The 72,089-nt window shown below is 44.0% G+C and overlaps 1 protein-coding gene across 1 annotated transcript; it reads right to left on the bottom strand.

The window, feature by feature from the left end:
* Positions 1-38,859: 38,859 nt before the first annotated feature.
* Positions 38,860-52,825, bottom strand: LOC138491486 (C-C motif chemokine 20-like). Its single transcript, XM_069618003.1, has 4 exons — positions 52,624-52,825; positions 48,943-49,051; positions 46,306-46,383; positions 38,860-42,936 (listed from the first exon to the last, which is right to left on the bottom strand). Exons 1-4 carry the CDS (start codon positions 52,706-52,708, stop codon positions 42,912-42,914), a joined length of 297 nt encoding a protein of 98 aa, XP_069474104.1. The 5' UTR covers positions 52,709-52,825; the 3' UTR covers positions 38,860-42,911.
* Between the last annotated feature and the right edge of the window lie 19,264 nt (positions 52,826-72,089).

The raw sequence follows: 72,089 nt of genomic DNA, 5'->3' as shown, positions 1-72,089 counted from the left end.
TGAAGCACCTTCAAGCCTTCCACGACATCGTTAAGCCTACTTAAATGACTAAGATAGTGATTTATCGGATGTGGTTCTCCTTTCTAGGCACCCTAGGTGCAATGACTCCCTGGCCTTACTTTGGCCCCTAAAGACTGGTTAGGTCCATGTTCCATACCTTACCCAAACACATTTTAAGGCAACAGTTCAAGGATTATTTTTGGTTAAAGCAACTATGGGCTTTTTTCTTTGAACTGATTTGCTCGGCGACTCCTCCAATGATAATTCCTTAGTTTTGTTTTTGTCGCGTCTCAAAAGAGTATAACGGCAAAAAGCCAAATAAGGATTCTTTTTGTCTTGTGTTTCCCTTTTTCGTTCATCTATTTGCCTATTTTTGGTGTCCCTCTTGCATTACATTTCCCTGTTTGCATGTCTGCCTATATTATTTATTACTTTGGGCTTTTCTTTTTCCTTGCGGGGTGTGGGAGGGGGTGGGAGGTGGTTATTAATGAGATTTTGTGTTTTTCTGTGGACTTATTTTAACCTAGCCCTACATCAGTAGTCATTTTATTTTGGCACGTACCACACAGTTTTTCGGAAGCTTCTGATGCCGACCCACATCTCTGAAGAGTACACCCAGCCCTCAGGCCATTCCACCAAAATAGACGAAAAGATGTTATGCTTTTCACTTTCGAAATGTTTAACTTTCAGGATAGAAACACCATTGGGCCAAGTTGTGCTGCAAGGTTGGGCATATTGCATCGATACCCTTTCTCTGCCTATGGATTCTATGCAAATGGCGGTTAGCCGTTGACCAGTCAGAATGCTGGGATCACGGGCATATCGAACTGGTACATGCTTGCTTTATGAGCAGCCTTTTTGGATCCTTTGGGTCTCCCCTCTCAGACTCCCTCTTCCTCACCTCACCTTCTGCCTTCTGCCACCCTTCTATCCTACCTGCCTACCCAAGGCTAAGTGTCTCTCTTTCTTGCCTCCGATGCCAGCTTTGATCCAGCTGTCTTCTCTCTTGCCGACTTCCTAGATGCTATAAAATAGATACAGGCTCCCTCAAGCGCCAGTCTGCTATTTGTATGGCGACCACGTGGTTTCTCCAGATACAAAAAAAAGGCATTTGGCATCACAGACTTCAGGCCAGGATGCTAATAGCCATAATGGCGTGTTTGGTGGGCTAAAACAGGGGATTAAATCTTGATGCACTAGTTAACAGCCCTTAATTCGCTTGCAGCTATTAACTTGGGCAGGCTCCCTTGCCACCGGTACAGTCCATGAAACCTGTCATCATGGCTTAATAAGAATATCGAAATGCTGATAGCTCCATTGAAGACAATGTCTGAAGGCTATATTGGCCTGACACCTCGGTTAATATCACCTTTAGCACCTGAGTTGCTGTCTACAGGGTTGATAATGGTGTTTTTTACTTAAAAAAAAAAAATGAACCTACCTTTTGGCGCAGTCCGGTGCCGCGCAGTGCTGCTCTCAGAAAAGTCAGTTTTCCATGTTGATGACTGTGACGTTATCAACATGAAAACGGACTTGGCTGACAGCAGGTTCTTTTTACAACATTAGCACCCGTGTAGGAAATACATGGGGGTGTTGAAGGGGGAGCGGGGAAGGGAAGCACCCTAAACCAATGAAAAAGCTCAAAGAACGAGCTTACATTGGTTAATACAGCCCTCGTTCAAAGCATTTTGATTGGTTTATGGTGCTGTCCAGGGTGCTAATGGCTAATTGATCTTTCTACTCTAACATTCCATGATTTCTCAACTGTCAAAAGAATTTTCTCTATCCTAAGTGGGTGAAAAAGCACAATAGCATTTGCTCTCAAGCTACAGCAGCTGGTATTATGCCTGTTTCTTTATGGTGTCCTGAGGCTGCGGCCTGTAACTTGGGGGATGGCATAGAACAGCAGTTATAGCCGACATCAATGAACATTGGGTAAAGTGCAGGAGGCAACTGGAGTTTAATCTGTATCCTTCACCTAGAGCGTTACACAAATGGAATATCAGTGATAGTAGAATTACTTTGTAGACAGAACATCATTCCCAATAAGATATCAATAAGCAAACCAGACAGCAATGTTAGCGAGAAATGGGATGGAAGGACATATCAGCCAACTGAGAACAATTAAAGAAACAATAGCATTGGTGAGTGAACTAATGTATATTTCTGACAGACCTGTAGGGGTGGCCAGTGCCAGCCAACTGCCAGGAAGGAGAGGTGGTGCGGTTTTGTAATGTGTGGTGTGATACCCACACCTCTATGCCTCATATCAAAGATGCGAGGAATAAATGCAGCCAAGCTGAAATATTCTGGTATTGCCCCATTGATAGTATAGCGTCTCTGCTAAGAAGTGCCATTACTGTACAGTGGACAACTAAAGCAACCCTGCTGCAAATCCCAATAAATATTGTCCCAATAAGATTATCACTCATCCCATTGAGAAAACCTTATCTGCATACAAAGAAATATGATGGCCATCTGAATGAAATCCCTGAAGAAGCAGATCCAATAAACGGCAAGGATGAATGGTAATGTCACTAGCCATTGCCGAGTATATGTTACATGGAACTGAAGATGAGGCACATAAAAAGATGCATTGACCAGAGAAGGCAGATATTCAATAAGGCATCAAGAAAGCAATAAGAATAAGTGACATCTTGGGCTCAAGGTGAAGAAACTTATGCCACAGAAACAGATGAAGATATCAAATCATTTTACACGTGTACAGATGCAGAAGAAACACAAGCAGCAAAGTAATCGTGAAGCTAGGTCTAAGCTTATAGTAAATAGATTGCGGCAAGCGGCAACATATACATACTTAGGAATGAGAGAATTATGGATGTTTCCACTAAACGTATTAAAGCAAGTTGGACATTAGTAAAAAGGCCTCAGTTAAGTATGTCGCAGTTAAAATAGCAGACATTGAATTACAGAAGCAGAGCTCAGAAAGGCGAGGTTGGATGGGTCCCAAGAAGCCATGGTCTTATCAAAAGTGGAGTAAACTGACTTTGGATACAAAATCGTGTGAAAGAACAAACCTCCTGTTCAAAAGGAAAGAACATAACAAGGAAGACGTCAGAGGTCTGGTAGAATAGAATATTAAATAGCCGAAAAGGCTCGATTTTATGGCCTCTAGTCACATGGAAGCATGAAGTTGGATGAACAAGATGGTCACACCTACGTATGAAGGCAGACTGTGCTTCTCACTCTCTAATTTACACACAGCTAAGAACACTCTCAAGTTCAAAGGCCTAATTCACAGTAGACCACTGAGGTGATGATGGATTGACATGCTAATTGGTTCAAAGCTAAAGTTAAGGCAACCTCACCAGCATCTGGACGGCCAGTCTGCAGGCTGCTAACGTAGGTGGAAAAGTACTGAAGATGGATAGAGTGCCAACCAATTGTAGAGCACCTGTGTATTCAGGGGTCCTATAGTGTGTGAACCAATGGGAAGTCGTGTATTTAGTGACATTCATTGTGGTCATTTTTAGAGGAGGGCTTGGTTGCCCACCTGATGTTAAGTAAACAATCACATAGTTGCACTTTTTTAGACTAGTATGGATCATATACTTAGATGTTCACTCAGAACCAATAGCCCATGCACATACGTTTTGTAGTTTGCCACGTAGGATGACATTGGTAGTGATGCAGGTCAATGTCATTGATGACACATTTTGTTTATAAAAGTAAAACATTTTCTTAAAGTACTTTGGGTTTGAAGACCTAGCATTTGCGTTGATGTTCGTTATTCTCCCTTTTTTTGATAACTGATATTAAAACAGTCTTCCTTTTGTTAACTTCCTGAGTCGGCTCCATTATTTGATGTATGAATAAGATCTGCATCCCCATCCATCTCGAGGGTAATTGCTGCTCATTAAAGGAGCTGGACTATCCAGTTCAGTGGTTTCGCACCTGGTCCAAATCCATTCAGCGGCTTGGCTGTGCGGTGGAGCAAAAATTGACATTTTTTGTCTATGGGAAAATGAATGGGGACTAGGCAGCAACTTTTCTTTTCTTATTTTGGTAGCAGAGAGAGGATGGTTTAAGAGTCATCGATCTGAGTAAACTTTAGAGTTTCGGTAATATCGAACAACCTTTTCCTTTCGACTGAAATGACGTGAAGCTCCCCGTAGATAGTGGTAAGTGTAAAATGTTAAAAGTGTCTTGCAGGACTGGGTGTGACGGGTCCCCTAGTTTCCATAGAAACCCCTCCCACGTCTATGTGAAGCGGATCGATCGGAAGGTTGAAGAGGCGATAAAAAAGGCGGACGATCTTGAGAGTCAGAAGAGGAAAAGATGATATTGTTGAGTAAAAAATTGAGTGAGTTGACAAAAGCATGGGTGATGAGTGAAGAAAAAAGAGAGTAATGGAGGGAAGTGGCATAAAATATAACGTGAGAGTAAGTGTATAATATATGTGGGGAATGAGATATTGACTCGAGTGTGGCCAAGCAATAATATAAATTGTGACAGAGGCCAGGATAAGAGAACATGCCCTGGCCTGCGTGTTTTATGATGTAACAGAAGAAGTTTGAACCCATAGTTCCATAGCGGAATACTAGGAGACGGTTTTGATTAAAGGCAGTTCCAAAGGGGTAACTTACACTCCAGTCAGAGAATTTTTAGTGGGCAAAATGAGTATTAAGAAGAAGATTATAGGAGATGTATGTAACCGGTTGAGTTTGTCTGTTTGTTTTATGTGGTTTTGTGAATAATGACGTCATAAGTGGAAAATATTATTTGATTGATTAGAACTGAACCTGATGGTTATTTTTAGTAAGATTAAAGTAAAAAATTGTGGTTAGCAGGATTGGAACTTGCGACGATTGGCGCTTGCTCATAATATATTATTTTTATGAAACGTACCTTTTTCTGTGATAAAAAATAAGCAAGTGTTATACTAAGTTAAGAATAGAGGAGTCAAGAATGGAGGATAATACTCCACTTGTGCATCTCTGTAAGCCGTTACCGAAGCATGCACCTAAGCTTAAACAGTACAGTGTGGAATGGGTTAAAGGAACTGCGGATAAAATGTTTTTGCCGTGGCCACAAGGAGGTTCGCTATCGAAGGCAGTTCTGCAGTATATGCGACATATCTGCATGCAGCATACACAGGAAAGAAGCTAGAGAAGCGATTAGCTAGTTTTGGAAGATGTATCAACAAGAGAAGAACGAAGAGCCTCCTATAGATTGGATACTTAATATATGCAGAGAGGGGGTGAGGGGCCTTCTGCTCACCCCGTCCCAGCTGAAATAGGAGACAGGAGCAAGAAAGACGATGGGTTATACCCATTGAGGGAGCTTAAAGCAGCAACAGGATATAGGAATCCCGCATATGAGTCACCGGTGCAAAGCAGTGACGAAAGCACAGAGAAAGATGCTGAGAAAGATGTAATCTCTAAGGTCCTAAGGGACAAAGAGAGACACAATAAGGAAAGGAGTGATCGAGCAAGTACATCACTAGATATAGGAAGAGAGATAAAATGATGGAAAGGAGAAAGAGACAAGGCTGATGAGACAGCGCTTTTACAGAACGAATGGATGGGTGGTCAGATTTTATTAAAGCGCGATGGTAAGAGCATTGAGGATGTAAGACAACGGGAAGATCAAGATAAACAAAACAGAAAAGATAAGGAAAGAGAGGAACAATTGAAAGATGAAGGAGCAAAAAGAAAGGACAGGCAGGGACGAGAGCAGTTGTACTAAGAAGAGCAGTCAAGAGCAAAGAAAACACGATAATAGACAAAGAGCGATCAATGAGCAGGAAAGGTTAGAACAAAAAAGAATAGAAGCAGAGGAACAGAAAATAAGGGATAAAAGAATGCAGAGGCGAAAGGATGAGGAGATACGCAGGGTAAATGAGAGAAGGGATATGAAGAAAAAAGAAGAAGACAGAGTAAGAGAGGAAGTAAGAAAACAAAGAGAATTTGATGATGATATAGAACGTAAAAGAAGGCAGAGAGCATGCAATCTCGATCGCCTGGAGAAGGAGATAAGAGATCCTGAGTCAGAAGTAGCAATTGATGTCATAGAGGAATTTTTTCCAGAGTATGAGTCATTACCAGACCCGTCTAGAGTAAATCTAGAGGGCGAGTTTGACTCTAGGAAAATTGGGGAAGTGATTGTTAAGGTATATCATGAAATGAAAGCCCAGAAAGTGTTAAAGGGGAAGGGAACAAAAACTATCGACTCGAGAGTACTCAGCTGTATGACACAGAGGGAGCCTCATGTAGTACGAGGCCAAAGGAGCTGTCTCCAGATCGACTGACTCTGAGCAGAGATGATGATGAGAGAAGTTGCAGAAGTTGGGCACAGGAAATGTCGGACAAAGACAGAGATACCTTCCATGGGGAAGGAAGAAGGGACGTATGTGGCCCTGAGGGATGTTTTTCAATAAAAAAAGAAGTCAGATGGTCAGATTTAAACGCACCTGTAACCAGGGCACCAGAGCCACTGACACAGTCAGATCGACCCAAGGGGCAACTCCACAGTGAAAGGGGAGAATCACCACCTTATGTGAGCAGATTAAGATCACAAGCTGGTAGAAGGCGATGTGGTAATATTGTCCCTGCGGTGGACAGACAAATGATGAGAGATGAGAATAAGTTTGAGAGAATAACCTTGTTAGAGAAAGGACGGGTTAGACCGCAGTATATACTGTGGCTCCAAATGGACAAGGATAATTTAAGATGTAAACTCCCGAGTTTAACTTCGGGTGCTGGGAAATGGCTACATTGATTAGAGAAAATGACGAAAGGAAACTCGTTAGCCATAGGGGACATTAAGGATCTCCTCATCGCCAAAATTGGTGAGAGAGCTGAAGTGTGGACAAGGGCAGGGTACCCTGGTGTAACTATAGTTAACACTGCTCATGATGGAGTACCATTCAATAACTGTAGGCCTGCAGTCTGGAAGGTATTTAGAGCACTGTATCCAGACACGTCTGATTTGGGAGCTATAATGACTAAAAAGATGAAGGACGGAGATGATCCGTTGATTTATATTCAACATTTTCAGGAATCTTGGGCTTTGGAAACACGCAAGTCTTGGCCAAAATCTATACAATTATTCTATCATATATTATGCCTGGGGCTCCCAGAACCTGTACAGAAGCAGCTCAAGAAATTAGTGGGTATTGAAGCCAAACCATGGTCGGAGATTCAGCTGACCATTGCGCACTATTTCGGGCTCTTGCAGGAAAAGAATCGCGAAAAAGATGATGCCGGAAGGGATAAGAGGCAAAATGAGTGCAGAAAAAGCTGTCTAAATATGCCATTGAAGGGGCGATGTTGATGAGTGTAGATGGACTGAATCCACAGCAGAATGCAAGTATGCCACAGGTGAACAATGAAAGGCAGTTTAACCAAAGTAATAATGGATTTTTTCCGCATGGAAGGGGTGGATTTAGAGGAAGATGTTTTCAGAACAATCAAGGAAATTGGCAGAATAATCAGGGAGGTTTTCAGAACAACCAAGGTTGGTTTCAAAATATGCAGAATGATGGTCAGAACATACATGATGGGCAGATTAGGAGGCCACCTCTTTGTTGGACATGCGGGATGACAGGGCATTTTGATTGCATGCATAGAAGTCAAGGGTGTGTGCAAAACGAGCAATTTTCTAGAGTCGCGATTTCAAACCTGCATGGATATTCAGAGCAGTATAATGATGGGTTTGCTCAGAATCAAACGATGCAACAGCATCAAGCGCTGAGAGAGCTGCAAGGCTTGCAGACACAGCAGGTAGCAGTGGCTCAGTCACAAGGGCAGTCACAACACACGCCAATGCAGATTCAGCAGAGTACAAGTACAGGGCAGTTAACGAGACCTAGGATAGGGAGTGTCAATGTTAGTGGAGGGAATCTGTTTTCAGGTAACGGAATGAGTTTAAACCCGCAATAGGACAGCTCACTGGGAGATTTGATTTGTTCAGCCCTATCTGTGACGCCGAATCCTCATGAGGAACCAAGGGTAGACGACGCTGTAGGGGGGCAAGAGTTTTTCATTTTTAGTAGACACAGGTACAACTCGCTCATGTATACGAGAGGGAACATTTTTAATGTCTGGTACAGCCATGAATACTCAAGGCTTTTCAGGAGCTATAAGTCGAGTTCCTTTCACTGACAAGTTACCAGTCCCTATAGGAGAATGCGATATGAAGGTGCCTTTGCTATACTCTAGGCAGACACCTGTCAATATATTGGGTCGAGATTTGATGACGAAGCTCAATAAGATGATCTCATTTACCGATGAAGGCATAGTGTGTTCAACTGCAGGAATGCATTATTTAAACGTGTGTGAAATCATTAGAGCATTTGCAGGACAGATAGCCATAAGAGCAATACCTTTAGAGCCAGAAGTTTTCTATTATGGAGTATGTGTACTATTGATATATCTGCCAGGCCTAGCAGGCAGAGCAATGAGAATACCTGATGAATTTCTGTTTAGACCAAAGATACCTATGCGCGAAGAAGAAGGGAAAGTGTTTCCCTTAGAATTACAAGCAGTCATAGTGCGAGGTGAAATGGCTTTGCTTGATGGGAACGATGATAAAGGCAGACAATGGTGTGCAGTGATTGCCATCGGAGAAGGTTACAGATTAACTGACGTCACCGATGAGGACATGTTTGACAATCATCCATCTGATGACAAAGTGATATTTGAGATGAGTATTACTTATTGGGTAAAAGCAATCAAACAAGATGTACCTCATAAAATGATGATCGCACAGCAACGCCCTGAATATTTTGAGGTCGACATGGCGAAAGTGCCCGCTTCATTATGGACCACATGCCCCTATGACGTTGGCCTATTGAAGGGGGTTGGAGAAGTGAAGATTAAACTGAAACCAGGAGCAATATTACCTCGAGCACAACAGTATCCTATGTCTCGAGAGGCAGATGAAGGTATTTTCACAACAATTTCCACCATGATGGAGCAGGGCATCTTATTGACGTCAGAGTCACTGTGTAATACCGCAATTTATCCTGTGAAAAAAGGGAAGGGGGGCTCTTGGAGACTAATTCAAGATTTGAGGCAGATAAACCAAATTGTAGAAGCCGAGTTCCCTCTAGTCCCTAACCCGTCCACAATTCTATGTAATATACCTGTTGGAGTACGATATTTCACTGTGAATGATTTGAAACATGTGTTTTTCTCAATCTCATTGCACAAAGACTCACAGGATCTGACGTAATTTACATTCAGACAAACGCGACTGAAAAGCACTCGGCTGCCCCATGGGTATTGCGAGTCTCCATCGATTATCAATAGAGTCTTGCAGATGGATTTAAGAAATATTGATTTGGAAAGTGTTGTTCTGCAATATGTGTATGACATTCTAGTTTGCAGTACTACAGAGGAAGACTGCAGACGTGGTTCTGTCCAGCTGATGATAATACTTGCTGACAAAGGATATAAGGTTGACAAAGAGAAGTTACAGTATTGTCAACAAGAAGTGTTTTATATTGGCCAATTGATTTCACATGAGGGAAAGAAGGTTACTCCTGAGAGAGCTGAGGCTATTTTGAAAACCGCAACACCACACATGAAAAAACAAATGCAGAGGTTTTTGGGATTATGTAATTACATCAGAGCATGGGTCTTTGATCACAGTTCATACATAAGGCCTTTACTACAGGCTTTAAAGAAAGCACAGGTAACACAGGAAAACATTGTGTGGACTGAGAAAATGGAGGATGGCTTGAAGAGCTGAAAAAAGTAATTTGCACAGCTCCGATTTTAGGGATTCCTAATTATGCAGAGAAATTCTTTTTATTCTCACACACAGATGGTACTGTTATGACAGCAGTACTTACACAGAGAACCACATTGGGGTACAAGCCCCTTGCATATTATAGTGGGATTTTAGACCCAGTAATGAGAGGTCACTTTCAGTGCGAACAGTCTCTGACTGCCGCCTCGTTCGCCATAGAGAAAGCTGCAAGCATAGTGATGGGATGCTCCATGACATTATTTGTAGTACATGCACTATTTTCTATTCTAGAGAAACCTAAGGGCACATTGACTTCTCAAGGGGCTTCTGCCAACAAGGTAGTTATATTGAATCCAGCGATCAAAATAGTTTGATGCAGAGTAGTGAATCCTGCCATGTTTGTAAACGAACAACTGGTAGAGGATGAGCATGCGCATGATTGTTCGAATTATGAAGAGTTCTGTGATCAAATTCCAAGAGAAAAACAAAATGTCTTGCCAGGTGGAGAATTTGTTTTTATTGACGGTTCTTCAAGAATCAATCAAAATGATAGACAGAGATATATGGGTGCCGCTGTGGTAAAAAAAATACAGCCAGTGGGGAGTTTCAGACATTGGTAAGTGCACGACTCCCGTCTCACTATTCAGCACAAGCTGCAGAATTAGTGGCGCTGATTGTTGCGCTCGAGAATCATGCAGACCAGGAAGTAACAGTGTACAGCGACTCCGCCTACGTGACGTTAACAGTATATGCAGGGGTAGCACGTTGGAAAGGAGGGGGTACCTCCAAGCAGTTGGCAAGCCAGTGCAGCATGCCGCCTTATTGGATATGCTTATTAAGGCACTACAACTCCCAGTGACCATCGCGGTCATTAAATGCGCAGCTCATACTAAAAGGACAGACTTTATTTCACTCGGAAACCAAGCAGCAGACGATGAAGTGAAAATCGGTGCATGTCCAGAGAATATAATGACCTTTGGAACACTTGATGTGAAAGAGAAAATGGTTGTGTTGATGAATGTGGTTGGAAAATATAGTGATTTGCCAAAAACGCAGCTTACGGAGGTTCAGGGGGAAGCACCTCAAGATGAGAAAGATTTGTGGACATGAAGAGGGTGTTCTTTAAACCCCTCTGAAGCATTGTGGCGACAGGACAGCACTGGTAAACCGGTCATGCCTGTAGCCTTACTGAGAGTGGCGCTGGCACAGCTACACTAACCTGCGCACACAACTAGGGAGAACCTTGCTGCAATGATTGCTGAAGATTGGTTTGTACCAAATCTGTTAGAGCACATTGCTTTTTTATGACAAATTGAATAGTTTGTAAAAAATTGGTGGCTGGGCATACACTGCGCACAGTTAGGGGGGTTATTCCGAGACCCATTGGCCCCTTTCAGCATTTGCATATCGACTATGTCAATATGATTCAAGTATGTAATGGATATAGATATATGATTGTTGTGGTATGTCCCTTCTCAAGGTGGATTGAGGCAGGTCCCTGTACACATCCAGATTCCACCTGTGCAGATACATTTTTGGTGGGGGAAGTGTTTCCTAGATGGGGAGTATGTGAGGTAATAAGGTCAGACAACGGCCCGCATATTGTGAACCAGACATTCGAGCAGATCAGCTTGTTGCTTGGTTTAAAGCACAAGTTTTTCTCGGTTTATCAAGGAAATGAGATCTGTGAGAGGCTCAACGGCTTGCTTAAGGAACGGATAGCCAAGTTGAAGCTTACTCTGAGGAAAGTGTGGTTGCATTGCCTACCACTGGCATTATATGCTTTGAGGAACCAACTGGGTTCTGACCACCATCTCACGCCTCATGAAATTGTTACTAGGAGGCGGATGAGATCACCCCTAATGCCTCCATCCAGAGTTAGAAGTGAGGCTCAGTCAACTTCAGATTTGTTTGGAATCGAAATGCATGATTATTTTAACCGTATGACTTCCAGTATTTCTGTCAGGACAGCTGCAGCGACAAGGGTTCAGGGCAGTACAGAACACAAAAGTAGATGCTTCAACAAATAAACCTCAAGAATTTTGTCTTCCCAAATTATTTGCCGGAGATGAGGTCTTAATTCAGAACCACACGAGAAAAAGGTGGGACAAACCCCGTTTCAACAGCCCGTTTATAGTGGAAGACGTCACGCCATCTGCTGTCAAAGTGCAGGGCAGGCGTGCTTGGATATTTATTGGAGACGTTAACATTTTTGCTGGATAAACCTCTCTGCCCCCCGCACCACACCGAGAAGCAAGTACAAGCATCGGGGAAGAACCACAGCACGTGCAGACAAGATCTATGATGAGGAAGAAGGATGCAGAAGCTGACAAATAAAAAAGATAACAAACTGTTGGACTGTGGCTTGGTCCGGGACACTCCTTTTAACTGTCTCTGTGCAAATCTGTTGCAGGGTTAAGGGAAGATCTATATTCTTAAAGCTACAGTAGCTTATTGACTTTAGTCTGAGGCATGTTTAAGCCTTAATACGAAGAGGAATATGCCAGACTCTGATCATGGCTTTGATAACTGGAAGAGAGTGCAGTATACTGATTCGTTCCATACTGAGTTCTTGTTCAGATTTTCCCATGGTGTTATCCAATGACAACGTTTCAAGGATTATATTTGAGGTTTTTCTCTATGTGCTGCGCTCATATCCTACAATTGTGGGGAGAACTTCTAACATATGTACTTTTCTGCAAGATCCTAAAAATGGCCCGATTGAGAGGAGACTACTTGCAGCAATCATCGAGCAAGTGTTGCAGTTATCTGAGTATAGTGGGGATAGCAGAAACGCCCCTGTAACCTGCGGCTGCACACAGACCTGTCAATGTGGTGTTCTTTCGGCTGATTGAAGAATACCCACATCTTGTTGGCAGACGTACATATGTGTTTACATTCCTAAGGGATCCCAGTAACACTGAAAATCGGACTGTGATCTTGGAGGGAATAATTATTCAAGTAAGCCTATATTCTGGGAGAACCCACAGGATGGTGGTGTGAAACTTTCCTTGGAGAGACAGATCAAGAAGGCTACTGACAAAGACAGACATTTTGTTTCATGCTGAAAGAAGTTCATCATGTCATATGGCCTAACGCAGATTCGAGGAGTGGACTGGGAGCTGGTATATGTTGTTGAACTGATCTAGACATATTAAGAGCAGCTTTCATCTTACTGGAGACATTTATATTTTGCATGGTTAAAAACTGGTTCCAGAAAAATAGAGATCGAGAGTTCGTTCTTATCATTCAGCAAGCAGACAGTGGATCGAGGGCGAAAGTGCAGAGTCAAGACAGAAACTTCCAGGAGGAGTGTGTAATGCTGATGTATTAAAGATTATTTTTTCCTTCGTTAGGCAATAAAAAATGGGTAGTACTAGTAGCAACTTTGTGATCCCGGATGTAGAAAGACAGTCACGTTGTTCACGGAATAGGTGTTGTACATCAACATACGTGTGCCTTATTTATGGTTGCATTTTGTTTATAATCATACTGCTCTCATTCATAGGGGGTCATTACGACCCTGGCGTTAAGGGTTTAACGGTGCCGTAAAAGGTGTCGGCGCAGTTAAACCCTTAATGCCTGATTACGAGGTCCCTTTGCGGGACCCGACCTTAACGGCTGGTTTTACCAGCCGTTAAAGTAGGGTGCCGCAAAGGGACCTCGGTGCTAATTACGGTACCGCAATTTGCGGTACCGTACTTAGCGCCTTCCCCAGTCCCATTGAGCCCTATGGGGCGAAAATGGGAATGGGGAAGGGCCATGGTGAAATGGGGAAATACCGCACCGCCAACCTTGGAATGGGGTGGTATTTCCCCATTCCACCATGGCGGACTCGTTACAACACCGGCACCAACCATGGTGCTAATATCGCCATGGTTTAGTGCCAGGGTTGTAATGAGGGCCATAGTCTGCATATCCTACTACCTTAATATACATGGAGCTAAGACTCCAGGGAATCTTCCTGAGCAAAAGTAAGTAGCAATTATGGCAACTACTAGACACCCAAGGCCCGATATAGTTATTCCTGTTCCAAAGAAAGATGACCAATTACCTGAGTCTCAGATAAGCACCATTAGCAATCATTCACATGCAAGAAAGGGTGTAGAAATTATGTTTGGACACAAGAAACAGGCCTGGCAAGAAGGACAAGATGAGAGGTTGCCAGACAATGTGCCTGTACAGATAATATATGGAAAAACACCTGATCCTGTGGTGAAGAACCCAAAGATAAGCCCTAGAAGACAGATACACATGGAGATTTTGCGAGACATTTTTATGCCTAAATGGTATGGTGAGAGGGGGAAACTCTCTGAACTTTCTCCCACCCAGGGAACACATGTAGGCATACCCCTTCCACTGATAGATGTGCCTCTGATTTATCCAGAAAGAAGGAGTTATGCTGGTACACTTCATGAGATGATTATGGAAGGTCACACAAGGAGAATGAGAACTAAAAGAAACACTCAAGAAGATGATTTCGAGCTACATGATTACCTGGACAGTACGGCACATTTGGGAAATAACATTTGGTACCAGCATATGAAAGAAGTAGGAAGAAGGCCCTCGAATGAGGAATGCTTTGCGTGTGCACTCCTGCCATACAGTATGGGAAAGTCTAAGATCTTCATAGCTATCGAAATAGACATCCAGACAGCTCATTGGCTTTCACACATAGTACTTTGCAAAACCAGAGGCCAGTTCATGGGCCGAGACGCCTACCTCTAATGGGCTACTGAATGGACAGATCTAGATGAAGATGACTATGTGCAAGATACCAAGACAAGAAACCGAGCCCACACTAAGAATCATGTGATCAGATATGAGAAGCCTGGAGTAAAAGGAGCTGGAATCAGATGGGAAGTGAACAAGAAATTGGAGGTTGCAGGAAAATCTGTAGAGGACGCTCGAAGATGCAAGAATAGAGGCCTAATGCAGATCTGGAGATCTCTGTTATCACCCGATAGATGGGAAGAAGGAGTGGTCGTCTGCAGAGCCTGGGTGATCATTGGTTGCTATAAGCCAGTCACTGATATTGAGCAAAATGGATGTAAGCCATTATGGCCAAGACTTGCTAAACTACTGACTTGGGTTGAAGACAGAGGAGGACCTCTGCATATAGTGCCATTGGAAAGTTCAAAGCTGTGCTTCAGAAATAATGGCACAAGAAAAGTTGGAGAAAATTAGAATTGTCTTTGAATCTTTGATGTTCCAGGAATGGGACACGGTACAGCAGTGATTATGGATCATTATTGGGCTTGTGCAGCCAGAGCCTATATCAGATTGCCTGCAGATTGGGGAGGAATATGCACACTTGTGAATGTCCATGTTGCAGCACTAGTGATTCCAAAGGGTGATTTACACATTGACAATTTTCCAAAAGCAGATGCTCACCTGAGGAAGAATAGATCTGTGGAGCTGATAAAGAGGATGAAGAGAGAGAACTATTTCTCAGTCAAGTCAATAGAAGCTTCCGATGCCATACCATATGAGCACAGGCTGTTTAGCCAGTCCTCATCTGTGTTCACATTGATCTTCATGCCAGCTGTTCAGGTTGGAGCAAACACTAAGGTGTTACAAATCACCAGATGGGTATTGCTGCAGACAATTAACACTACAATAAAAGGATTTAATGCAATCGGAGAAGAGATGAGAGCCATAGATTGATGACTCTTCAGAACAGATACGCCCTGGACATGATTACAGCAATGGATGGAGGTGTTTGTGCAAAAATCGTAGAATCATGTTGCACAGTTTTACCTTCTCATGATGACGAGAATGGAACATTGACAGAGGCCATAGACATGCTGACGAAGCTCCATGGCCAGATGATAGAGGAAGTAGAAGGTATTGCTGATCACAGCTGGTTTGGGTCACTCTTGGGTTCCACAATGGATGACAGACATTTTCAAGTTCCATGGAGCCCTGATAGTGATGATATTGCTTGGATTTTGTGTGATGAAGATAATAATCTCACAATGCAAGAAGACAGCAAAGAAAGCCATAGGGATGAAGATCATGATCGATGTTGAATCAGGATGGAAGTCCAAAGACCTGATAGATGAAGAGATAAGAGACTTTGTGAAGGCCAGTATCCATGCACCGAGGGGACAAAGTTCCTGTATCCGAAGAATCATAACAAATATGTGGGAAGATGGATCTACTGTAGTCCAAGTGGACAATGCAGTTTATGATATGGAATAAAGATGAGCATGTGAAAACAGCAGGATGCCTGAAGGGAGTCATAAAGATATGGGTCCCAAAGAAGTTGTTCTTCAGGCCAATCTGCCTGGATGTGAAGGATGATGTAGGAGTGGTTGATGAATCGCCCAGACGGGGAAGTGTAGAGAAGGAGCCAAGTACCCCCACCTCAATCGACCCGCCCCTTTTAGCTGTATGTTGGAAACCAGAGTATGTGATGTATACAGAACAGCTGAATCAACAAAGAGCAGAATATGGACTCAGTTCAGTGCCAGTGAAAGGGCCAGTACCGAGGGGAATCTGGGAGCCAAGGTACCCATTGAGAAAACCTTATCTGCATATAAAGAAATATAATGGCCATCTGAATGAAATCCCTGAAGAAGCAGAACCAATAAACGGCAAGGATGAATAGTAATGTCACTAGCCATTGCCAAGTATATGTTACATGGAACTGAAGATGGGGCACATAAAAAGATGCATTGCAACAGACCCTATACTAAATGTTTTATGATTCCATTTCAATGTTTCTGATTTAGAATGGCTCACATTTGTGCCAAGGAAGCAGCAGAGCGACGTGCAGCCAGACTTGAGGATGCACGGTTGCGAGCACGCTGATCGCATGCATCTCATTTAAGAATGTATTAATTTAGCTGATGGGTGCAGCAACTGCCAAGAGCTATAATGCTCATAGCAGAGGGCCGAGGAACACTAACTGAGCTAAGTATCATTCCATGCTGTGTGTATCCTCCAGCAGGAAAGGTAGCACAATGCAAATTTTGACCCATGAAGAGGGATAAGCGGGGGCACAAAGCCCGGACTACAAGCAAGGAGGAAATGGAACTGCACTCTCTGCCTCCGCCACTGGCACCACTGAGAGGGATTATGGTGGGGTGAGGGGGGTTGTTTTGCGCTTTCTCTTTTCTTTCTGTTCCATTTAACCAGACTGAGCCACAGCAACGCCAGGCTGGGGACAGCTAGTTGTAAATAGATTGCGGCAAGCGCCAACATATACATACATAAGAATGAGAGAATTATGGATGTTTCCACTAAACGTATTGGAGCAGGTTGGACATTAGTAAAAAGGCATCAGTTATGTATGTCACAGTTAAAATAGCAGACATTGAATTACAGAAGCGGAGCTGAGAAAGGCGAGGTTGGATGAGCCCCAAGAAGCCAAGGTCTTATCAAAACTGGTGTAAACTGACTTTGGATACAAAATCGTGTGAAAGAACAAGCCTCCTGTTCAAAAGGAATGAACATAACAAGGAAGACGTCAGAGGTCTATTGGAATAGAATATTAAATACACGAAAAGGCTCAATTGTATGGTCTCTAGTTACATGGAAGCATGAAGTTGGATGAACGAGATGGTCACACCTATGCATGAAGTCAGACTGTGCTTTTCGCTCCCTAATTTTCTCAGAGCTAAGAACACTCTCAAGGACGAAGTTCAAAGGCCTAATTCACAGTAGACCACTTGGTGATTATGGATTAATAGGCTAATTGGTGGGAAGCTAAAGATAAGGCAACCTCACCAGCATCTGGACGGCCAGCCTGCAGGCTGCTAACATAGGTGGAAAAGTATTGAAGATAGATAGCGTGACAACAAAATGTAGAGGACCTGCGTATTCAGGGGTCCTATAGTGTGTAAACCAATGTGTATTTAGTGACGTTCATAGTGGTCATTTAGAGCAGGGCTTAGTTGCCCACCTGATGTTAAGTAACCAATCACATAGTTACACTTTTTTAGACTAGTATGGATCATATACGTAGATGGTCACTCTGACCCAATAGCCCATGCACATAAGTTTTGTAGTTTGCCACGTAGGATGACGTTGGTAGTGACTCAGGTCAACGTCATTGATGATACATTTTGTTTATAAAAGTACTGTTTTTTCTTAAAGTACTTTGAGTTTGAAGATCGAGCATTTGCGTTGATGTTCGTTATGCTCCCTGTTTTCGATAATTAATATTAAAACAGTTTTCCTTTTGTGAACTTCCTGAGCCAGCTCTATTATTTGAGGTATGAGTAAGATCTGCATCCCCATCCATCTCAAGGGTAATTGCTGCTCATTAAAGGAGCTGGACTATCCAGTTCAGTGGTTTCGCACCTGGTCCAAATCCATTCAGCGGTTTGGCTGTGCGGTGGAGCAAAAATTGACATTTTTCGTCTATAGGAAAATGAATGGGGACTAGGCAGCAACTTTTCTTTTCTTATTTTTCTTAATAACTTTTTTCCTTTTTTTTTTTTAAAACTTGATTTTATTAGCATTTATAAAGATAACCAGACATTTTCAATATAACAAACAAGTGTAACCCACTTTGTCAAGAAAAGCCTAGAGCTCCAAACCTCCCTTCCCCAGCCCTCACTGCCCCTACCCCACCCCTGACCACTTGTCTAAATCAACTTTTTTCAATGGTGCAAATTTCCTCTCTCATTGTCTCAGATCTGAAGGTCCTCATAATGTCCGTATATAACCCTTGCCAGCTCCCTTTCAGGGCCGTCCGTCCCCTCCTCCCTATTCCACTCTTCCCCATTCCACTCTGCACACACACTGGATTAGTCTACATGGCTACCGTCCTCAGAGCCCCCATTTCAGCAGTAGGGCAGACCACTCAGCATGACATTCTTCCATTCTATCATTCACCACCGCAGTGAGCTTTTCCATTACCATCATGTATTGCACTTTTCCTTCCCATGCCACTTTCATCCGGAGCGTCGTCTTTTTCCAACATTGGGCTATGGCCAATCTCCCCGCTCTTAACATGGCTTCCCACATCTTCGGAAGTCTATGTTCTTCCCTATCTTTTTGCGGGGGCCCTAGCAGCAGTTGAAGTGGGTCTAGGTCCAACCCTATCCCTATGGCGGGGGCCCTAGCAGCAGTTGCAGTGGGTCTAGGTCCAACCCTATCCCTATCACTTATTCCATCCAACTCAGCACCTCTTTCCAAAACACTTGTACCTTGGGGCATTGCCACCACATGTGAGCCAAGGTCCCCGGGTTCCCGCAACCCCTAGAGCAAAGTGGAGGTGCTCCCGAAACATTTTTGGAGAGTTTCACTGTGCCATCCCATTAGCAGTTTAAAGTTATGTTCTATCGTGGAGGTAAACAACCCTCACTGGAAGATCATTTTATATATTCGTGTCCACTCCTCCTCAGGGATATCTTTGCCCACTCACTACACCCAATATCTCTGGAAGGTTTGCCTACCCTGTAGACAGGTTTCATTCTTGTATAATTTGGACAGCATACCCTTCCTTGTTGCAAAGTCCAGGACTTTCTCCACTACCGTTAATTCTCTGGCTAGCCCTTCCCCCCACTTTGGGTCTGTCAGGATACCCTTAATGCAGAGATATTCAAATATTGAAATTGAGTCCCCTCACAGTGTATCCCACACCTTACCCCATTCCTGGAAGCTCCCACCCTGAAAGAATTGTCCCGCCCTCTCAAGACCTGCATCTGACCACCTTTGCAAATGCGTGAATCCCTGGCACACCAACTCGAACAGTGGCCCCCATATTGAGGACATAGGGGAGGGCCACAATGTAAAACCATGTGCTTCTCTAGATTCCCACCAGACTGACCAAAAACCTCCCATTTTAGGGTGGGATTGGATATGTTTCGGTATTGATCTGAGCGGGGACCAGAAGTAATCCCTGACCTTCAGATGATGTGCAACGGGATCCTCCAAGTAGGTCTAATAGGTCTTCAGGTCTTCCCTCATATGTTCCAGCATCCCCCTGGTTTGTGTCGCCTTATAGTACAGGCGGATATCCGGGAACCCAAATCCCCCCTTGTCCCTTGGAAGGGTAAGGGTTGCCATTTTCACCCTTGGGGTCTTGTTTCCCCATATAAATCTTTGAAGCTCTCCTGTAACTTCTAGGAAGAACTTATCTGGGAGGGTGCTCGGGATAACTACAAACAGATATAACAGTCGGGGAGGACATTAATTTTTATAGAGGTCATCCTTTCGTACCAAGTCAGAATCAAAGGGAGCCACCCCTTCAGGTCAGCTGTGAGTTGGATTATAATTAGACACCACCATCTCTCCGATATTCCTTGTCACCCATATGGCCAGGTATTTAATGCTTCTCTGGTTACCCACCATGCCATGGTAGCTCTTTTTCGTGTCCAGGAGGGGACATCGTGCCAATAACGGCAAAATAGAAGACTTTCCCACATTCATTTTGAGTCCTGAGAGTCGGCCATATTCCACAATCTGGGCCATCTGTGCTGGGAATGAGACTTGAGCATTCGTAAGGTAGGCTATTATATCATCAGCAAACAGCGAAATTTTGCATTCAAGTTCTCCCCCCACAATAACCTTGATCCGGTCATTAATTCGAATTGCAATAGCCAGCGGCTCCATGGCGAGGGTGTACAGGAGCGGGGAGAGGGGAACATCCCTGCCTGGTCCCTCTGGTGAGTTCAAAGGTCTCTGTAAGTCCCCCATTTATCCGAACCTTCGCCGTAGGCCTGTTCTATAATTCTGTCACCCATTTCAGGAAGTTTGTTTCCAGCCTCATCAATCCCAGAGCCTTCGGCATGCATCCAGCCCTCCTGTTTGTGGCCTGTGACCCAGGTTAATAGACTTCCTACTGTTGTCTGATCCTTGCCTTCCCCTGATAAATCCCACCTGGTCCACATGTACTACAAGTGGCACACGCCCTCCAGTCTTGTTCCTAGGACTTTTGCCAGTATCTTCACATCAACATTGAGGAGGGAAATGGGCCTGTAAGAGGAGCATCTAGTGGGGTCCTTCCCTTCCTTTGGGATCGCAACAATGATTGCTGCCATCATCATGGGTGAGAGGAGTTCACCCTCCAAGCACGCATTAAATACCTTTACTAAACGAGGAGCTTCCAGGGATTTAAATAGTTTATAAAATGTTATTGTAAATCTGTCTTCCCCCGGGGCGATCCCTGATTTCATTCCATCAATGGCCCGCATGACTTCCTCTACGGCTGTGGGATTCTCTAGGTTTGCCACTATCTCTATGGGAGCCCTGGTATTGGTGGCCCTTCCAAAACAATCATCTTTTTAGGTCTCATCCCTTGCCCATTCCGATGAATAGAGGGTTCTGTAATATTCTACAAATTCACTCCCTATACTCTAGATGTTGTGTAGACACCTATTATCCTCTGTCCTAATAGCCCCAATGGTCCTCCTCTTTTTCTCCTCCCTCAATCTCCTTTCACAGATCCTATCTGCTCGGTCGCCCCTCCCATGATATTTCTGTTTGAGGAACAGGAGGTTTTTTCCCATATCCTGTGTCAGTATAACTTTGAGTTGTGTCTTATATCGTCAAAGATCTTTCCCCTTGGTGGGTGAGATATATTGCCCCTCGGTACTTCCCAGTTGTATCTCCTTTATTTTCCTACGGAGCATAACTTCCTTCTCCTCCCTTTCTCTCTTTTTTTCTGAGCCTGTTCTCATCAGGGCGCCTCATATGGTTGCCTTGAAACCGTCATAGACCAACTGGATCCCCTCCTCCCCTGTATCATTGAAAAGGAAGTACTCTTGGAATTCCCTAAGCAGTTCCTGTTGCACCACTTTATCCTTTAGCAGGAAGTCATTGCATTTCCAATTCCCCCGGGGCCTCTTCAGTCCCCCACATATCAACCAGAATTGTGACCATATTATGGTCCGACCATGGAATGGGTGCTAATCAAGATTGTAAAACCTGATATTTTAGGGTCACGTCCACCAAGATCAAGTCGGTGCCGAAAAAAATAATTGTGGACCGCAGAGTAGAAAGTGAATGGCATGTCCCCTTCTGGCAACGGGTGGAGGGAGTCACACAACCCTAGTACTTCATTAACCACTTTAAAACGCTCTGAATCACTTGATTCACCCTGCTCATTCGTTCCCCCCCATCCTCTTGCAATCCCGCTTCGGGTCCAATGCCAGGTTGAAGTCCCCCCCACCACCAATTGATCTTCAACAAATTGAATTAGGTTATCTCTGACCTTCTCCCAGAACTCACATTGCTGGACATTTGGTGCGTATATTGAACCAATCGTGAATTTAGCCCCATGTAATTGACCCTTTGTGAACACATACCTCCCGTTGGGGTCGGTCAGAACCGCATTTATCGTAAAGCTCAGCCAGGTTGAGACCAAGACAGCAACCCCACGCCTCTTTTTTATGTCGGGAGCCATAATCACCTCTCCCAACTCCCAGGAGCGCATTCTGGGCCCCCCCCTTCTTCCAATGTGTTTCCTGTAGACACAGCCAATGGAGATTGGGCCTCTTGAACTCACATAGCACCATAGATCTTTTTAGAAGGTGAGTTAAGGCCCCATACATTTAAGGAGCCTATCCGCATATCACCCTGGAACACTCTACTCCCTCCTCCTCCGAGACAAGTCCACTTTCAGGATGCCTTTAACCGGATCCCTACACCACACCATTGATTTAGAACATTCACATCTTGAACATATAGCACCCCCCCAACCCTCTCCCCACCCCTTGGCATTCAACCCCACCCGGAACCATCTCCCCTGACGTGATTGAATCACCAGTGGTCCTTCCCCTTCATAGACCGGCTCAACCCAGCACTCTAATTCGAGCCCCCACACTGCTCTTTCTGCTAACTATGTACAATTCACCCACAAATCTTGCCCCCCTCATCTTAATAATTGAAACACAGTACATTAATCCCCGACCACTCTCGTGGCTCAGGAGGGGCCCGCCTGGGGTGATGCAAGCTTCCTGAATTTTCTTCAGCCCGGGACTTAACGTCTATTTGGACTCTTTATGCGCCATAGTCTGTTTTCCTGGCCTTTGTCTTTGTCAGCCATTTTTTGCCAATCTCCTCCCAATAACTCTTCTGTGACACTTCTTATATCTTCCTCTGTCACCAGTTTGTAGAAGTAGCCCTCAACTTCAAAGGATATAGAGAAGGGGAATCCCCATCGATATCTCACTCCCTTCTCAGTAAGCCACTTTGTGAGGGGGCACATAGGTGTCTCTTCACCAGGGTAAGTGTCGATAAATCTTGATAGATTGTCACCTTCATGTTTCCCAGGGACACAGAGCTCAGCCCCCTTGCCTTCTCAAGGATTTTTTGTCTATCTGGGTAGTTATGAAAGTGTGTGAGCACCGAGCGTTGGGCCCTCCCACCGCCCCCGCTCTGTGGACCCTCTCGAGTTTAGGTTCATCAATTTTCTCATCGCCAAACAGTGTCTTCACCACCACATAAATGGTTCTCCAGAGTTCTCCTTCCATTTCACCATCCTTTTCCGGGATCCCAAATAATCTCTGATGGTTTCTTCTCTCCCGGTTTTCGAAATGGTCCATCTTCAGGGCTACCTCCTCCCTCTCATCTCTCCAACTCTGCCAACCTCAAATCCATCTGTGTTCTGGTTGTGCTCCACCGCCTGTAACCTCTCATCCATGCTGTCAATTCTAACATTTATTCTATCTACTTTTCCACCAATGTCTGCCCTCATCGCTCTAATCTCTTCCAGGAGGGAGCCGTTATCTCTCTTGGTGGACATGGCATCGCTCCCTGCCTCCGACATTTTGAGGTTGGATATTGCCCTCAAGTCCATGGGCAGGTAAGGGGATTGTTTTATATGAGTGGGTTGTGTCACAATCTCAGTTCCCTTGTTATTCATGAAGGTACATAGCCTAACTGAAAATCATGAACAATTTGTCCCCGGTAGGAGGCATAGCCATAAAAAGGTTTGTAACTGAAAGGTAACTGAGAGGAATGGTTTCTATGAACTGAAAATAGTGCACAATGTAAAACCCATGCAACCCCTTACTCTGAAATGCACAGGTGGATTCCTTCGAAAAGTGAAAGGGCAGCAGTACTAGGTTCCATTTAAAGTCATCTGAAAACTCTTCCAGTTTTGTTAGGGGGAACTGACATTGTGTAGATTTTAGAATTAAGTAAGGGACTTCCTTAATACAAAATAAGCAGATCCAAATTATTGTAAGCTTAGTGTCAATTTCAAACGTAGTGTAAATTGCGATTATGTACCACATTTATGTTAGAAGCTGTGAAGCCTAACAGTTTTCTGATTCTACAAATAGTGTGTGTCATTGAGGAAAGTAAAAACTGTTTATTGATCCCTCTGCAAATAGGACATTGTACATAGAGTTGAAATGTTTTGGTGAAGTCAAGCATTTTGAGAGATATTTATTGACAAGCAATAGAAGTAAAGTAGAATGTCTAGTGGTATTCAGAGCATATGACTGCTTGCATGTGAAAAATATGGAGCTGTTTGTGATTGTGTAACGTTGTGGTGACATCCCTGGCATAAAGCTGGAACAAATAGGCGCAAACACACCGGCACAAGAGAAACAATCTGTTCGCCATTCTAATTACTTTCTAAGAAACATTTATTCCATAAATATAAAATAGGAATTAATACATTCAAGAGCATCAGGTTCATCTACTACTGCCATAAGATTTGTTTTCCTCCTGATGAGTGTGAGGAAGGCATGGTATCACAAGTAGACACTGACACAAGAGCTGCGAGTTTCAAAACCTTTATTGATGGTTTCAAAGGGGTTGGAAAACTCCTATCTTGCCCTATAACTAAGATGGAGTATTTTCTACCATCAAACAAAAGGAAAATACAATTCTAGTCAGTGTTTAGTCAAAATAAAATTGTCAATTCTAATAAACTTAATGCCTGCCCTCTTGCTAATACAATCAATGTGTAAAAGGAATGGAATGCCTAATGCAAAAAGGAAAATCAGTGTTCAAAAGAAATGTCAGTATGACTGAGTTAACTCCCTTCACCATGTTTTGTAGCATGGGGTAAGGTGGCACACTTGTACCTTGCGACAGACTCTGGCTCTGGACACAAGGATTCAGTTTGTTTCGTGGACTAGGGCCCACTTGGCCTTCCATGAAAAGTCACTAGTTTATCCGCTGGACCTCTCGGCTTCCATTCACTCCAGCCCAGGTCACCTTTTAGTTTGTAATACAGTTCAACAAAAGTTTGTTTCCTTCTAGTTACCACAATTCAGTACAGGTTTCCCTCTGCCTGGCTCAAACCTTTCAATCACAATTTGTAGGGTTTCCCTTCCCCAAGATTCAATCACACCTTCATAGGTTTCCCTCTGTCGGACTCAAGCCTCCTTTCATTTCTCTTCCGCTGTCTAAGACTTTTGAAACTGCAAGGCTTTTACTCTTACCTCAGCATGACCACTTTGACCTTCTTTCCTCAAATGTCACTTTTTCTGTCCTACGCCAAGGCCTCTTGGTAAATACAGTTTCGAGCCCAGTACTTATTTCAAAGTTCAAAGATATCTCTCACATCCAGGTTTCCATCTGCAGGGATCAAACCTAACAGTTCAAAGACATCTCTCACAAACAGGTTTCCCTCTGCCGGGATCAAACCTAACAACAGTTCAGATCTTGCATCTCAGTTTCTTTTCCTGCCGCTTCTACGACATCAGACATTTCACAGAGACTTCGATTGGGCAATCTTCTTTCACTGGACCACTCCGTTACTTTGTATCTTTAATATATAGTTCTTTACAATGCTTTGCTTTCTCTAGCTTCTTATCGGCCATTCGCGCAACCTTCATTCATTGGATACTGTTGCCGTCAAGTTTCATTTAACACAGACCGGACTTTCATTGCTTTCATCAACTTGAATTGTCCTGGAGGGCTGCGGGAAACCTCAGAGGTTTTTAAAAGATGGGGAAAGCACATCGCATGCAAAGGCTGTCATGGGCCAGCTTGGAAATATCCTGCCTGCGGTCCGTGAGGAGTCCAGCAGACCAGAAGAGTGGCGTGGCAGCTTTGGGAGACCCGGTAGCCGGAAAGGGTCAGCAGATCACAGATTGTAAGTATTGGGGAGAGGGAAAGTAACGGGAGGTGCGAGGGTAGTATCAAGGATTATTGTGTATCATGGAGTATTGTCAAGTATTTTCTAGTAGTGTTGAGTATTGTTAAGCTTAATAGGGAAAGGAGCGAAGGTAGATGTAATTTTTGTGGTTGGAGCACATTCGGTCTTGAGGTAAAAGATGCTGGTGAACAACCAAGACCATTGACTTAAGGGCACGGATAACAGAAGTTGTGTGAATATTGGATTTCCTGATGGTAAGTCATTTTAGTTCGGGTCATGTATGATGGTATCCTCGTAAGGTTTAGCAAAGGGAGCTGGCCTCGATTGTGGAAGGTGATTTGTCTGGTTAAGTTTCGCAGAGACTTTTTATCTACAAGGTGACGCTGTAGGTACAGATCAAACACAAAGAATATTGATATCCCATGTTAGGAGGCAGGAAGACAGCTGTGGGGTTATGTGGGGTTTTCTTTATAAATGTTTGTGTGCATGAGACCTTAGCATCGTGTGCTCTGAAAGTGATCTTTAGCACTACCTTGTTCAGTGAGTTGGTGACGTCACCCGTTAGATTTCTGCATAGGACTTGGCAAGCATGATATGTTGTGGCCACAGTGTTCAGAGACCTTAGACTGACACAAGAGGTTGTCCAGTGGCAGCGAGCGGAAGGCGCATGCGCAAGATTGGTGGGTGTGCCTGAGGAAGCAGAGAACTGGTGGGAGGGTGGTGCGCAGTGCACACCTGTCAGGTTACTGTGGGGGCAGAGAGGCTCGATGAAAGTTGAAAGAATTGCCAGTGTATTGTGTTTTTCCCCCAACAGCGGAGTGTCGAAAAACTTAACTTGAGGTCAAGTAGGAATAAATGCAATGTATCAAGGGAAGTGCTGGGGTGACACGCCCATATAGCACTTATGTAAGACTCTTCTGCCCTTAAAGGACACGATTTGTAAATATAGCGTGGAATGGACCAAAACCATCGAGGGTAGATTGACTGAGCCATGGCCACAATGCGGAAGTTTCTCCAAAGATGTGCAGCAACCACTATGGACACACTTACAGCACACTTTTAAGGGGAAGAAGTTATCCAATGATGGTGATAGTCGAACTCTGGAGAATGTGTCCAGGAGTGCGAGGGGGAGGTGGTGAAGTGTCAATGGATGCAAAGCCAACAGGAGAGACCGGGACCAGCGTCCCCACTCTCCACTCCTCCATCCTCTTCTGTGAGCGAGAACGCAGGGGACACAGACGATGAGCAAGGGCTTTACCCACTATGGGAGCTAAAGGCAGGAGAAGGGTATTCAAATCCAGTATTTGAACCTCCGCCATATACCAAGGAGGAGCGGCTGAGATGAGTTGGGCAGATGGACGGTGGAATGGGAGTGCACGGTGAGATGCAGGCAAGCACAAAGGAGGGGCTAGGAGGCATAGCTTCGAATAAATAGGTAGGGGGACAGATCCTGCTGAAATTGGAAGGAAAGACAATGGGAGAAGCAGCAGGGGCAACCAAAGAGATGGAAGGCCTTAACGGGTGCAGCAAGGGAAGAGATTGGGCAGAGATAATCGAAGAAGTGGATAGATGGGAGAAGGAAGCAGAGGAAAGATGCAAAAGAGCACGTAGAGACAAGCAAAGAGAAGAGGACTAGAGGGTGAGCAGCGAGAAAAGGGGAGGAGGGAGCTTGCAGAGAGAGAGAGAGAAACAGAAGAAGATGAGAAGGAAAATGAAGTTTTAGTAAAGAGGGAGCAGAGAAAGTTGGAAATAGAGAGAATAGCAAGAGAGCGCGTACGCAAGGAAGAGGAGGAGTGCACGATCAGAGACATGAAGGCACGGTGGACCTTGAGCATGGGAGATGGCAGAATAGGAGGCGGTAGATAAATGGAGCCAGGCAGCATAACTACACTGGATATGACTACCGCAGTATCAACAGGCACAGGGTCCTGCAGGGGAGGAGGCAGGCAAGACTTGAATGACATTGACTTCACAGTGAAGTCCAACACAGACACAACCTCTAGGAGACTGAGCTTCATGGATGATTTTTGCAGTAATATGGACACTGACTCAAACAGCAACACAAGGGGCAGTGGGGATGAGGGAAATAGGCAACCCACGCATCAGTCCACGGGGAAAAGTGCAGACAGAAGTGTGACTTGGGACATGGGCAAAGGCACAGGGGGATCTAAGGGAGACAAGGACGACCAAACACCGCGGTTGGGGGACATCTTATGCAACCTAGATGACCTGGTTTAATATGAACAAAGGCTCCAGTATCTACCAGGGTGACAGAAAGGGGAGCCAGTAAAATCATACAATAACATTAAAGATGCCGATAGGCAGAATAGACTGAGTAGAGGACCGAATGGGGAGGTAGGGTTTACACAGTTGCCCCTGCTGGAAATGGGAGGGGGGTGACCCGGAAATACAGTTCACGATAGTACACCATCTCGTGAGGGTAGCTCAGGGGCAACATGCTTGCCTTGGAAACAAGATGACACGGAGAAAAACAGATTTGATCCCCCAGTCCACGCTTAGAAACCTCCAGGTATTAAGCGCGTTACAAATAACCAATCATACCAATCATACACCATTGTAGGCTACTGCAAGAAAACACAAGGGAAAAGCGTGAGGAGAGGAAGCACAAGGAAGTGAAGTTAGTGCTGAGAAAGTTGTCTAAATACGCCATTGAAGGGGCAGTACTGACGAGCACGGGAGGACAAGGGACACCACAGCCACAGTACGCACGGCCAAGCGTGGATGGAGGATTCAAGGGGCGGAGGAATATGCAGCATGGGTTTCGAGGAAGAGGAGGGCCAACTAGAGGATGTGGGTACAGACCACAGATACATCACAACCAAGGGGAATTTCCAGGAGGGTTTTGAGGATAGAGGTAGCAGATACAGCAAGGCACAGAGGGATTTTCTGGGGTTTCCAAGGGCAGGGAAGGGAGCCACCACAGTGCTGGGTATGCAGACAGATAGGGCACATCTTGGAGTGTCTAGTAGTGGGGGATGGTGCAACGAAATGGGGAATGCAATACCAGCCATAATACCAAGGGGAACAGGACGAGTATTACACACAGGACCAAACACAACATCAAAGACAGGCATTGAGTGCATACCTACAGCAATACCACCCCATTACACAGGCACTGCAGATGCAAGCACCTATACCGCAGTATTTGAAGTCACCACTGCTGCCCCAGATGCAAGACAAAACACAGCACGCATACACAGCACAGCAGGTACTGTAGACACAGAATAACGTACAACCAAATGACAGGACAATGGCATGCACAGACACCATAGCAACGATCCCCATTAGGAACCTGGGAGGGGTCACCATGGTGGGAAACAACCCAGTTCTAGGGAATGGAATGTCCTTATACCCTCAATAGGACAGCCCACAGATGGACTTGATGTGTTCTGGCCTGTCAATTACACCCAACCCTTTGGAGGAGCCATGCATAGGTGTGACGATAGGGTAAAAAACGTTTTCCTTTCTTGTGGACACAAGGGCAACTAAATCCTGCATCCAAGAGGGGAGATATAGGTTGTCAGGCGATGCCATGAATGCTTAAGGATTCTCTGGGTCTACGGAAGTGGTTCGTTTCACAGACAATATTACAGTTTCTACAGAGGAACCTGATCTATCCTTGCCCCTACATTACTCCTGACAGACACATGTAAACATACTGAGGAGGGACATTATGAGCAGACTTAACATGACCATTTCATTCACGGACAAGGGTATAGTGTGCTCCACACCAGGGATACACCTTCTCAATGTGAGGGAAATCATTCAAGCTTATTGTGTACAAAAGGTACTGATGGGGGTGCCAGTGATGAGGAGCTGTTCCAATACGGGAATGAAATTGCAATAGCATGGCTCCTGGGATTAAAGGGAAGATGTGGCGCATTCCAAATGAGTACTTGTTCAGACCAGAGATACCATTGGATGAAATGGAAGGGACCAAAGTGCCACTAGAATTAGAGGCAGTAATTGTGTGAGATGACTGGATAGCATTGCATAGGACAGATGACACAGGACGGCCATGGCGATCAGTGATCACTGTAGCTGAAGGGTACAGATTGACCACCATGACAGACGAAGATTTGTTCAAGACAAAAGATCAGAACATGAGATGGTGTCCGAAATGAGCAACACATATTGGGTGAGGATACATTACAGAGAGGTACCACAGAAAATGGTGATGGGGCTGAAGGCACCGCTGACCTGTCTCGAGGAGGATATTACCCAGCATCTTATGGACCACCAGTCCCTATGACGTGGTGCTTCTGGAGCAGGTGGGAGCAGTAAAGATCAAGCTGGAGCCAATAGCGATTTTATGGTGTCTAAAACAGTGCCCACTTTCAACTGAGGCAAACAAAGGTATCTATGAAACCATTGCAGCACAGGTAAAGCAAGGCATCCTAGTACCATCAGAATGACCATGCAACACGGCCATGTGCCCCGTCGAAATGGCGACAGGGGGTTGTGGCATTTTATACAGGACTTCCGCCCTCTTAATCATATTGTAGAAGCAGAATATCCTTTAGTTCCGAATTCAGCCACACTTTTGTGCAGCATCCCAATGGAAGCTGCCTGTTTCATGGTCATAGATTTGAAGAATGCTTTCTTCTGTATATCACTACACCCAGACTCACAGGATCTGACTCTCGCTTCTATATAGAAACTAGAAGTGGAAACATACAAGACTTCCTCAAGGGTACTGTGAATCACTGCCCATATTCAATAGGGTCCTTCAGATTGACCTAGACAACGTACAGATGAAGAGCATGATCATACAGTACCTAGATGACATATTGATCTGTAGCAAGACAGAAGAACAGTGTAGAAATGACTCAGTACACATGCTGACAGTGTTTGCAGACAAGGTATACAGGGTGAACAAGGCCAAAATGCAATATTGCCCTATAGAAGTGCTATACATTGGACAGATGATCTCCCAAAATGGCTGACGAGTGACACCAGAGAGGATGGAGACAATACATAAGACAGTAAAACCCACAACAGTCAGAGAGATGCAGCACTTCTTGGGACTATAGAACTATTGCAGGACATGGGTATTTGACTACAGCACATATACAAGCCCATTACTAACTGCACTAAAAGAAGCACAGAAGGGGGAGAAAATAATACGATGGAGAAGAGAAATGACTGATGCCTTTAACGAGCTGAAGGAAGCAATCTGCTCAGCTCCAGTGTTAGGGATCCCAGACTATCAAAAGGAATTTTTTCTGTTTTCCAACTCCCATTGAGTGGTAATGACAGCGGTACTGACACAGAAGACTAGCCTCGGCACATACCACTAGCATACTACAGTGGGAAGCTAGACCCAGCAATGAGAGGACACTATCCATGCGAGTGAACATTGGCTGCAGCCACATTTTCAGTGGACAAATCGGCGAGTATTATCATGGGAAGCAGCACCACTCTTTACGTAGAGCATGCTCTCTTTGCAATACTGGAGAGACCAAAGAGCACACTGACAACACAAAGAGTATCAGGGTACGAGCTGTTACTATACAACCCGGCCTTCATGGTAGTGAGATGCAGGCTTGTTAACCTGGTGACATTTATTGCTGACGTCCTAGAGGAGGGTGACTACGCACATGACTACACAGCAAACCTGGAAGTGTTCAGTGATACTCGCAGGGTACACGAGGATGCACTTGAGAGGAGCGACCTGCTCTACATCGGTGGGTCATCAACAATCGACCAAACAGATGGGGAAAGACATACTGGAACAGCATTGGTGAGACTAGGAGAACACGGGACTAGTGAGGAAGTGACAAGCGCTAGACTGCCATCAGATTACTCAGCACAAGCATCAGAGTTGGTAGCCTTAATATTGGCCTTAGAGCACAGCAGAGGAAAAGAAGTGATAATCTATTTAGATCCAGCCTTCGTGACAATCACAGTGCATTCTGGGCTGTCACATTGGATGATGAGGGGCTTCAGACGTGCTGATGGATCTCGGCTGTAGCATCCACTTTTATTGGGCAGACTAGTTGATGTGATACAGCTCCCAGAGCAACTAGCAGTAGCGGAATACCAAGCACACACAAGAGGGGAGGACCCTGTCTCGAGGGGAAGTGAAGCAGCAGATGTTGATGTAAAATGTGCTGCATATTTTGGGGATTTTCTAGAAATGGAGGCTTCATCACACGCATGTGATTATGCAAGGACAATGATATTCAAGGAGGGATACAATATATTACTTGCAACACAAATTATGGAACTGTAGGGAGCTGAACCCAGGGAGGAAAATTACCTGTGGCTGAGGCGGGGATGTAAAGTATCTCCGAAAGATGCCCTATGGTGGCAAAATAAAACAGGGAAGGTGGTTATTCCACTCGCATTACTGCAATGATACAGCTACACTATCCAACACATACAGGGAAGAAGGTGCTTGCCACCCATGTTGGAGAAACATGGTTCTGTCTTAACTTGGAGGACACGTTGCCAAATTCATGAGTAACTGTCTGACTTGCAAACAGTTTACTGTAGGACATACATTGAGAGTTGTGAGAGTAGCCATACCTCACCCAGTTGGTCCATTTCAACACCTCCACGTTGACTATGTCGACATGATCCAAGTTTGCCAAGGATGCCACTACATGATAGTGGTTGTATGCCCATTTTCCTGATGGATCAAGGCTGCCCCTGTTCTCATCTTGATGTCTTCAGAGCAGCAAGATTTCAGGTCCAGGAAGTGTTTCCATGATGGGGCATGTATGAGGTTGTGCAGTCTGATAATGTCCCTCACTTCGCCAATGAAATGTTCCAACATATTACAACGTTGCTAGGCATCCAACACACATTTTACTGTGCTTTTCACCCACAAGCAAACAGAATGTGTAAACGCATCAACGGGATGCCCAAGGAATCAATAGCCAAGACAAAAAAGAGTATCAATAAGAATTGGCTACACTGTCTGCCTCTAGCCCTGTTTGCATTGCGCAACAAGCCCGGGTCTGACCACCATTTAACCCCATATGAGGTGTTAACAGGGCAGAGCATGCTACTTCCCCTGGCTTCTCCCACTAGGGAAATTAAGGATGCGCAGATTACTGCAAATGTATTGGATCAGGAAATGTATGATTGTGTGACTTCCTTGATTACTACTGCTTCCTTTATCTCTCTTCAGATACAACAACACCAGGGGTGGCCTGAAGTCGGCAGAGATAGCAAGGGTGTCGACAGCATCAGTAACCCAGAGGACTTGCCTAAGCAGCCACCTGTGTACCCAGTAGACTAGGTTCTCCTCAGAAATTGTTTGAGGCGTTGGGATGCACCCAGGTTCACGGGTCCCCACACCGTCGAGGCAGTGACTGAAAGAGCGATGAAACTAGTGGGAAAGACTATCTGGAACCATATCAGCAATAACAAGCCCTACAAAGCTGTGCCCTCACCTGGCAATGAGATCAACAGGGCTAACAATCCTCAGCAAGGAGAGCAAGGAGACACATTGAAACCTGCACTGCCAAGCAGAGGACACCCAATGGTTACTCACTCACGGGCAGCAGTGTTAGGCAAGGACTTCCTACAGATCCAGAGTGAGGGTACACTGTCTGTTATTTTCCTCCCTACACCCATTTTCCGTGAAAGTGTGACTGTTTTATTGCATAGTTTTTTATGCTGCCCAGTGATTCACAATCTATTCTCTTCAGAGCCTAATCTATTCAGAGCCTATTTGTCCACTTCATTAGAAGGGCCAACAGATTCCGAGCACATCCTCCGAGTGTATACTACCACGTTTTATAGCATATTTGACCCAAGCTTACCCACAACTCGAACAAGGAAACCCATCTGTCCTTGTAGTACTCAGAGTCCGTAGAACTGGAACTGTTTGAGAACAGCTATTTATTTTCGCTCTGACAGACTACATGTTTCACGGGGCTTAAACTAATACAACACTAATCTAATTACGCAGTTTTTGCACATTCCAGGCGGACAACTGATATCTTCAAGTTGCACAAGGATCTGGCTGCAAAGGTATATTGAACAAGTGATTAAAAACATGCTCATCTTGTCTTGCCTCTTATTCCCAAGTGGGGGTTTTGCATTTCTCTTTTGGCAATTATATCTCTTGTGTCTAGTGAAACCAATGTATCCTCTACTAACATTACCCCAACCCCAGCAGGTGGAATGACCATGTCAGGTGGACAGGGGAGCACTGTAAGCATGGTAAGGAGAGGTAAGTGCAATGCTGACACAGACATGGGGGGTGGGCCTATACCTCACTGATACTGCTCGAGTGTCTAACAACATGTGAAAAAGCAAAGGGTAGGCGAACCTAAAATGAAGTTATAATATTACGTAGCATACGCAAAGAGGCACAAGCTGGCAAAGCCGCACCCATTAGGACTGGGGGCCACATCAGCCTTGCATGCTAGGGAGCAAAAGTCATTCTTGCATTTAGGATGGAATATGCGCACTGATGCAAGACTGCCCAAATACCAGAATAATTGATAACTGTTGAAGGTCTTCCAAGCTGTTTGCTGGTAATTACCACCACACGAATGATCTGTGACCCACATGCAGCTGCCACTGTTACTTTATATCATGGATCTGTAACCTTTATATTTCCAGGTGTTTGGAACTACAACTCCTTTTAGACCTAGTCAGCATAGTCAATTTTGATGGATCATGGGAGTAGTAGTCCAAAACATTTGGAAAGCTGGAAGTAAGAGACCACTGGTCTATATTGAGTCCCTCAGAGAGTGTGTTGCTGTAATATAAGCAGAGGGATGCAGTGCCGGATTAATCCCTGCGGAGGCCTCTAGGCAGTCCAAATGTCAGGGGCCTCCCTCGCAAATTATCTCCTAATATGTTTTAAATGTTCTGCACTGCTTTATTTTGATCCATTGCCGCAGGGCCCCTAAAAGGAATGGGGCCCATAGGCCGGTGCCTACTTGGCCTAATGGATAATTCGGCACTGGAGAGATGCGTGACTGTGGTATGCAGCCCAAAATACTCCATCTACTAAGCATAATTTAGCAGAAGATCTGTCTAAGCAACATTGCCCAAATTCCTCCTTAGTTTTTAGACCCGGAGTGCTGAATATATCCCCTGAATAAAGTCTTCTTAGATCTATCAACATACATGAAGCCATGCGCCAAGAACTCAGTTTCCCCAAAACCCTACAAAATTGGCACCTTTGACCAGGAGCAGGGATATGAACGCAAGCACCCTTAATTTCCCTGGTAGATAAGTGGTTGTATCTAAACTTTGAAAACAGATCTCTCTTCTTAGATAAGGAATACCCAGCAAACAGGGGTGGAGGCCAAATATGGAGGGCACAACCTTGAGAAATCATTTGAGAGAAAATGTGCTTTCAAAGCGTTTGCTGTCAATAATGTAATTATCATGATCAGGGTGCTTTTCACTCCCTTTTAAAATCTGCACAGAATGGTAACATTTCAAAACCCTGGCCAAGCCTTTCCTGTAAATGCATACAACTGGAACAATACAATTTTGCAATTTTTATTTCCACTTTAGCAGTAAAAATGTACCATTTATTATAAGTCCAAACACCATTAGGTGTGGAAAGCCATACATTCATAAGGCAGTTGACAGAACGCAAAAGAAAACATTGCAAAATGGGTTGCATCTTACCAAGCATTACTGGATGCAGGTGCTCACACAGCACTGGTTTGTTTGGTCGTCGAGAGGGTGCAGGCCAGATAAGGGCCAAGGTTTATTACTGATTATTTTGTACCTGTCACTATGTAAATTATGAGGGTTTCACAGATGTTGGAATGGATTTCTAAACTCTGGCTTAGTGGACAGATTCTTAGGAGGGCATCCTTGTTGGATGAACAGGGGAACACTTCTGAGAAGATAGCCAGACCAATTAACTGTAGCTTGGAGAGTAGTCAAGGCTAAATCTCAGGAGGAGTGAGGGTGATCAGGGGTATCAAATGAGCACACACAGTGAAACACCAAGAATTACAATTAGACAGGAGTATATGAAAATAAACTATTTATTATAGGCCCAGTAACAACACACATGAATTATGAAATGCAATAGCAAAACATCACACAAGCCACACATTGAGTAAAATATATATAGTCATTGAAGTCAGTCTGAGAAAGTTAGTAACACAACCAATACCTGCAAAGGAAAAGGTTAAATAACTGTTATATCACAGACAACCTTCAGAGATGATAACCCTGAGTCCAGCCCTAAGATGAACAGAGCCTTGTGCTCAATGTTCAATGCGTGCGTAAAAGCGTACAGTCGTGCATAAAGTTCATAAAGTACTTCTTAGAAGGCAGGAAATAATTGGGAAGAATTCTGATGGGGTGAAACGAATTCCAAAAGTCAGTTGAGGATCTGCTATGGTGAACAAGGCTGTTCCCAACTTTCAGAGGGATTTCAGGAGCAAACACTAACCAAGCCAAACGGAAGGCCAAAATAGCCTTCAATGCGTAAATGCGTTTGGATGAACAAAGGGCCCCCGGTAAGTGACTTCATCACTCACCGCCCTTAGCTTGGTTTTGGTCCAGACCTGGCAGGTCTAGAGGTGGTCGTCAGAGGTACAATTTCACACTTTCGGTTCGGCTTCCAGATGCTCAGGCGCTGCATGTGCGGATACAGGTACGGTTTGGGACAGGAGCAGTAACTTGTGAGTCAAATAGAGAAGAAGAAAACACCTATACAGCAAGTGTCAGGGCACAGGAAGAAATGCAGGAAACCCACCTTCAGTGACCGTCACTGACACACAGTGACACAGGGGCCTCCAACTCTAGTGGTATGACGCACCCTCCTATATAGCAACTGGAAGATGCTCGGTCAACAAAATTCAGTAGAAGGGTGCTTTGTCAGATAAGCTGGGATTCCCCAAAGACTCGTGTCAAAACACAAAATGGTGACGCTCCTGCGTGGCAACCTAGGATTGAGCTGGACAGTCCACTGGTTGGACCAGGGACTCTTCCGAACAGGCTCGCTTGCAGGATTGTCAAAAAACGTCAAGCGTGATTGGTCCCACCACTCTAAGGTTTCAAAAAACCTTCACAGGTCTTCTGAGATCAGGCATTAAACAGGACTTAACCGAGACAACAGCCGGATTCAGGTGCCAGCCCTCTTCAAGTGTGTCTCAGGATCGTCCTTGGTTCTGCTTGGCTCCTCAGGATACTTGCTTCCATCTGCAGGTCAGTTCTGACCTGTTGCTGAGCTCCTGGAATGAGTGCAGGACTCTTCCTCTTATCCACAGTTAGGTGAGTGCGAGCACTCAGCCCACCAATGGCAAGAACTGCTCCATGCATGCACACCAACAGTGGTCCAATCAAGGGCTTCTGGGGGTCTCATGCGCTCATGCACACCAGACACCCTGGCACCAGTAGTGTGGCTTGGGACCAGACAGTCTGAGCCCACTTCCTGTGTACCTACACACGTTACCTGAAGGGACCCGCGAAAGAAGCAGATTTCATGGGCGACTGCATGCCCAAATGAGGAAATCCCCGCCCTGGAAGGGCAGGGGGAAGGCCAAGGGACAAAATGGCCAAAGGTACAGACAAAAGACCATGTGACTTAGCCATGTTGAATACTAGCCACGGCCATGCCAAATGCAGTAAATGCAGTGAAGCTTGGTAAAATGTTATATAAATATTAGAAAAGGCTACTGCTGCCACCAGTCTGTTCCAAGGCACATTGTACAATACCCAAAAATCACTTAGAGCAGACGCCTTCAAACTGTGGGTCGTGCCCCCCCCCAGGGGTGGTGCGGCCGCATCTGTAGGGGGGCGCGAGAGCCCAGCATGAAATGTAAAAAAAAAAGTTTTGTTTTTTTTTAGATTGAGGAAATGGGCAGAGGCGGCTCACATGGTTGGACTGGACCACAATACTGTCTCAGGCACCAATGAAAAAGTGCCCCACAGTTGCAAACGGATATTTATTCCTTTAGTCACAGGCTGTTTGAATAGTACCCATGGGGATGTTTTTCGTTAAAATGTAAGCAAATTGTGATATTTAAAGAATATTCATTCAGCAACAATGGTCAAAGCTACTGGCTGCATAGCCTGGTGGCTCATCCAGAACGGGCAAAGAGACATCAACCCAGTGGCCCCCTCACCCATTATGGAGGAGCCAAGGAGCCAGCCCAGTGAAGCACTGAGCCCTCCCTCAGCTGCTTTTTCCAGCTGAGGGAGTGCTCCTGGGCTGGCTGAACTGTCAAAGGGAAACACTGTTTCTATAAAATCATTGTACAGAGAAGCCACATTGAAAACTCCTGTTGACCGGTTACACACAGTCCAGTGGATGCTGCTATAGCATTTGTGCTTTTGGAAATTGAACTATACGCGTCACTCTAAAAATAAATAAAAAATAAGCCACTTCCATGTGGTTAAATACAATTACAATTTCAACTCAAAAGACAACATAAAACACCAATTAAGCAATGGAACTATGGGCCTGATTTACAAAAGCATTTTTGTAATGGCACAATCCCATTGGAAAACACTTTGAGAATCCGGGCCTGTGTCCTTCTAGAATGTTCCCAGTCTCAGTTTGTTAGATGTTCAAAAACATGTTTGCTGGCCAATGGGTGCAGTAGAAAAAACATAGAACTTGTCATCACCAGGGTCTTGCCTTCATAGGCAGCCTACATTTGGGCAGTGTTTAATGTCTTTGGCCTCATTACGAGTATGGAGGTAGCCATGGTGCTATTAGCGCCATGGCTACCCCCATACCGCATACCGGGTCCGGGTTCATTCAATGAGGAATTACTGGGTTATTCCAACCTTGGAAGTCCCGGTAATTCCTCATTGAAGGAACCCATCCCCATTCCCATCCGAGCCCCCATAGGGCTCAATGGGAATGGGGAAGGAGCTAATAACAGGCCCATTAATAACGGGCCCCTTATTAGCACCCTGGTCCCCTAGCGGGACCCGCTAAGGACGTGTGGTCTGACCAGATGTTCTGAGCGGGTCCCGCTAGGGAACCTCGTAATAGGGCGGTAAGGGGTTAATGGCACCGGCACCCTTACCGGCGCCGTTAACCCCTTACTGCCCACCTCGTAATGAGGCCCTATGTCTCACTATGCCCAGCTTTTGTTATTTGCAGTTGAGGGACAAGGAGAGGGTTCTGAGAACACTGAAGCTCCAGTCATGGATGAACCTTGACCAACATATGTTTTTATTGTGTGTCACAAGCACCTTTCAACAGAGATCAGCAGGTGCACATTAACATGATAACATGATACATCAAAATAAATTCGTACAAAAATACATTTACTGCACCAAAGGGAAGTTTCATTGTTAACCGAGTGACACCGGTCAGGTCAAATAGTCAAAAGAGGACACAAAAAGCTTCCCAGCTCAGAAATACCCTTTTATTTGTATTTATTTATCCATCTTTAATGTGATTAGTTAATTCCAAAACTTTTCAAATGTAAAAATTCTTAAAACATCAACTTATTACAAAATACACTAAAATATCACAACTTTTCAAAATGTAACAGAAGAAAATCTCAGCGGGATAAAAAAATTCCCATCATACATTAAGCTCAATTATAAACAGCCATACTAATCATCTTCCAAGTTTTTCTGGGTACCCGTTAACCAGCTGCCAAATTCGATAAAGTGCTATGTGCAAATCATTGCTTTCAGAATTCAAGCAATATTGCCAAAATTCATCGCTTTTTATGCTGTCATATCGGTACACAAACTACCTAAGAAACACATATAGGTCGATCCCAGAGCTATGGATCTGGACATTACATATTTATAGTTCTTGGCAACCGTGGCTATTTGACACAGTCTACAGAATCTTTTTCCCTCTGGAATCCCAAGAGCAGAACCACATACAGTCAGCGCAGGCCGTCGATTTATACATAGGTCTCGGGAGGATAGCTCAGCGGCAACATGCTTCCTTAGGAAGCAAGAGGACCCAGAGACACGCTGGTTCGATCCCCGGGTCCGCGCATAGTAACATTAAAAATCTCCTGACAGTAGGAGACAGAGACATTAAGTCCATCTCAAATGTGTGAACTACACTCTCTACTTCACATTAGTTCTTCAATTTCAAAATGTGTTCGTAGTTAGAACATCAGTTCAATTTTGTTAATAAACAACCGTTTTAGAGTATGGAAATCACAGTCCCAGTCTAGTTTCCAGCCTATCTGTGAAAATATATTTTCGGAAAAATCAACATAAGAGTCCTGACCTCTTTTCTTATTTGTCTCAGTTCCAAGCATATTGGCCTAGCTTTCGATGTTATGTATAGCGTACACACATTCAAAAGTGCGAGGGTGGCTTTGAAATTAGCCCTAATTCTAGATGCAAAATGTCCATAGAGACAGATACTGGCAAGCCTAAAACCTTTTTCCAAAACTTGCCTTCACATGTCACCAACAATGATGATCTTTGAAGGTCAAGGCACCGTTGCCGTAGAGAACTGCTATACAAAATCATTGCTTATAGAGCTTTAAAAAGCCCTCTATACTATATCCAGTTGTATTTTTTGCGAACCTTGCGATCAGCCAGTTGAGTTGCATAGCTTCACCAATTTTGGCTGCAATCATCTCCTCATAGTCCCCCATTGCACTTATCTCAATTCCCAAGTACTTGTATGTTAATGCATAGCCAATGACATCATTTGCTAAAACCAAACTAAGTCTGTTAACCGGTTTCCTAGTGAATTGCATGATTTTAGTTTTGTCAGTGTTGCTAGTTAGACTGTTCTCAAGAGCATATTTGCCAAATTCTTGCCCCGATCTTTGGATGTGGGAGAAGGTATGATCGAAGATGATACGATTATCAGCATAGGACAGGCATAGGACAGGCAAGTCACAGGTGTCTGTTTTATTCTTGGCAGACAATTCTTTGCTGCGCCCATAGAGGCTGGAGATCCGTCCAATTATATGTTAAATGGCAGCGGAGCCATCACGCACCCCTGCTTAACACCCTTATTAGTGGGTATGGCCGCTGTAATGGCACCGCTGCTGTCAAGCTTCACATGCACGCTCATGTACCTGTGCAACAATCTAACCGCATACAACAGACTCCGTGGACAACCAAACATCTCCATCTTCCTCCATAGTCTGTCTTTATACACGGAATCAAATGTAGCTCAAAAGTCCACAAAGACTGCCTTTTTTCTTAGATCTTGCTATTAATTTATCAACCAGCCTTAGGTTATGCGTGGTTCCTGAGCCTGGTCTAAACCCTGTTTGAAGTATATGTAGGTGCGGAGTCGATTTTACCCATTCCCGTTGTTCTGCCAACAAAAAAGAGGAACCTTTTTCCTGTGACATCTAACATAGATAGAGGTTTGTGGGTCAACGACGTAGTTCTCGCCCCCTTCTCTTGTATATCAGAACTGGATATGGTTTTCTCCAGGATATGGGAGTACCCTTTTCAGGACAAAACGTATACAAGCTATCAAGCAAAGTGCACCAGAGCTTAGGATCGTTCTTCAAAACTGCGTTAGCTAACCCGTTTGGACCAGGGGCTCCAGACCCTTTCAATCTTTTTATTTTGTCTATTATGCTGTCTCTTTCAATAACCAAATCAATACTCTCAGGATCCAATGCAGCCAGCCTGGAAGTATTATTAGATCCCTGGTTGTAATTCTCAATTATGAACTCGGTGCACTGCGCCAAACTGATCGGACTGACTACCATCTTTTCCTTTGATCCTTCAGCCTTACCCAACATATGCCAGATACTTCTTGAATCCTTACTATTCATCACAGCCATCATTTTTGGCCACTGGGCATTTCTGCAAGAAAACTGCCACCACTTCACCCACTTCCTGTAATTGTTTTGAATCCATTTTATGACTCAGACTTTTGTTACCAGATCGAAGTCACCATTCATAAAGCAACGGATATCTTGACACTTTACACGCTTTGCGTCTCGAATTTCCTTATCAAACGCTTTAGGGTAATGCTTGTCAATGACTAAATGACAGCCTATCTGAGTCGCAATGTCTACATTTTTTTCATGTAATCATAACTCAATTTCATCGGCTGTAGCACTGGCAAACTGATACAGACGGTCATCAGGGGGATCTGCGTGATCTGACCGCGGCTGGTTTTCCCGTGATGGAAAAGTTTGCATGGGAAATGTACACACCACAAAAGGTTCGTACCCCCGCTCACTATACTGTAAAGTGTAGTGAGCGGGGTGTTGCGAGGGACACCACCGCAGCCCCTGATTTTTTTTTTACCTACCTTAAATGCATACCACCAAAGGTTCGAACCTTTGGTGTCCAAACCTTTGGTGGTATGCATTTTCTGACTTTTGATGCTTGCAGACGTTTTTACTCTGTAAAAACGTACAATACCCATCAGGGATGTGGGAAAAGTATTTCTTCGCCTCATTTAAACACTTTTCCGTCCACCGAGTTAGGTTTCTTGCGTGATATACCTCTTTTTCTACAATGGCGGCCTGTATATTTTGGTCACTTACAGAATGCATATATAAAGTTACTACAGAGTGCTCGCAGTGGTTGTTCCTTTGCACATTTAAACAGTGAACTTTAGACACTACATTTTGGCTAACAAAGAAGTAGTCTAAAGTTGCGCTCTTCTGGCACGGAAGCATGAATAATTCCCCGGACAGTCGCTGAGAAAAGACGACCAGACTTCACCTTGCTTATTTGCGGTACTCTGCAACATCTGACTTCTGCTACTCAAGATGTGACGTTGCCCTGCAGAAATGCACTTTGCACAGTTCCATGGATCAGGGTTTGTGTCGGCAGTGCAAAGTCCCTTTGAACCGTGCAAAAAATGACATGAACCGGGCCCTTCATTTCCAGAAAGAGAACGCAGCACATCAGTAGGGAGACAAGAGAGGAAAGAAGACAATTCCTAGCTCAGAAATACCCTCAGAAGCACCCGGGCCTTCACGTTGCGAGATAGTCTGATGCATTCTAATCCTGCCCCATAGCTTAAAATCTAAAATACCGTTTTTTTTGTACCATGGAGTACACGATGAACCATAAATACACCTCTGATGAGACCTGAGATAAAACAAAAGGCTTTTTCAACTAAGATTTCAAATGCAAATCCATTCTGATGCAATTGGAAGCAAACTGTCTGGCATTTCCATGGAAACCATGATGTTTTTTTTTTTGTTGTTTGTCCAACACCAATCAGGGGGCAGTCGTTGCCTGGCAAAGGGAGGCAGGTCGGTATGTATGTTCCAGTTTTGAAATCTTCTTACCCCCTTGTCTTCTGATTCCTTCTGTGAACCAAAGGAGAACAACACTCATGAAAAAAACGATGAAGTGATGCGCTGTTGTTTTATGAATTTTACAATGCTCAGATAATTTTTCAAGCAAGCTAGTCATGCACGCGCCCTCTTGGAAATGTGTCACACAAGCTTCGTCCATTCCTTTAAGCATTTTAGAACGTTCCAGAATCTTAACAGCCTCCAGCTGACATGCTTATTAAATTTCACCACTAAAATTAGTTGAGTGAGACACATCTGCCACCTTGGATTAAAATGTATAATTTACTCTAGAGGTGGTAGTGTTACCTGTAGGTCAACCAGGGGCTAAGTCCTAAAAAGAACTCATTAACATACATGTGATGTCCCCATAAATTTGCAAATTGAGGTGAAATATGCACATTTCATTCAATTGGCTTTGCATAACCACACAAATTGTACAGGACGAATGGCATTTGCCTTTCATAAAATCAAGACACAATCAAAAACCAAGAGAGGATATTTGTTTCTGATAGTGTTTTGAAAACAATAAAAGGCGTGCATGTTTTAAACTCCAAGAACCAACACCAATGTGTTTCCCTAGAACATGCAGTCCTGAACGGTGACACTCCAACTATAGATGTCTGCTTTTTCTCACCAGGTTATATTATGATGCAGTGGGGAAGGAGTCAGCCTAAATTCAGAAAAGACAGTCATGGTTTTTCATTTTGCACACGGCCTCTAAAACAAACGGGGGGATGGCGTCCGCCCTCTGGAAAAAGTGGGTAGACGCTGTCCACCCACGTGTATCCTCGACTTGAGCCCTGAGGTGAGCACAAATAACCCCCTAGAACCAGAAAGTCTTTGATGGGCCATGCCTTCAGGATGTGCCATGGTTTGGATTCTCCCACTCTAAACACTACTGAGTCATTGCCGCTCCCTCCCTCACATGGTGCGACCCTGCTCCTGAAGTAAGATGAAAGGTAAACCCGAGGAAGGAACAAATGGGCCCCCAGAATTGCAGTTTGCTGGGTGGGTAGGGGAACATTTAAGTGACTTTTTTGGAAGAGTGGAGTTTGTGGCGGGACTCCCTCTCTCCTGCGCACCCTTTATTTGGTTGTTAGTTGAGTTAGACCTGCAGCCAGAGTCATAGTTTGTCAAGGAACCAACTCCGAGGTTCCTACTGTCTAGAAAGATTGTGGGAGGAGTGACAAACTTTTGGACTGAAAAGGCGCTGGTTGGGTTTGATAGTCCAGTATTTGTTTGTAGGTAGTTTGCACAAGAAAATAGATGGTCCAGGTTGTTGGTGTGTTAAACATGAGATTTATAGGTTTATTCCTTGTTATAATCAGCACCAATGAAAGACATCATTGGATGTAAATGTAATATTCATAACATGATGATATGTTACACAGCCGACGCGCGTTTCAACCTAAGTCTTTTTCAAGGCCAATTGGGTTTGGTGGTTGAGTTTTCAGGTGGAATGGGCTGGTCCTCCCAAGTGTGGGTGCCAGAGGGCTGAATAGCCGTACTTGGCACCCAGGAGTCGGATCCACGACTCCACACAACAGCATTGCCGAACCCGGCCAAGTACGGCTATTCAGCCCTCTGGCACCCACACTTGGGAGGACCAGCCCATTCCACCTGAAAACTCAACCACCAAACCCAATTGGCCTTGAAAAAGACTTAGGTTGAAACGCGCGTCGGCTGTGTAACATATCATCATGTTATGAATATTACATTTACATCCAATGATGTCTTTCATTGGTGCTGATTATAACAAGGAATAAACCTATAAATCTCATGTTTAACACACCAACAACCTGGACCATCTATTTTCTTGTGCAAACTACCTACAAACAAATACTGGACTATCAAACCCAACCAGCGCCTTTTCAGTCCAAAAGTTTGTCACTCCTCCCAGAACATTTAAGTGACGCCTTCATAAATCCTACATAACCCTCTGGCAGTTTTCCAATGCCAGCCACTGAAACATACACACATAGACCAAGCCAATAGGAGCTTAATTGGGGCAATCAATGAATAAATGTACTCTTGGGGCATCTTTTATTTTAATGGGCACTCCTGCCTGGTCCATCTGCAAAAATGCACTCACATAATTTCAAACATTAAGGGGCTGATTCATGGAACTTTTAGCACGGTGCAAAGCGACTTTGCACTGCCAACAAACACCCTGATTCCCAGAGAGGTGCAAAGTGTTTTTTTTACAGTGCAAAGTCACTGTGCACTGCAAAAACACACTTTGCACCACTCTGGGAATCAGGGTGTTTGTTGGCAGTACAAAGTCCCTTTGCACCAGTTCAAAGCCAGTGCAAAGTCACTTTGCACTGCAAAAATACACTTTGCACCGCTCTGGGAATCAGGGTGTTTATTGCCAGTGCAAAGTCCCTTTGCACCAGTTCAAAGCCAGTTCAAAGCCACTTTGCACTGCAAAAATACACATTGCACCACTCTGGGAATCAGGGTGTTTGTTGGCAGTGCAAAGTTACTTTGTACCAGTTCAAAGCCAGTGGAAAGTCACTTTGCACTGCAAAAATACACATTGCACCACTTTGGGAATCAGGGTGTTTGTTGGCAGTGCATAGACCCTTTGCACCAGTTGCATAGTCCCTTTGCACCAGTTCAAAGCCAGTGCAGTCATTTTGCACTGTAAAAATACACTTTGCACCGCGCTGGGAATCAGGGTGTTTGATGGCAGTGCAAAGTCGCTTGGCACTAAAAATTCTATTTCTTGCTACAAAATTTCACTCTGCGCTAAACAGTCCATGAATCAGGCCCTAAGCACTTAGTGCAAAGTTGGATACAGTTTTATGAAATGTACAACAGGCTCAAATTAGTACAAAGTGCATGAGCAGAGACACCATGCCCAGGAAGGCAGGTAGTATAAACACACATATTGTATCAATAAGAAAAAGGTGGTGTGCAAGCGATGGAAAGGCCAGCATTAATGGGAAGTCTGCAGAGGTTGGCAATGCTGGTGTCAAGGTTCTAGCCGAAGCAAACGATTTCCATAATACAAAAGTCCATCACACTACAAACTGGACCTTCAGTCACTCCTCCACAAGACCCACTTTAACTATGGCATACATGTGACCTACCACATTTTAAAGTGAGTGTGGTTTAGTAGTGGTATAATGTGACCTAACGTTCTATTTGTAGTGCGATTCATGTAATTGTGTGGGGAATGAGATGACGTGTGCTAGGAGCAAATTGCAGGTGCATTTTTTTACAATGAGAAAGGTTAGACTGCAAGTACCAGAATGCACAGGGAAAAGGCCTGGATGTGTTACCTACACATGCCATGGAAGAGTTTTGACATCATTTACCAAGGCTAGACTTCCTCAACCTAACATTTGCAACGTCAGAATGCACAACGTCTCCTACCTCAGGTAACGGATTAGCATTTTCACCCATTTCTCCTGGGGATTGGCACAGATACGGACACCACGCTGCGTGGTAAATCTGAAAAACAAACACAATGTGTAAGAGAAGGCTAAACTGCCTCTGGAGGTAGGCCAGACAGAAGGCAGCCGTCCCTCTTTGCTTCGGCCACTGGCAGTAATTGGCCATCACCAAGCAAAACCCCATTTCTCATAGAACTAGCTTGAGGCGCTCCCTCCATATGTTGGGGTTACCAGGCCAGGGTGGCATCAAGCAAAGCCATCTGGCAAAAACATGCTGTAACTCAATGGTACGCGCACAAATATATAACATTTATATGTTGGGTGCATACTTTTCAAGCCATCTTTTTTTAAACATTTCTATGTTTATAAAAGATGGCTTGAAAAGTACACAATTCAATCTTTTATAAAGCTTTGACGACAGACAAAACCTGAGGCATCTTTGTCCGTCTGCAAAGTTTCTCTTCAAGTCATCTTTTATAAAACTCGAAATATTTAATGGAATCCCCAGGTTCGCCGAGGGTTAAAGGCGCCTCAGCGACCTTTACTCTCACCCAGATTTGGATTTTTAAAAATCAGAATATCTGCTTTGTCTCCACTTTCATTCTCAGGCTAAAAAAAACACAAGGAAGGAGCCGAAACTATGGAGCTCATTTTTAATTCACACAAGCCATTTACGCCCGAAACTTTAAGCGTACACTTTTCGGCATGAAACTAACATTTCCTCTCACACAGAGTTGCCCAAAGCCCGGTCAGGGTTTAGTTCTCGGCGCTGGCGCCACCGCTGCGTGCTGTAGCAAGTTGCTGCTCACTTCCGGGCACAACTTTGCCAGCTTGGGCCACTCACAGGAACGTGGTGGATAGAAAACTCATAATCAAATCATGGCTCAGGCAGGTTGAACAGAGGCGCGATGGGAGCTGTCTAGAAGAACTCCTGTTTCACTGAGTGGCCTGAAGAGGCACAGCTATGCTCAGGCATAGGTCTTCACCTTGAGGGGGCAGGGATTCCATGCTACAGCTCACTCATGATGCCAGTGGTGCTGCTGGGCTTTAAGTGGGTTAAGAAATCGAGGGCGGGCCGTCATTTGGGGGCGTGGCTTATGGGATGGGAGTGGCCTAAAAAATACACAAACCATAATTAAGGTACGCACACACTATATAACATTTATATATTTGTGTGCGTACTTTTCAAGCCATCTTTTTTAAACATTTCTATGTTTATAAAAGATGGCTTGAAAAGTGCACAATTCAATCAATCACGCGAGGGGTCACCAGAGGAAGTTACCGTGACAACAGCGACTGACAGAAGTGCCAGCCAGCTACAGCGACGCTGTGGCTGGCTGGCACTTCAGTCAGCTCGCCTCACTTAATGGCGGGCACATCTCCTGTCGCGGCTGCAGCAGGATAATGCATCCCGCCAAAATTGTGGTCAGAGTGAGGGGGCCCCGGAAGGGCCCTGGCTCAGCCCCACTTTTTGGAGACTGGCGGGGACCGGACCCGGCCCACTTAAAGCACTGGTGGCGTGCCCAGGGACTGACCTGGGGTGGCACGTGCAACCACTGGAATCGTATTGGCCAACCAAGGTGACACCCCATTATCCCAAACTATGAGCTGTCTCGGGAGGATAGCTCAGGGGCAACGTGCTCGCCTTGGAATCAAGACGACACAGAGCAAAACAGGTTCGATCTCCGGGTCTGCGCTTAGAAACCTCTGGGTATTAAGTGCAATATAAGTAACCTATCATATCTTTATGTGTGTGTGTGCACTCATACTTCATGCCACCCCTACATAAGTCTGTGCCCACCTTGACCCCCCCCCCCCCGCCAAAAGAGTCTTGGCATGCCACTGATTATGGCCAACCAGCTCCCTTTTGCCCTAGAGGGAAGCGTTGGGAAATAGCAGTTTGGGCTTGTGTTTTTCCTTTTGCGGTGGGAAGAGGAACGATTTGTCTATGGTCCTCCACTCTGGGAATAAAAAGCCTGTCTAAGAAAATTCCCTGCAGTTACAGTCGTTTCATTTATTTATTTATTTTATTTATACCACATATGAGACAACGCCCGTTGGGATAGGGGGCCAACAAGACAAATACAACAAGAAACGTGAATCAGAACGGGGGCAAAGAAAGCAGATCAAGCTGGGGCAAGCAATCAGAAGGTTTACTCAAAAGAGGAAGGTTTTCCGCCTGCATTTAAAGTGAAGCAAGCGGGTTCTCCCTGTCCATCGCTATTAGGACGTTTCTAATCCTCTATGCTACACCTCCCTTCAGCCCATAAGCTAGCTTAATGCAAGTAAGATAGCACAGTGGGTTAAGCAGTTGCTGCTGAGATCTGTGTGTGATAGGCAAGATGCATTTTCATATCTGGGCAAGGCCAACTCAGCCTGCCATCCGTCAGAGGTTGATCAAATGTTGATCAATTTCTATTATGTCATAATAATTGTAAATACAAATGTTCTATGTAAAGCGCTTTGGTTAAAAGCTCTATGCATGTATATATGTATATATACATACATATCGAGCTATTCTTGTTAAGAGAATGGAAACAGTCAATGATGGACGATGAAAGAAACAGTCTGACCCCCATGTCTGCCCTGCTAGTGTGTCAGGTCGCCCTTTACTTACATGATGGAATCCATGTCACAGATCCCGGCAGCGCTCTCTGTGGTGAAGTTCCTGACATGAACCCTGTGAAGATGTATCTTCGTATGGCTTTTACAACAATCAGAAAAACCTAAAAAAGCAGGAAATTGCGAAGAAATTAATTATTCGGAATGGCCAAATAAGAACATTCAACAGGAAAAGAAGCCACATGAAAAATCAGTTTCGCCTTCAGTTTCACGTGATCTGAAAGCAATCAATACATGTCTCAGCGCGCAGAAAGCAAATATGTTAAAGGTATGTTGGCAGCAGTCGACGTTTCAGGGTCAGCAGATAGCTCAGTGTGGTAAGTCACTTGCTGCTGAAATGTTCGAATTCTAGTGATTTGCTAAAACGTTCATCCATCCTAAGTATACAACCTGAGCCGCGTGTCTTGAGTACATTATTTACAGTGCTATTTGATGGCTAGTCTGAGGCAGCACACGTGTTATAGAACCCACTTTACTAGAACTGAGCTGTAGAACAACTGGCGAGAGCACACTCTATTCTTGTTGCCCACCCAGGGCCATTTTAAGCACTTTTGGGGCCCCGGACACTGACATCTTTGGGGTCCCCCTCCACCAAACCAAAGGAATGAAGGGATCAAGAATACTGGTCGCGCCTCCCACCCGTTGCGCTCACAACCTATAGGTTGATATGCTGTCTCGCAGCATAATAAGCACGTTTAATCCCTTTAAGTCCCCTTGCTCTCTTCATTCTTGCTCTAATCAGAATGATAAACAAGTAGCATTTGAAGGCCAACATTAGCAGTCTACAAAGGGTTTACTGTTCTAGTACATACAGCATATTTTTTATCAATAACATTCAGGAAGGTAGATGTAATATTAATGCAGGAATGTATGTAAAAGGTACATGTAACCCATAAAAGATAGAGAACTAACATTAGCTGACTCCCAGAATGCAAAAGTGCTCATGCATGGATGGAGACCACCAATTGGAGGGAAGGAGAATGCTACACATACCGTAGCATGGATAGTGGAGGCAGATTAGAAGCTACCAGGAAGGTGTCTTTATCCAGACAGACTGTGATTAGAAGTGGGATATGGTTTTCAAATAATGTTGCCATTAGATATCAAATGAACAAATGCCTGTAGTGTGCGATATAAATATGCTCAGTATTAACACAGTGAAACCATGAATAAGGCTTTTATGAAGATCATAGCATGAGAAGGAAATCACTCATAAGGGCTGATAATTTTGAAAGATTTAGGGACTGGCAATATTGAGAGGTTAGGCAATAAAAGATTAAATGAGATGCCCAGGATTAAGGGCTGAAGCTGGGATTTGTTCCAACTCTGCAATGACTGCATTTGAACACTTTCTTTTCCAGTTCTTACCATGAACTAAAACGGAACTCATTCTATTAAAAAAACGGACTTGGAAAGTACACAAATCACATGACCAAACATGACAATTTTTAAACAAAATATTATAGAAGGGTGTTATGCAAAATGGGAATGATTCTAGCTTGATTCTCACCATCATTAAGGGAAGTATATAAGAACCAGCATACCAATCAATGTGATTTAACAAATTTAATCTAGGTTTGTCTTTTGTATTTTAAAGCTTTAAATACTTTCAAAACAATGGCTTGTGACATTTTCATTTATAAACGTGCATAAAAACCTTTGACTTTTTACCAAAAAGCAAACCGTTTTTTGTGTCAAACAAGCAGACTTTAAAATATGCTTGCCTGAGGCCTGCAACATATGGTCCGCTTTCTTCTGTCTACCAACCCTTTCACCCAAATGTCCTACATAAGAAGAAAGATCAAGTAATGGGCTAAACGATACTGGCAGCATGCAAGAAGGCAAACCTCACAGAACACAGCAGAGCAATGTAAGATATATTAGATGATTTGATCAGGATCACTGTATCGTCTGCTGGCAAATCCAGGATACAAGCATGGACGCTGTCTTTCTAGAGTCTTGAATTTGGATACTTATTCACCTCTTGGACTAACAGTTTATGCCATTGTCAGAGGCGATTGCATAGGTTTTACAACACCCCATTTGAACAAACCAATTTCTAGAACTTCACCATACGGATGATATGTTAGTTTTTATAGCAACCCCTATCTGGTGCAGGTACATTGCTGATAATAGCAGATGTTGTTCTGAAAAACCAAGTACATATGCAGACAGGTTTATAAACTTCAGACATAGGAAAGACTCAGCCAGCTTTGCTGGAATGTGATATTTTAACTTTGCATATGAACACATATCTCTGCAATGGGTGCTGCACACTGAGCTAACTTCTGAACCATTGTGGCACTCAATTTATCAATATGCATTTCACCATTGCTTATTGCACACGATCAACATAGTTCCCACAGGAAGGAAAGAATGCTACAGAGTTGTGCCATAAGGAACACACAAACTATGTATACCACAGTGAACACAGAAAGCAATCCATGATGAATTAATTGATCAAGGCAGAATGCACTTGCCAAAACAGAAAGGCAATGGGTTTAGACAGAGCCTCAGCAGCACCCCATAAAATATCCTAACGTGTGCTATTTAAGGCTGGTGAACAATCGGATCTTACTTCTTCAGATCAGCTAGCGTTGTGGGGCCCCCTCCAAGGTGGGGGCCCTGGGCAAGTGCCCCTTTTGCCTTCCCATAAAAACGTCTCTGTGCCCACCTATTTCCTACTATTACTCCTTCTAGAGCTTTCCACCTCTCTATTCTATTCCAACAATGTTTTATATAGCGCCAACACGCCCGCAGGCCTCATGGCGCTGGACACAGGCGATGTTCATGCTGTGTGAAAAACAGGCGGTATTTGGCAGGGGCGCTCACTTTTGTTTTCCCAGCCGGGAGCAGGGGGGCCACCGCAAAAAATATATATATATACTTGAGGAGAACCATCTCCGGTTCCGGAAGCACCTCAAAACCTTCCTCTTTGCTTCTGCTTTCTCCCTCTCTCTCCCCTGCTAAATTCTTCACTGAAACTGCACTGAACCTGCACCTGGGTCACTCTCACCGACCTCGGTCCTTGGCCCAGCCACTCTCCACTTGCACTGCCTCCCTGGCAACCCCTGCACTGCGGGACTGTCTCTGTATCCCTACAGCCTTACCTTGCACTTGCCACCAGCTGGCCCTATTTATTTATTTTTTATTCTACTTACCCTGTTCTGCACTTCCCCCCCTCCCCTTCCCCTTGCACTTTTCCCTTGCCCCTACCCCTGCACTTGCGCGATCTGAATGACACCTGGCCTAGTAGGATCGTTGTCCGTCTTCCCCCCTCCCAGCCTCGTCGCGCCTTGAAACACCTTTGTATAGGCGCGTTACAAATGCCATATCATATCATATATATATATTATATATATATTATATATATTATATATTATGGTGACCTATAGGTACTTTCACGCAATTGCCTTTCCTGGGGGAGGGGTGGGGGTGGGCCCTGGAGCACCCGCGTACTCGGCGCCCCTGGTATTTGGATATATTGCCTGTTTTAACATTATCAAGACACAGCTTTTTTCTGTTTACTACCATCCTCATACTGAGGTCTGCTCATTCCTACCCCACTTTACCCCATTTGAGCATCAAAAAGAGGCGTTATTTCCAATCCGCTAAAAAAGTATTTGCTGGCTCTATAAAACCCTACAGACACATGACATTTAAAAGAAACTCTTACCTTCAGATGCGTGAGGCGCGGAGAACAGCGTCGGGACAATGAACAAAGCGAGTGCGAGGACGGTGAGCGATTTGCCGGAGACCATCTTCAAAGCGAGGGGTGCGCAAAATGTCGGCTGGCTCAACCACACCACAGGAGGTAACCGGCAACCCGAGGGTGAGGTGAACAGGCTGCGCAGAACACAGCCCCCTCCCTGGTAAACCGCCTTATATGCCGAGCCAGCCAACGCACATTCCAAACCCCCGCTGGGGTTTCCCCCATCGCCTCCGTTTTAAGGCTGTGGAAATGCCGGCAGGTGCAGGCCATTATTATGCTCTGCACTTCCTGTCCGTCGCCTTCTGGGCTTCAGGTGTTATGGACAGGAAAGGAAACATTATAAAACAAGCATTGGCAATACTAACAGTTTCGACTTTTTTGTAGTCGCCGGGATAGACATTTTCCAGCCGCTGGCAAACTGGCAATATATAGCAATATGAAAGCAACATATGGAAAAGGGTGTTAGAAATGGTACATATTGCGCAAGTACCTGAAAACGCCTATTTAATGTTGATACAAAATCCAAAACTGTTGGCTTTGCCAGTGCTTTTTTTTTCAAAATCAATTTTATTGTCAATCATTTTTATACAATCGCTCAGTAAAACACCTTGTATCTTCAATAACGTGACTCTTGTCCATGTTTATGCCCCCTAACGCTCCCCCCACCCGCCAGTGCCTGTTTTTGACAGGAATTCAGTGCAAATAACTGCGCACATACTGCTTCCAAATCAAGTGACTGAAGGTACAACTGGTTATGACATTTTCATTACACCAAGAGCTCGTTTATAGCTGCAGTTAATCCAATACTGGAGATTCAGAGGGCTGATGAGAAAGTACATAGAGTCAAAAAGATCCCATTGGGGGGGTGTTTTGGGTGCGGAGGTGCAGGCAGTGGGTGGGAATGGCTATAGGGTATATACCATGAGCAGTGGATGAAAGGCTAAAAAACAAACAATGCCCACTGCCAAAGGCTTTTTAATCCATCTTCCCATCCCAATATTCATATATAGGTAGATTGGTAGATAGTTAATGTATATACAGACTCACAGATCCATTAAGGACTCCGTACATTACGTTTGCTTTACATACCAGAATAGGATACACTAAATAGGCGGAAATACATGCTCACACACTAACAAGAAATGTAGAGGAGACACTGCGTTGCTGTACCAAACAGAGTCAGACTGTGCATTGCACAGGAGGGCTACTGGCAAGGGTGGGGGAATTTAATTTGTGCGGGAAACTCACAAAACGTCCAGTGGGGAAGGAAGTATCTTAGGTGATGGCACCCAAGAACAGCCTGGGCATCACATCCATCTGAGGTGGGGAGTAAACCTTTTGAAGCGTTTACATATCAGCTCTTAGAGCACCGGCGCGGATGGGGCGCAGGTAACAAAACGGACATAACTCGCATCTAAATTGGACGCATGTGAGAATACCCTTGAAAAGTGTGAGATGGAGTTACACCTGTGTGTAGGAGGCATGTGTGACACTATGCCTGTGGGGCTTGGCCAGGCTGTAGGCGTAGACGTTAACACTGAAGTCCACACAAAGGGTAAGGCGTATGCATCCAAATCAGAGGCAACTGATTGTGATAAACACAAGGAGGAAAAGGATAGAGGTTCTGACCCCCCTCATCCAAGCAAGGTCCTGAAAAATCCAAAGGGAAATCCCAGACCTATGGTAGGTCCACTCCCACCAGAAAGCAGAGTGTGGGCACCGCTATCACCGAGGCTCCCACACCCTCCACAACCAGGGGATGTTTCCATTGTGGAGATTTGACACATAGGAAGGGGGGTCCTCCCTGCCAGGGGAAACCCTAGCAGGCCCTAGGCATTATGGGTTCCCTAGAAGAGGAGACCTCAGTCAGTGTGGGCCTCTTACAGATGAAGTCCCACTAGGCCAGGGAATGGCCGAAAGGTCTCGCTCTCTGAGCGGGAACGGCACCAGGTCCTTTAAGGAGGGCCCCAGTTGCCACCATGACTAAGATATTTCTAAGCCATGTCTCCAGAAATGGGGAACAGTCTCCCACCTTGAGCAGGACTGCTGCTAGTGTCACAGCTGTCAGGCGACTGGTGAAGTCGGGGTAGTTTTCCCAAAGACCAAATCTGCAGGTAAGAAGGTTTGATAGTCTCAAGTACTGTTCCTTGGAAACAGTAGGGCTTCGTTGGAGGAGTGGAACCTCCCTGCTCTATGTTCACATCAGGAATTACATGCCAGTAGGCTCTCTGTTCGATACTACCCTACCTGACGCAGGTATAGTCATGCCAGTAACTGGAGCGGAAGCACCGGCCGCAACACAGGAGGAAGTGCTTGTGGGCCGTGACCCTGAGGCTTGCTGAACCAGAGAGCGCAAGAAACCTGTGTCCCCAGTAGCTCTCAGTCCAAGCCTGAAGTCCCCTGAGGCACTTACTCTTGCGAGAAAGGGCTCAGTGGCCACTGAGGTTACTATTGTGTTAGCACTGGGTTCAGTGATTTCAATGTTGCCTACTGGCATAGAAACGGAACCTGAGATGGTGGAAAGGAAGTTTCAGACCAGAGTGAGCTGGAGTCACAGGCCAGGCTGACTGTTTCCTGGAACAGCAAGGCTGTTCCACTGTAACCGGTCTGTTCATGCAGATCACGCAGCAGGTACAGGGCGGAGCTCCTGAACTACTCTAACAAAGGGCACAGGCGCAGAGCGAATACCATGGCCTGTTCCAAAAATAGGAGGTTCTGCCGCTGGAGAATGCAAGAGCCTGGTCTCACCGGTAGCTCCCAGTCCAGGCCCGAGGTCCCCTCAGGCTACAACTCTAGCGAGAGGACTCAGTGGCCACTCGGGTAGGGAGTTAGCACCTCGGGAGGCACAATGGGAGAGACCCCCGAATAAGTTGCCGCAAGAAACTAAATCCGTACAACATTGAACATAACAACAACCGCGCTGAAAGCAGTTGTATGAGGGGGAGGGTGTGGGGGAATCTTTTGTGGCGACGCTAAAGTGGAGAACACACAAGTACTTATCCAAAATTCTACTGCCATTTTAGTCCTTTGCTCAATTGCATTCTGTAATTGGCAGCCACCCATTCAAGATGGAGGGAATAATGGCACACATGCCGAAACCCTGTCTAACCTAACTACACCCCGCCATGGCATATACCCTTAAAAGTCCTATTCCTGAAAACAAGGCACTGTTTAAAGCGAAACATGGGGACGAGGGGAAACCCTGAGCAGTCAAGCAAGTCGGCCCTGTATGTCTCTCATTGTGGCCCTGTTTTTTTTCCTGACACCAGAAGTTCCAAACCTAGCCATGCGAGGAAGCCGTAACCATGCCATACTTGAGAAAACATCCAATTTTGCCTCGCACCCCGCAGCAGGAATAGGAAAGTCATATGATCCAAAGGATGCTATAAACACAACCCCTCCAAAACAGTCACCCAACCCACTCAGCTGCCATTGCGACACTCTATTCTGTGATCCCCTTCCTCTCCTTCAGCACCTGCACACCGCCATCCACTCTTCGCCTGCTCAATTTGCCTCCCTTCTCAATTTGTCTGCTACTTCAACATCAAGCCTCAACCCTTATATTGCCATATATATACATGTTAACTGTGACAGATCACGTACTGGACGTCACATCATATATGTTACCCTCCTACTAATGGCGACCTGCTTCAAGGAACTACACCATTACTTATGCACTCCAATCTGCAATCTTGCTAAAGGCATGAAAAGCATGACATTAGTTTAAACTGCTCTTGCAATTTACAGTACCGGCCAAACACACAATCCTGACCAATCACCTCACTGCGAAGCAGCAGCAGCAGCACCTGCTGTTGGAGCAGTGACAACACCACCTGACTGGCTTCACTTAGGCCCTTCCAGCCCACTGTAGTGACTGGTGTCGCAGCTTTCTGTCTTCACAACAAAACACTGGAGCTGTCTGCATCAGCAGATAGGGTTCAATGTTATATTTTAATATAAGTGTGAGTGTTGTGAAAAATGCAATCCGCACCAAGGCCAGTGTGCATTATGAATTTAGTAATTCAAGCAAACAACACACTTTATCACAGGTGTATTTCTCAAATATAAAAAGGTGTGGTCATTCCTACGTTCTGAAAATGCTGCTTTATTTTATGCAAAGCAGGTTGGAACCCCCATTGGTGTTGTTTGTCCCCTTCGCTCTTCCTTATGGGTGTATTTCACAAACGAAAAAGTAGAATCGGGGAGAACAAGACTATCTTGGAATGATATTCTAAAAATATATATATATTTGGTTATTCTAGGTTCTGACGTTCTTTGCTCAGTAAGACAAGTCCAACATTCTTCACAGGACTAAAATATGTACTGAAAATTGTCATTGGAAAGGAACATTATCCAATTTTGGCAAAAGCCAGATTACAATGTCAGTGCGGCTGGGGTGCCTCTAGCAATCACACACCTGACAACGCAACCCTCATCCACATACAAAGACACAGACAGAGATATAGAGTGAGGCACAGAGTGAGCACACCACAGAGCGAGACAGGAACAGCGAGAGAGAGAGATAGAGATAGGGGAAGGAGAGAGGGATAGAGAGAGGTGGAGAGAGAGAGATGGGGAAGGAGGAAGAGATAGCGAGAGGAAGGGGAGAGAGAAAAAGATGGGGAAGGAGGGAGAGAGATGGGGAAGGAGGGATGGATAGAGAGAGTTGGAGAGAGAGGTGGGGAAGGAAAGAGGGAGAGAGAGATGGGGAAGGAGGGAGAGAGAGAGGTGGAGAGAGCAGAGTGAAAGATGGGGAAGGAGGGAGGTAAAGAGAGAGAGAGGGTGAGATGGGGAAAGGGGAGAAAGATGGAGAGGTAGAGAGAGATGGGAAGGAGGGAAGGGATAGAGAGAGAGATGGGGAAGGAGAGAGAGATAGCGAGATGAAGGGGGAGAGGGAGATGGGGAAGGAGGGAGAGAGATACAGAGAGAGGGAGAGAAACAGAGATATGTGGGTTGGAGGAAGAGAGAAGTAGAAGGAGAGAGAGAGGGAGAGAGAGATGGGGAAGGAGGGAGCAAGAGGTAAAGAGAGAGATGGGGAAGGAGGGAGAGAGAGAGAGCGAGATTAATGGGGGAAGGAGGGAGAGAGAAAGAGGTAGAGGGAGAGAGAGAGCAATAGAGAGATGGGGGCGGGAGAGAGAGAGCAATAGGGAAGGAGGGAGAGAGAAAGAGGTAGAGGGAGAGAGAGAGAGCAATAGAGAGATGGGGAAGGTGGGGGCGGGAGAGAGAGAGCAATAGGGAAGGAGGGAGAGAGAAAGAGGTAGAGGGAGAGAGAGAGAGCAATAGAGAGATGGGGAAGGTGGGGGCGGGAGAGAGAGAGCAATAGGGAAGGAGGGAGAGATTGATAGAGGGAGATAAATAGGGGAGGACTAGGTCTGCGTCTTATACGCCATGTAAAGCTAGCCTCTAAGTATTACCCTTGGCCAATTTCCCTTCGTGTAACTTATGGGTACGACCGCAGGATCCTTCAACAACGAATCGAGTCAGAAATACATCATTTCCTCAATCAGTATTCATGGGATAAACTCCCATAGACTGGATCTAAATGGGGTCATTTGAATATTCCTCAGTTAAAGTAAAAACCTGAGTCCTCGAGTATCATCAGCCAGCGCCTCTGCTTTAGCACATGAATACTTATGTATTTTTAATTTTTTTATTACTTATGTATTTTTAACGTGCCTGTCTGCTGACTTAGGAAATACAATGCAATATATCTATTGTATTGCAAATAATACATTACAAAATAGATGTTCTCAATAACCGAAAGCACAGTGCTCATAAACTAACAAATAATAAACCATTAGGGAGGAGCCTCGTAGCAAGGTGATTGCTGCGAGCTGTTCATATAGATCAGCTGGGTGATGTGTCTGTTACTGACAGCTATGTGTGACCTGCAAGTCGCAGGTTTAAATTCTACCAGAGCAGACTCAACCTTTCATTCATTCAAGGTTGATGAAAGTAGTACCCGTGACTAGGGGGAACAGTGACACCTCTTTCATTCATCAGTGAGCTAGCACTATCTCTGTAGGATCTATGACTTCGTAGCCAGTCAATATTCCTTGTTTTCGCCCCTCACCTAATTTATGGACCTGGTCGCAGGCCAGGGCTCATAACAAGGTGATGGAGAAGGTAACTATTGCCATTGACTTGCGCCAAAGTCAATGACGCTACCTGCGCATGGACTGGCCAGGCCAGTCACACCTCCCTCGCTTCTGTCCTCCTGCCAAGTCATTACAGTTGTCCTTTTTCAGAGTGCATCGGCTAAGGTCCTTTCTGATAATTACAGAGGGCATTCTGAGCAGCCTGATTGGCTATAACTCTCACAACAATCCAATGATCTCACTACTAACATTTGAGACCAGGGAAAACCCTCTCCGTCTGAAGTCTCTGTGGAGTTAGCCAAAGGTTGTTTAATACACCCACAACATCTTCCCTTTATGAACAATGATTAATTCACAGCAACCTCTCCGAAAAGGGTGGGGGAGGGAACGGAGCGGGGGAGAGGCAGTAAAGGAGAAGCGGGGAGCCCGAAGGAGGGGGAGTGGCCGACCGTAAAGTGCAAAAGAAGAGGGAGGGAGCAGCCAGGGGGTGCTGCGAGGCAGAGGGAGGAAAGACAGCCATGGACGGAAGTGGAAGGCTGTGGCACGCGGGCCAAGGCTACGCTGCGTGGCTCCCCACCTCCTTCAATACTTTCTTCAAGCTGTCTTCTCACTGAGGGGAGCACGTCCAGACTGCGCCTCCAGCTCCAAAACAGATGACTCTGCGGACTTTAAACATAGTCCAGCAGGACTTCAACCAAAAAAAAGCACTGGTGTATACAAATGAAAATCAATCAGGCATATACTTACTTAAATGCAGTCATTTTGCTTTTACTTTGATTGCGGGAACAGCTCCGCGGCAACAGCCGCAGGCCAGCAAACGTGAGCGAGAGCGTGAAGGCCCAGCTGGTGCTTCGGCCATTTCATAGGTAAGCATTGGCAAGTTGCCATGCCAACGCCATACACTGCTCCCAAACTCCCCTTTCTCCTTTCTTTTATTACCAATGTTTTAGCGATTAGTTGGCTTACGCCACCAAAGCGCCAAAACCAACAGTAGAGGGTGTTAACAACATATAAGAGGGAAGAGACAAATAGAAACTAGGTTACAGAAAATTAGTTTTGTAGCAGAAAATACACTATAAACTAGGACCATTTGATAACACATCCCTTAAGTCCTCCAATTGTTTTAGAGCGGAGAAAGCACTACTCAAGCACACAAGCTCGGTGTTTGTTAAATAATAAACGGATGCCACTTCCATTCACGTTTCGCAAAAGCTGTTGAATTATTGAAATACATTTTTCAATTCGATGGACATTGCAAATATTATTCCACCACTCGGATGTTGTGATTTTCGGAACATGTTTCGAGTTTAATGTGATCCTACGACTTGTAATATCAATAAACAAATAATATGTAATGAATGCATGATCAATAACCATGGTATTAACAGATAGACTTCCTAATAAAACGTTGGCTAGTGTAAGGGGAACATGAACATTGAATATATGAGCTGAATTGTTCCAAACTAGTGACACAAATGTGTAGATAAAAACACAAACAACATATACTTAAAGGAACCAACAGTAGTATGACATGACCAGCAATTCCCAGCATTAGTCAAATTACAATCAAATAATGTTAACGGGATAATGAAAGCTCTATGGGTAAAGAAAAATAAATGTTGTGTTAAATCTACTGGTGTGGACACCTGCTGGGCATTCTTCCATTTAGTAACTATGCAGATGTTTGAAATTCCACACTGGAATCATTTTCCCATTGCACTTCTATTGGCCATTTAGTTTCAAAAGATTTATTATTTCTGAACCATCTATACAAATGTGAAGCTTTAAATAATGATGAAGATTCAAGAAATGTTGCTCTCAACTAATCCGGAACAAGTACATTATTCCGAAATAACATCACATGATCAATGCATACATCCATACGTTTACAATTGGGAATGTGATAGGGAGAATTTGATTCTGCGTTCACCAAATGACATAGCATTGGGCCTGAGAAAATCTGATGTGTATCCCTAATGCCCTTATTCAGCTATGGTTTCCAAAAGAGAGTTCTTCCCCTCACCCTGATCTTATTATTATACCACAAATAAGGTGAAAGGGCGTGTGATGGGTTAATTATCTATGAACAAAAAAATCCTAAGTACTGACACTGTTAAACTGACTGATTTAGAGTAACCAGATTTGTATTTTTAAAAATAAAAATTAGGTCCTCGATAGAAATTGGTTGTACTAGTTCTCATTCCTCAGCTATAAACAGGAATGCCATCCAAACTGTCATTTAAGAACCAGGAGTGAGCCTGTTTAAGTATACACATTTTTTGATAGTATCCAAAATTCGGAAATCTGACACTTTCATGCTCGTAAGAATTATACTATATAGGCAAGGGAATTCTTTTTTGTTTTTACATGAAACAGTATTAAGGGATTTAAAGAAAGAAGCTGATAGTGGAAGAAGGAGCATTTGCAAATAAAATAAGATATCCAGAGATAACATCATGTTAATAGTTTAAAAACTGCCCCCCAAGTTAAATATAATGAGAACAAGTAGTGATTAAGATCTTAATTTGATTCAACAGATTATCTACATTACATTTAATGGATTTTTCAATAGAGCAAGATATCTCAATGCCCAAGTATTTATTATAATCCTGACACCATTTAAGACCTGATGAAATTAATTCACACTTAACACATAGTGCATTTAGGTGTAGACTTTCAGATTTATTTTTAATACGCTTGTATGTTGAGACATCCGAAAATAATGTAATAACTTCTAACAGATGTTTAAGATTATTATTTGGATTTTTTTTATGAAAATCTAAATCTGGTTTGACTAACTTAGACACAAAAGGTTCAATTCTATTGGCGAGTACTTTGGCAACTATTTTGCAGTTACTATTGCTTAACAAAATTGGTCTGTTGTTCTAGGACACATGCTACGTTTATCAGCCTTAGGGAAACATATAGGCAAAACTTCAGAAAAAAGATCCTTTCAAATGTCCTTTATCATGGAAGTGTGGGAATAAGGTATTTTATTTAGAAACCAAATATGATGAATAGTGACTAAAACAATCAATAGAGTAGCTATCAGGTCCTGGTGCTTTGCCTTTATGCAGATCCTTGATAGTCTGAATGAACCTGTTTAGAGAACTTACATCTATTTGTGGATAATTGTCCCTAGCTATATGATTAAAAAGGACTGAAAGTCAGGGTTTTCACTTGTGTGCTCAGATGCATATAGTTTTTTTGTGGAAAGGTGTGAATGTTTCTAAGATAAAAGAGACCACAGCACCTGCATATTTCTAATATAAGAAACTCTGGTCCTATCTGTTTTAATTTTTAAGGAAAGAGGCTAGTGATTTGCTAGCTTCGTTAGATGTTTGGTAGATTTTGTATATGTATTTCAGAATCACACCAAACGTTTGCTATGATAATTTTTTTCTTAATTTCATATTTGTAGTGATAAAATGCTTCAGAACACGCTATCATCCAGTTTACTATTGTATGCTTTTTGAAATGTGTTTAACTTGCCAAAAAGAGAGTCGACATCTTTTTTCTTTTATTAACCTACGCAATAATGTGACCCGTCAGTACAATATTATAGGCATCCCAATTAGTGACAGGTGATGTAGCATCTCTGTTGTCCTCAAAATATTACTGATGAGAGTTGTTATATGATTGCACAAACTCCTTATCCACTAAAAATAATTATTAAATCTCCATCTCTTTGTATGCCTATGAATAGTATCCAGATCCAGTGTTGAGATAACTAGGGCATGAACAGAAATATCTTTGCTTTCTACACTGGAGTGTACTATGGCTGAGGACAACGACCTGGATATGCATATATGATCTATTCTAGATTGAGGATTGTTTGGGATAGAATGAAATGTAAAGTCTAAGTCAATCGGATGAGCAAGCCTCCACCTATTGATGAGACCTGTTTCTGAAAAGCAGCACAAAAACACCTGAGTTCTATTATCTTTTAAAATAAAATTCGACCTTCTGTCTAAGAATGCATTGATTATTTTAGTGAAGTCTGTACATACAATGAGATTAGAAATATTAGGTTGTATAATAGTATATTTAATATTAATCCAAAAGTCAGGTTTAGGGTTTGTAGGGCTACATGCATTCATAATAGATACTATTCTTGGAACCAATTTGAATATTCACAAGTGCCCATCTGCATAGCCCATCCATATCCTTGTATAAAATTTTGCAATAAAGATTATTATTAATCAAAATAGCAACACCATTTTTTTCCACCAGCTTGGCTTGCTATCACCTCCCCCATCCACCATTTCTTTCGCTTATCAGACTCTTATGAAGAGAAATGTGTTTCTTTGATGCACCCCACTGAAGGTTTAAATCTATTTAGGTGTGATAGAACTTGCTGCCCCTTAACTGGATTATTTAGGCCTTTAACATTTCATGCTTTACATTTAAAAAGCATTTATCAAGTCCATAAAGCACCTACACATTATCCTAGTCATCAGAGAGTGTAAGTAAAGGAGTACTTTGTTGGCCATGAAAAATCTTAATAACCAAACCATTCCTTGACACTCAAATAATATATACCAGTGTATCCACACACAACATAGAGGAAAAAAATAAAGGATAAGGGAAGAAACACATATCGGCAAAGTATGAACTGGATATTATATAACAAGAGATGACACAAAAATAGATAATTCTTCATAAAGATCTGAATAGTAATCAGAGCCTCAAGTGAAACCTGACAATCACACTAGCAGATATTTGGAAAATGGAGATGGAGCATGGAAAACAACAGAGAAAACTATGGCACCCACCAGTCTCCAGACCACAAATGGCTAATATGACAAAGTAGACTTGTCTAAGCATTTCATGTATGCCTATCATGTGATCCCGTTAGAGGATGGGGAGGAAGATTGCTGATTGGTCATTTGAATACACATGTTCATATCCACCATTTTAGTAGACCTTATAGCTTTCAAATCTGTCGAATCATCAAACACTGTTGTTTTGCCTTTCTTGAAGCTGCAAAGCCTGAATCTGGCATTTCGTTGCCGAAGGACAGGTCTGTATGATAAGAATTCCTTCCTTCGCTGAGCAGAAATTATGGATACATGTTGTGATACATAAATTCTGTGGCCCTTCCATAACAGCTGATTAGCTTCTTTAGCTCTGCTGATAATCAGTAAAACTTGGATATATTCCAGAAGATAAAATATCATAGTATGTGGTGACAATTCCCTCTGGGAATTGGTGTAGTCCTTGGAGCAAATTCTGTGTGCCTTTTGAATTTTGAAAAGATTTGATGATTGAAGTTTAAGATTCTGAAGCAATGTATTTGTTTATTTACTGTGCATTTTCTAGGCACTTATACATCAAGTAAATTGTGTTTCAAAGCACCCCCAGGAAAACAGTGAGGGTACATGGGAATGAAAATCAAATAACAATGAAAGATGGAGGTGAACCTACTTGGCCTTGTGAGCATTCAGACGTGCAAGTGCAGAGAGCGAGAGAAGGGATGAGGGGGGGGATAAGTGCTAAGTGTACCAAGAGGGCAGTGTTAGGGGGTGAGCAGCTGTAAGTGCCTAGATGTGTGTTCAGCTGCTAATAAATAAGTGCAAGCAAGTGGTGGCATAGGCCAGTTGGTGCCAAGGTAAGTGCTGGGAGTGGGTGGAGGCTGAAGGCAATTAGGGGTGGGAGGTCTTTGCCCAAGAGGACACAAAAGGCCCTGGTCACCTATCTCAGCAACTTTGGGGTTTAGCAGAGGAGGGATGAAGGGAAAGAGTTGGTGAAGAGGAAAGTCTTGAGAAGCTTGTGCAATTTTTGAAGATCTGTCTCAAGACAAAGAGGAAGGGGGAGGCTGTTCCATAGGAGGGAGCCTGCTGAGGAACGAGATTGGCTACCAGCTCGCTGTTTGGCAAAGTGCTTTACACACAGAGAGTTGGTGCCAGAGTAGCGTAAAGATCTGGAAGGAGAGAATTTAGTGAGGGCAAGTTGTAGATAGCATGGTTCCTGGCCCGAGACAGCCTTATCAATGATGCAGATGGATTTGAATTTGATCCTTGCAGCAACCAAGAGCCAGTGGACAGCTTTAGGATGCGGTTCTTGGGCTTGAGGCCAAGGATAAGTCTTTCAATGCTATTCTGGATTAGCTGGAGGGGTTGTAAAGAAGAAGAGGGTAGATAAGAAAAAGGCTATTGCATTAGCCTAGCCTAGAGAGAACCAGAGTTCTAAAGACATTGGGACTCATTACGAGGAGGGCGGTAAGGATTAACGGGCACCGGTAAGGAGACTGGTGCCATTAAACCCTTACCGCCCTATTCCGAGGTCCCTTAGCGGGTCCCGCTATGTGCGCCTGGTTTTAGCAGGCTCCCTTAGCGGGAGTCACTAAGGGACCAGGGAGCCACTACTAGTGGGCCCGTTATTAGCTCCATCCTCATTCCCATTGAGCCCTATTGGGGCGCGAATGGGAATGGGGAATGGTTCTTGGAATCGGGAGTTACTGAGTCCTCCAAGGATGGAATGACTCGGTAAGTCCCTATTTCGAGAACCCGGACCCGGAATGCGACAAGGGGGAAGCGATGGTGCTAATAGCACCATGACTACCGCCTACCTCGTAACGAGGCCCATTGAGTTTCTGGGGGAAAGTGAGGAAGGGAAGAATTCCTTTGAGGAAGTGGAGTTGAAAGTGGGACTTCTTGGGAAGGTCCTGAATGTGAGGTAGGAAGGAAGAGAGGAGTCGAAGATAACTCCAACGCTTCTGGCTTCAGATGAAAGAGAGGGGGGGGAGACCCCATAGAAGATGGCCCCAGTGAGGGGAAGAAAGAGGGAGCAGGAGTCCCAATAGGAAGGATCTCAGTCTTGCTGGCATTGAGACAGTGATCATTGGAAGTACACCAGGACTGGATGGCAGATAGGCAGTCAGGAATGATGGAGAAAGTAAGGAGAGGGTCAGAGGGAAGTTTGAAGAAGTGTTGTGTGTCATCTGCAGAACAGTGGAAGTTAGAGGAGAAGGTGGAAATGAGGTGTGCAAGCAGAGAAAGATGGGTGTTAAAGAGCCAGGGAGAAAGGTTGGAGCTGTAGGGGAACACCACAGGTGGAGATAGAAGTGGGGTTGAGAAATAGCCCAGAATAACCTGAGACAGACGGTCATTGAGGATAGCTCAGGGGCAACGCGATCTCAGTGGAAACAAGACGATACGGAGCAACACATGTTCGATCCCCACGTATGCGCTCAGAAACCTCTGGGTATTAAGCGTGTTATAAATAACCTATCATATCATATCATAAGGACGTCAGACAGTCCAGTGCCCGCTCGGAGATACCCAGGCTATCACAGAGACGTTTTTTGAGGGTGGAGTCGTTGACCTTATCAAAAGCAGAAGAGAGATCAAATAGAATGAGAACAGCAGTAGAGTTGTAATAAAGAAAGGTGAGTATTTCCTCGTGGGTGTTCAAAAGAGCGGTTTCTGTGCCTCTGGATGCTCGGAATCCAGATTGAAGGTCTTGGAGGCAACCAACAAGTTCAGTGTGCCGCATCACTTGGGGGAAGACCAGCTTCTCCAAGAGTTTCCATAGGAAAGGGGTGATAGATATGGGGCTGTAGTTGGCTGACAAAACGTGTCTGCAGAAGGTTTTTTCAGGAGAGGGCGCACTTGGGAATGCCTTAGGGCCAGGCAATCACCTTTAATTCCTACAAGTAGGACATGAATGCAAATATTATTCCTTAACCCTGTGATTTCCAGGTCTTCATTTTGTTTTTGAAGTTGTACGGCTGATTTCTCGAAGCCTCACGTATTCACTTTTCCACCTCCCTATTCAAACTTAAAGGAATCCCTTCTGTCATCCAGCTGCTGCAACGTAGTATTAGTTGTTTCCATAAAGGGCCCCAGGGTTCTCAATTCAGACAGAATAGCATCCATTCAAGAGTCTCCATTGGGTTGTTGAATAGGAGGAAGGGAGTCACACTTAGGTCTTTTCAGGTTCATTGAGGGAGGATATGCATGTTCATGTTATTTGACTCTTTTTGGGCACCTTTCTGAAACGCCATTTATTGGCAAGTGTTAGTAATTCAACCTGTGTGCACCCTTTTGCCTTGTTATGTCTCCAGTGGGTTGACTGTCAAGGACAGGTAAATTCAACCCATAGATACATTATATGAACCTGTGTTAAGTAGGGGATGCCACGGTAAGTAGTGCCTAATTAGGAAAGACCACCAGAGGGCCCTCTGAATTAAATTATTACGATGAATCAGTAGGGGGCGGCATGCGCACGTACTGTGACCCAGAATGCCTCTGGCTCTCGTAAATTCATCTGTCAGTAGGTGCGCGCATTAGACAAACAGCGGGAGGATCACATAGACTCACCGACGAAATGCGCTGTCCTGGGCAAGTCTCAGGTCCCACATCTCAGACACCGTTTTGACACCAGATATGAGCAAAGCTTTTCATGTCAGTTTTATTTAATTCGGTTTGTGTTACGTTACAGAAGCAAAGATGAACAAATGACTTACCCCTGGTAATGTTCTTTCGACTGGATGTTCCTCCCACGTATTCCTTTTCTTTGATATATTCGTAAGTCTGCTTGCAGCTTCAGAAAACCTTTTCATAGTATCATGCACTGTGCGTCGTAGAGTCATGGCCCTTGACGGCCTCCGCCCTGTCCTCGGCCGTGATGTCAACACTGGTATAAGAAGCTTGCACTGCACCCGTTGCCTCGGTTCTAGTTTTTTCCTCCCTATGTTCAGCTATCTTGAAGGTATGGCCCAGGTGTTGAAAGAGAAGAGAGTGTAAAGTACAGAAATTCTCAGAAAAATAGAGGGATATGATGAGTGGCTGATGAGGAATACATGGAAGGAACATCCAGCCGAAAGAACATTACTAGGGGTAAGTAATTTGTTCTTCAAATGGATTGTGTCCTCCCACGTACTCCTCATCTTTGATAGACTCCCAAAGGAGTATGTTGAAAGAGATGGGAACAGAGAATGCATTGCTGATTAATGCTGTGAAGCACAGCCTTGCCAAATCTTACCTCTTGACTTGACATAGAATTCAAGCAATAGTATTTGCTGAAAGTGTGAAAAGAGGACCAAGTTCCTGCACTTCAAATGTTCTGTATGGGCAGCCCTCTCTGAAAAGCCAAAGAAGTAGCCACTCCTCAGGTAGAATGCACTCAAAAACCATTGGGCATATCATTGCTATCCAAGGTATAGCATTCAGAATGCATAAAATTATCCAGCGAGAGATGGTTTGCATGGTGACGGCTTGTCCCAATTTATGACCTGAATAGCCCAGTAAGAGCAGGTCATCTTCCCTGATTTTGTACATTCTAGAAATATAGAAGCTTAAGGCCCTCTTAGGGTCTAAGTGATGCAATCTCTCCTACTCCTTCGATGGATGAGGAGGTGTATAAAAAGCAGGCACTAATCTCACAACAGCTGACCCCAAGGTGGGGGAAGACAGCCTTCCTACCTCATAGCATATTTACAATAGATAAACCAGAGGAATGTGCTATTGTGTGTGTCAATAACTACCCTTCATGGGAAGATACCAGAGTTGGTCCTGAAATAATAGACCTTTACCTCAATACAGACTTTTTTGTATATAAAAAACAAATCTCTACTTTATTACAGAATTCATCACACAATAATATCACCATAAAATACTATAAAATGGTAAATACAATAACACTCTTATACAAATATATACAATGTGCAATATATTATAAAATGTAAATCGAGGATAGAATGTATCTACAGTCCATTAGAAACCTGGAACACACTAGCATGGATCTAATGATCAAGCTTTCCCACATTGTGAATCAAGCCCAACTTGTACAAGTTTCTGTCCTATCAAGGCTAAATTCTGCCGGATAATGTTATTTGATGTTTATCATGGAGAAAACATTCCTATTGTTTATATCGTGTGTTAACTGGTGATGTATTCCAAACATCTACCGTCCGGGTCTTCCCGATGATCCCTAATTGGATAAAGACACCCTTTTAATACACTTTTAAGATCTTCTACACAAGCTTCCATATTCCCTTCTCCAAGCCATTTAGGTATATGTCTAAATAATATACCTGTGTGGTCTGTCTGACCTGAATTTTCTAGACCACCTGCAACCACCTATATTGCTGACACTGGCTTCCTTACTCAGAATACGCCAGGCTTTCTTCCTATCGCTATTCTGGAAGACAAAACAATCTCATTAGTTGTGGATTCATTCATTACCTGTTATCGAAATCTATCGACATAAATAAAGTCTAAGAACCTAGCTTACCTCTGGCCATGTTCATGGTAAGCCCCTCTCTGAGTGTCTTCAACCTTGTTTCTCAACTAGTGAAATTAAGGCTCTGCAAAAAATCTAAACACAAAGAATACCAATAGACCCTTGTTGTTATCCCGAAGATCCGATGCCCCTATTTGTCCATATGGTAGAAGGGCTATGCTCAAACATTACTTGAGTATTGATGGGTGTCTGTTACCCGTCGATCTCCATCTTTTAATATTGCCAGCCATCGAGGCAAATGGATTTTCCACTGCAAATATGCACTCCTTTATAGCTCAAGTGCATAACAAAGGAGGAAATATCTGCAACAACCCAGTACGAGCTGTTAGGACCACTGTTCTTTTCATGGACTATAACTATGATATTATTACACATGCTCACGAACCCACCACAGGTTCTAACTTACTGCCTCGCCTTCGAAATCCACCTGGAGTAGCAGGGGCATTCAAGATGGCCTTTGCTCACATGTACACGTGATGACGTAATCAGGCGGGAATGCGTGTAGACGTCATCACTGTGCCAGTCCGATCCGCTGCAATAATATTCATACATATCTGCGTCTCTGCCATATATGCAGATATAAAGAATTGCCCAGCAACCTGTGAATTCTACCTCCATCTTCCTATATGTCCCTGCACATGTGGACTAATTCTCTACTTGTAATTATACAATGTTGCATTTCCAGGTCGTATGGCATTCACCTGGATATCATTACAGTTATCACTAGTTCCAAAAATTGCATTTCACTTCCTCTTTGATTTCATAAAAAATGCAAACTTTTCTTATCACACATTTAGTGAAAACAATTCAGTTATCCCAATTTGTATACAGGCTTGCGCATCCAAGACTACATAAAGGGATATCATACATAGATGTCACAATCAAACACCAGATCGCTACATAAACATTATTACAATGAGAACTGCATAAACACGAACCCTATGGGCAATTGCCAAAAAAACCAAACCTATCACAGGTATCTCAATGGAATTACTCCATATCCTTTACTACAGAAAGTTACCTGACAAGAGTGTTCACCTTAGCAGGGTGTACATGTCGAAATTAGACAACATTATGCCACTCAGCATTCTCATTCAAGCCTACAATTATGGCTTTTGGTCAAGAAAATACATGTTTGCTCCAAATTGAACAATTTCTTGTTGATTTCCGCTTGGGAATCGCCTCTGACTTTTTTTAAAGAATGATCCAATGAAAATCCATATAGGTATGGCCTTTGTCAATAAAATGTTTCACTAGAGGAGCCTGTTCAATTTTATTTTTGATGCAGCTCCTCTGTCCGATCATTCATTTTTTGCACTTTCTGTTGGCTATTCCAACGTAAATACATGGGCAAGGACAACTGATCAAATATATAACATTGTCTGTGTTGTTGGTATGTTCGTTAATTACCCTCTCTCGTGCTAACCCAAGGTCCTACCAAAAGGATGATGTTCTGTTACCCGTGGTAGCCTCATAAGGTCCCTTGTTGGTCGTTCAATGTTTTTGCCTGTGTCAAATATCAGTTTTTCATAATTATGTTTCCGGATGTTCATTATTTTTTTATAGCAATCGTAGGTACCTGTAGGGCTTTGGCCATCACTTTCTTCCAAATCTTATTTGTAATCCCTTTGATCATATAGGACAGATTAATGAAGGTACTAACACATACCAACAGATTCTCTTTCTTAGCTTTATTCTCACTGGATTTGTGCTCAAGCAAGGCCTCTCTGTTGTTAATTTATGCCCTTTTTACAGAAGTTTATACAGTAATCCTTGATCAACAAGTTTATTGATTAATGTGTTTTTGTTCCCATTTCATATGACTCCCCAGTACTACTATTGTGTTTCAAGCGCAACAGCTATCCAAATGGGAGATTGTCTCTTAGATGTTGGGCATGCCTGCTCCCATAATGCATTAAAGCATTTTTATCTGTGATCTTGGTGAATGGTCTGACTAATAGTGAACCCTGTTAGTGATATATGGAAATATCTAGACAATTCACCTCCCATTTAATCATAGTAGCTGTGAACTTGAGATATCTATTTTGGATATTCGACCACTATATAAAGTCATTGGCCTCTTCTTGGCTACCTGTCCGTAATAGAAAAACATCATTTATATATCTCAGCCACCAAGTTAGTTTCTCTTTAACTGGTTAAGATCTGAATAAACTGCTATTTCCTCAAACATATGTACATACAAATTGGCCAGATTGGTGGCCATGGCTGCCCCCATCACAGTCCCTTCAATTTGCATGCAAAACTGACTCATGAATTGAAAGAAATTGTTATTCAGTGCTAACTGTGCACCACCGAATAAATGAATCACTTACACAGGATCATCGCATCTTTTTAAAAACGGTTTCCTCAACCACTTCCAAGGTCGCCTGTTGGAGAATCTTTGTGGACAATGATTGAATATCCATACAGATAAGCAAATTCTCTGTCATGTTAAATTCTAAACCCTCAATCTTGTTCATAGCATCTTTCGTATTCTGGAAAAAACTCTTCATCTCAGAGATGAAAGGTCTAAGAAAGAAATCAATGTATTTCATTAGCGGTTCTAGCAAAGAGTTAACCTCTGAAACAATGGGTCTCACTGGTGGTTTGTCTTGGCTTTTGTACATTTTAGGTAGTATATGAAATATAGGCACCCTCCCATTCTCTCTCACTTGTGATAACAGTAATGGTTTCCCGGTGAATTCCAAACTAGCTGGAAATGTAACATTGTAGAATTACCAATAGAGAATTGGTCCACATTTGCAGGGACATATTGGCAGATGGAGGTAGAATTCATGGGTTACCGGTCATTTTTTTTATATCAACCCCATGGCAGAGATGCTGATATTTATGACTATTATTGCCTCAGGTCAGACGATCAGGATGATGACGTCTACACGAATTCCCTCGTGACGACGCGTGATAAACCTGAAAGTGTCTCACCTGCTAGTCCCCGGGGATCTGTCATCCGGGTGGCCAGGACATGGCCATTGCTTTTGGATCCAGTTCCTGGGGGCGACCAGTGCGGGAGGATAACCTGGATTAGGGGTCTTCGGGGAGTGGAAGTTGGACACCGGAGTCTGA

This window comes from Ambystoma mexicanum, chromosome 10 (assembly GCF_040938575.1).
Source record: "Ambystoma mexicanum isolate Mex_15411 chromosome 10, UKY_AmexF1_1, whole genome shotgun sequence".
Taxonomy (NCBI): Eukaryota; Metazoa; Chordata; class Amphibia; order Caudata; family Ambystomatidae; genus Ambystoma; species Ambystoma mexicanum.
Note: the sequence above shows the minus strand (reverse complement) of the source record. Positions and strands in the feature narration are given on the sequence as shown.

Bases quoted from the DNA above. Each gene is read 5' to 3' on its own strand.
- LOC138491486 (XM_069618003.1), bottom strand. From the start codon at position 52,708: ATGGTCTCCGGCAAATCGCTCACCGTCCTCGCACTCGCTTTGTTCATT. The intron at 49,052-52,623 runs GTAAGAGTTTCT...CTGCTTTTTTAG, and splicing joins CGCGCCTCACGCATCTGAAG to GTTTTTCTGATTGTTGTAAA. The intron at 46,384-48,942 runs GTAAGTAAAGGG...TTTGTTTTTCAG, and splicing joins TGTGACATGGATTCCATCAT to ATTTACCACGCAGCGTGGTG.